The sequence below is a fragment of the Thermobia domestica genome, chromosome 2 (genome assembly GCF_964235325.1).
Source record: "Thermobia domestica chromosome 2, izTheDome1.hap1.1, whole genome shotgun sequence".
Classification (NCBI taxonomy): domain Eukaryota; kingdom Metazoa; phylum Arthropoda; class Insecta; order Zygentoma; family Lepismatidae; genus Thermobia; species Thermobia domestica.
The window spans coordinates 179,368,568-179,440,656 of record NC_137455.1 but is presented as its reverse complement, the minus strand read 5'-3'; the positions used below and the strand labels follow the sequence as shown (position 1 = coordinate 179,440,656).

The 72,089-nt window shown below is 34.6% G+C and overlaps 1 protein-coding gene across 1 annotated transcript; it reads left to right on the top strand.

The window, feature by feature from the left end:
* Positions 1 to 26,507: 26,507 nt before the first annotated feature.
* On the top strand, positions 26,508 to 63,608 carry LOC145677640 (alpha/beta hydrolase domain-containing protein 17B). The gene is made up of 3 exons (XM_081748080.1): positions 26,508 to 27,562; positions 44,128 to 44,260; positions 55,080 to 63,608. The coding sequence occupies exons 1-3, from the start codon at positions 26,916 to 26,918 to the stop codon at positions 55,161 to 55,163; spliced, it is 864 nt and encodes a 287-aa protein (XP_081604206.1). The 5' UTR covers positions 26,508 to 26,915; the 3' UTR covers positions 55,164 to 63,608.
* Positions 63,609 to 72,089: the final 8,481 nt, after the last annotated feature.

Sequence of the window (72,089 nt, the reverse complement as noted above, 5' to 3'; positions counted from 1 at the left end):
TTATTAAACCCGTATTATGCTCATCCCTTATAGTTGCAGTTATGTACTATAAAATCACAGTACATAAAACTATATCATAGTATAAGTATTAATTCGATTTAGCAAAAATTAAACTTTCTTACTAAAGTATTTGTTCTTAAGTAACTTGAAGGAGTTGACACATGTTAGCAACAGATAAAGCTTCCTTGTTTCATCATTCCATGCACGAGTATGTTGTTGAGCAAGATGTACTGTGTGCATCTACCGACAGAAGCAGCCAGCCACACTCACTGGATGTAGGTCAGTGCGTTAATGAGTTAACATCCATCAGCATTCAGCAAAATACTCACAAAAAGAGAAAATCATTGCTGTTCATAAATAACTATGTATGTATATATTTTTGTTGTTGTAAAAATGCCAATGTATTGTTCACATTTAAACCGTGATGAACAAGGAAACTAAAAACATGTTTATTTTGAAGAAAATACTTTTAAATAGTTCAGGAGATACGTACTTTCTCTTACTCGACTGGCTTTCTTCGAGATTCAGGGCCGTCTTGTATATTTATACGATATTACATGGTCTACAAGCAGCCTTTGGAAAAAGGATGAAAAAAAATATCTGCTTTCATTTAACATTAGTCCTTTAAACTAAAGATTGTTTCAAGTAGCTTTAATCAAATTTGTCTCCGTGAATGTAAGCACCTGTAACTACAATTGAATGAGACTATAATTGGTACAACCTTTGTTTTCAGGGCGGCTATGGTTTCTTTCAGAAAGATTTTTCGAGTGTAAATTTTTATCCTAGTTACTCAGAGGCGCATTTAAAGGTCCTACAGGGTTTGAGATCTTCCCCAAAATACTTATACTAAACTTTTTTCCATTCGATATGTAACTAGTTATAATAAACCCAGGTTAATTGTTTAGCTCCGTCTCCGAAACAAAATTCTAAATACGCCATTAGTGTTACAATAAAAAAAAAATAGTTGGGAAGTTTTTTTTTTTTTTTTTTTTTTTTTAAGATACTCCATAAAATAATACAAGATAAACCAGTTGAGAATGCTCCAGGAGCATTGCCAGAACGAACTTAAAAAGACTTAATTTTTCTTATTAACTTCTACAGGCTTTATACCAATTGATCTATATACATTATTATTGTATTCAGTCTTAAATCAATTCTTGTAAAGTATGAGACAAAACTAAACGACCAAAATCGTCATTAGCTTTAATGGTGTTTCTGGTCGTTTTTTTTTTTTTTTTTTTTTTTTTGTCCCGTATTTTAATATAAACCATTTATAATCTCCTTGAGTACTGAATTTTTTCTACATATTTAGATTAAGAATTTTATTAAAACATTCTACGCTATGTTGTTTTACGAAGACACATAGTCAACATGGAGGGCTGAAAATTGAAAAATTCGCAAAATATAATATCTTTATGACTTACGTTTCCCGAGGTATGGCTCCTTAAATCTCCCGAAATTGGAACTTTTTGGGCCAATATCTCGGGTACAGTAAGAGTGATTCGAAAAATTCCATCACTTTCTCAGAGAGTTTTTGATGCTCTATCCATGGAGAGCTCAAAATTAAAAAAAAAAAAAACGCAAATAACGGACACGCACACAAATATAAAGAATTAAGTAACGTATTTTTTAATGTATACTTTTTCTATATATACCTTACAGGGGCGGATCCAGGACCGACTTCTGAGGGAGGCGGTGGGTTGCTATATTGCTACTTTTAAGGGCTCCAAACTTTGGTACGGGTTTTATTTATATATATAAAATAAGAAAGTTTCGTCTTCTGGGGGGGCGACCCGCCCCTGATATCTTATATATATTAATTCAATAACTTATATATTTTAATATTTTGTTTCTCCTGATTTAAAAAATAGAACAAAGAACACGAGCACGTGTTCAAGTGGTTACTAAATAAATTTATAAGTAGTAAATAATAAATCTTGTTATATTGCAAACATATCCAAGTGAGGCATACAATTACCATGATTTTAAAACGCATTTTTTTTCTTTTTCGTTTGCTCGGAATTTCTCTAAACTAATAGCAGACAGGAATAAATAAATAAAACAATTTGAACTAAGCCTAATTCCTAAAGCTCTTAAAAATAGCTCTTTCTTAGAATAATTCGAATTACAGTAATAAGTCCATTACTTTACCATTTTGCAGTTTATTACATATAGAACTCGTATATGGTTAACTACATGTTGTTGCATATGTGTAATCAATTGAAATTTAATACCAAATTATTTATATACCAGAAAAGTAAATACAGCAGAAAATACTTATTATTTTGCTTATAATCCATATTAAATCATGTCGCAATAATTTTTCCGAAGGCATTCCTTATTGAAACCAAAAAAGATTCTAATTCTTCTTTGCCTCTTTATATGCATACCGCCCAAGAACCGAATTTAAAATTTTTCACTTCGAACTTCTCCTTCCATAGAAGTCATCATGCAGTAATCCAGTGGTGCCCACCCCCCCTTATGTCTATGACGCACCCCCCCAATTGTCTATCCGTAGGTGTTCTCCCATGAAAAAATCTTTTTATCGATTAATTTTACCCCCCATCATCAACCATATTTATATAGATTTTAACCCCCCCCCCCAAATATTTCAATGACGCAGTTTGCGTCATAGCCCCCCCTTGTGGGCACCCCTGAGTAATCCAATCCAATGATGAGTCTCCGAATCTGCTTCTTAGTGTTGTCATTATTCAATTTCTTGTGCTGAAAGATCTTTCAACGGTAGCTGTTAACAGAGGCACACATGAACTTTTTAGTGAAACATAACCTAGAGTTGAATTTAGAATATGTTGACACACACTGTCATTCACATTTTTTACAAAAGAATTTGAAGAATTTTACATCTACTTCTAAACTATCTTCATCTATATCATGAATAAACTGACATAAAATCCTTACTCTAATACGAAGTTTCGGACTAAGAACACAAGAAGACAAAAACCTACTGTGTCTCTGTTAAATATTTGATCCATCACAGCTTTTACTTTGTTGGTACATTTTACAAGTATTTCCAAGTATTTTTCAGGAATTTGGTTTGCAAAAACTCTTATATATAGTTACTGTGTCCGTCCGTCCGTCTGTCCGTTTATCCGTCCGGGAGAAAAAAATCTCATGAATTGCTTTGATAAATCATAACCAAACTTGGTCAGAATGTAGAGAATCAAAAGTTAGGAACTGAGTTAATTTTCGAACCCAATATTCAAACTGGAAGTGGTAGAAATTAACCATTTCCGATTTTAACGTTGATCGCTGTAGAGCAAAAACAGTAATAGATAGAGGAGTATAGTTTTCTATAATCGATTAAGCGTTGAAAAGCTACATTTTATTTACATCCTTATCCTTAACTCTCTACTAAAACTGAAAGTGGTTAGACTAAAATCCACTACAACTTCCTGTTTCAATGTTAATTTATATTGAACAAAAACGATAACAGATAGCGAGGACATGTTTCTTGGAATTGATTTAACGTTCTAAGAATGGGTGCCATCTTTTTCCTAAAACATCCATTCAAATCGGAAGTACCACAAATCAATCACTTCCGGTTTTAACATTGATCGCCATAGAACAAAAACCGTAATAGATAACAAGAAGTGGTTTCCTGTAATCCCCAAAATATATTCCATCTCCACTGTAATCTGTCGACTAAAACCGAAAATGGCAGAAATCAACTACTCCCGATTTTAATGTAGATCGTTATAGAGCGAAGACCTTAATAGCTAGCGAGAAGAGTTTTTTTTTTTTTTTAAATAACCAATTAAATGTTTCCAGGATATATTCCATTTCCACTCTAATCACTTTACTAAAACCATTAGTGGTAGAAATCAACCACTTCCGATTTTAACGTCGATCTTTATAAAGTGAAAACGATAACAGATAGCAAGAAGTAGTCTGCAACCAATTAAACATCCCAAGCAGTGGCGGCGGTTGGACGTCAAAAGTGCGGGGGCAAGACATGATTTCAATATTTGTATATCAATGGTAGTTTTTTGGTTGCATCTAACATTTTGTTTGACGAAAGGTTGTATAACTATTAGGATACGGTATTTTCAAGTTAAAATACCGTATATCGTGTTTCATATTTTACTAAGTAAATTGACAAGAGCAACGTAAGTAGATACTAACCCTTTGTACTCTTAAACAACGAAGGTGTAAGAAGAGATTTGATTCCTTGCTCATGAACATCTTAAAATTCTGTCTGGAAAATTGTGTGGTCAGATTAGGGGCTTATTTGATAAGTTCGCAAAACAAACAGAAAGGATAATATTAATCGAACAATAATGGAAAATGAGGCTTGTTTCGCAAAAATTATATATTGAAACTAGGAATTAATGAACAACTTATATTTTTAATTCCATGCATGTTATTACATGTTATTACTCTTAGAAAAACAGTAAATACTATAAACATATGCTGCGACATTTAAAGAAATACTTTTGCAGCTTCCCGAAAAATGTTCGTTGCCATTAGGTACACTTTTCACTTTCTTGGAATACATCAAAACTCAACAATACTTAGAATCACTCCACACTCCAGTTATGCAAAATAAACGTAAAACTAGGGATGCCCACGAGACAAGATTTGAGGCTGTTTCGTCTCGAAAATGTGCTGTAAAAGTGATGTCTCGACTCGAAAAATGTATATTTCTCTATTGGAAGAGCTGTGTCTCGACTCGAATTTTGTCAGGAAAATTCTGTCTCGACTCGTCTCGTGCGCATCACTACCTAAAACCTAGAATTATGTTGAATTCACTAAATTTAATTGTATATACAAAATTGCATACAGTATGTATACCCCTAAATTAATATATTACACTGCAAAACAATGCCGCGCCTTTGACGTGGGAGACCCGGGTTCGATTCCTGGCGGGAGCTCATGTGGTTTGTATTCCACGTTAATCAGTAGGTCCACGTCTCATATAGCCTCACTGCTGAACGGGATGTTAAACTCAAGAAAATCAAATCAAAATATTCCTTACCATTACAAAAAGAAGAAAAGACATTTTAGGAACTGTCGATTTTTGTGCAAATAAAGAATAATTTGTGAACAGTGTTTCTTCCAGACATGCTTTTGGGAGGCACTGCCCCCCGAAGTTCTGAGAGTATCCCACCCCCCGAACGAGACCAAAATAATACGTCTATAATATAATAATACATAGAATAGTACCAGCAGTGCTCCCCCGGAATACTAAGTGTGCGCCCCGGAACATTGTTTCTGAAAGAAACACTGCTTGTGAAGAACTTTTTTTGCGAAATGTTATCTCATTTAGTTCTAAAGCAACTGACTAACATATCGAGCTCTTGTAAGAAGAAATGAAAGTATACTCGAATTGTGGCACTCCAATAGGTTAATTTTTGGGCCATTTTTCGTGGCAATTAAAACGCAATTCATGTAGCTTTCTTCACTGTACGGGAAGACAACCAATACGTACTCACGGAACGGCAAATATTTTATGGCATCATTTTTATTCTATGAACCATTAATACATACAAAAACTTTATATTTCCAAATGAAATTATATATATTGATGGGTCATTTAAAAAAGTGGGGGGGCAACTTCCCCCCTTTGCCCCCCCTAATCGCCGCCCATGATCCCAAGCATGGGCGGCGATTAGGGGGCAAAGGGGGGCAGTTGCCCCCGCACTTTTTTTAAGTAACCCATTAATGTATATAGTTTCATTTATAAAAGTAAAGTTTTTGTATGTATTTACTGGTTCATAGAAAAAATGGTGCCATATATTTGCCGTTCCGTGAGTATGTATTGGTTGTCTTCCCATGGAGTAAAGAAAACTACAGGAATTGCGTTTTAATTGCCACAGAAAATAACCCCAAAATTAACCTATTGGAGCACAACAGCTTCAGCATACTTTCACTTCTTACAAGGGCTCGATATACAGAGTCTTCCAAAAGTCATGCAAAAAAGTAAAAAGCTGTAACTTTGTAACCATTTATTGTATTTGTACAAAACTTTTAGTGGACTTGTAAGAAAGTCTGAAATTTTGTTTCCAAGCATTTTTTCAACGCCAAACCTCCAGATGAGCACCATTTACGTCCAAACATTGCTCAACTCTTTTCGGGAATCCATAAATGGCATTTCATCCGTAATACTCCCAATCACATTACGTATCTTCTTCCGGAGGTCCCGAACATCTTTCGGTTTTTGCTTGTAAACTTCTGTATCATTTTCTTACGAACGATATTGTGCAGCGTTGTCATTGCCACTCGCAGCTCCAAGGATCTGCGTTTCAACGATTTCTTTGGACTTCGAAACACGCTTACCTGAACGGACTGAATCACATCAACACTGGTTGTTGGCCTTCCGCTACGAGGCAAGTCCAAGACACTTCCGATAGCTAAGAACTTATCGTACCATCTCTTGATACTTGAACCTACAGGTGGTTGTTTCTGATATTTTTGTCGGAATTTTCTTCTCACCAAAACCGCGCCACACACTGCGCTTTCTCTTGAGTAGACACCATCTCTGTCACGTGATTTGCGGTTATGACGTCAACGTTTACATCAGCTCATTGTTGCCAAAAAAAAAAAAAAAATAACATTTCCACTAAACATTACAAACAAACTTGTAAGTAGTACTTTCAAAGTTACAGCTTTTTACCTTTTTGCAGGACTTTTGGAAGAATCTGTACAGTATTAGTGAGCAGCTTTGAAACTAATTCAGAGAGCATTTCGCGAAAGAAGAAAAAAAAAGTCTTTCACAAGTTATTTTTTAATTGCACAAAAATTGACAGTTCCTAAAATGTCTTTTCTTCTTTCTAAAGTAAGGGAAAAAAGCATACCATAATAAGAAACAATTTCTATCTTTTCCATTGTTTTGTAGTGCAATATATGAGTGAAGTGCTGTGTTAGGGATGTACGAGTGTATATACAATTAAATTTAGTGAATTCAACATAATTCTAGGTTTTAGTGTTATTTTGAATAACTGGAGTATGGAGTGATTCTAAATATTGTTGTGTTTTGATGTGCTCTAAGAAAGTGAAAACTGCACCTAATGGCAACGAACATGTTTCGGGAAGTTACAAAAGCAAATATTTCTTTAAATGTCGTAGCATATGCTTGTAGTATTTACTGTCTTTCATTTTCTAAGAGTAATAACATACATTTAATAGCATGTGTGGAATTAAATATTAAGTTGTTCATTAATCCCTGTTTCAATATGACTTTTGCAAAACAAACATCATTATTTATTACTATGATTAATATTATCCTTTCTATTTATTTGTTTTGGAAATTTGTTATTCAATAATCTGATCACACAGTTTTCCAGGCAGAATTTTAAGATATTCATGAGAAAGGAATCAATTCTCTTCTTACACTTTTGTTATTTAAGAGTACAAAGGGCTAGTACCTACTGGCGTTGCTCTTGCTGTTGTCAATTTACTTAATAAAATATGAAATACAAAATACAGTATTTTAACTGAAAAAGATAGTACCCTATTAGTTATACAACCTTTCGTCAAAGAAAATATTAGAAACAAGCAGGAAAACTAACATTTATATGCAAATATTCAGATCATGTCTTGCCCCCCTTACTTTTAACGTCCAACCGCCGCCATTGACCAAGAATGTATGTAACCTTTGCTCTAATATCTCTACTAAAACCAGAAGTAGCAGAAGTTCACTACCTGCGGTTTTAACGTTGATCGCTATAGACTTTAAATGATAATAAGTAGTGAGAAGCAGTTTCCTGCAATCGATTAAAGGTCCCAAGAATACATTTCGTTTCCATCCTTAAGTCTCCACTAAAACCAGAAGTGACAGAAATCAACCCACTTCCGGGATTTGGGTTGATTGTTCTAGGGTGAAAACGTACCAGATAGAGAGAAGCTGTGTTCTGCAATCGATTGAGCGTCCCAGTAATATGTTCCATCTCCATTATAATGTCTGTATTCAAACCAGAAGTGGTACAAAATACCATCACTTCAGTTTTCAGTAATAATTATCACAGCATAAAAATCCAATCTCTTTCAAATGGTATCTATACATATACAGTATATGATACTGTTACTTAATCTTTTTCTACACGGCCTTCTTTTACTACACCAGTCTTAGATTTTTATCTTTCTATTTACCCAGGTAAACCTTCAGAAATCAGTTCGAATATGAACTTGTATATACATGAAATTATTTGCTGTAATATTGCTGACAGTCTTCGCTTTACAAACATTTGTTAAATTAAACACAGATAATATTCATGATAATCGGGAATTGTAACTTATATGAAAATTCTCGTGGAACAAGTGGGAATGAAATTTACCCTCTTTCCTTAGGCCTAGACCAATGCTAACGCTAAACAATAAGCCAGATCAATGCTAGGTAATAGGCACTTAGAAAATCCCAAAGAAAACATCCCTATTCTAATAAGAATTTTTTTTTAAAAAAGTATGAAGTTTAATCTGCGGTAACAGTCGACAGATACACACATATATACATATATATTCTCAAAACAAAAATGAATCTCGTGTCAAAATGATAGAAGTCCATTTTCGCTCGCTTTCATTACAGTACTCAATATATCCCCATTTCAAATTGAGTCACGGCTTGCATATATTGTGCAGCCACCCCTGGTCAGTTCAAAAGCTCAGGTAACGTGTAAATCATTTGTACGTTGGGGATGTCAGAACTGACAAGTTGCGCCCAGGATTCTGTAAGTTCTGTATTTGGTAGAGCACAAAGTATGGGATTTGGTTATGGTTGCATTAAATAAAATTGAACATTTTCAAAAAGAGACAGATTGTGATGTTGAAAGGGTTGAAATTGCTTAATTTACTAGTACTCACAGACTTTGGTGGATTATTATTATTATTATTATTATTATTATTATTATTATTATTATTATTATTATTATTATTATTATTATTATTATTATTATTATTATTATTATTTTGTGGTTTCGTCGGTAGGTCGGTGCTCCTCGATGTGCACATTTCTTTGCTCTCTCCTTTCAAGTTAACAGTGATGTAGATGGAAATTAAGATGTAGCGCGACTCAAACAAAGAAGTTAATATTTTAGCGGTGATTGACTTAACCAATATTCAAGTTACTTTGTAAACAAAAAAATTATTATTTTGTGGTTTCGTCGGTAGGTCGGTGCTCCTCGATGTGCACATTTCTTTGCTCTCTCCTTTCAAGTTAACAGTGATGTAGATGGAAATTAAGATGTAGCGCGACTCAAACAAAGAAGTTAATATTTTAGCGGTGATTGACTTAACCAATATTCAAGTTACTTTGTAAAAAACACATTATTATTAACATCTAAACAATGTTAATGACAACAAATGCTCCTAGAGCTAGAGCAAGGTAACATTTTGAAAATTTAAAGTAGTTGCTCGCGCTCTTATATCTTGCTTGTATTAAAATTTAACTTTAATTACCTTTTTAACCTTAATTATTTTCTCAATATTTATGTTTTGTGTGGTAATAGACGTGGTGGCGCGGAGTGGGTACAGTTCAAAAACTAAGGTGCCAAGTAAAAAGTTGAGTTGAGTTGACTTGGAATTTAACGTTCCTTTCAGCAACGAGGCTATATGAAACAGAACATACTGATTAACGTTGAATCCGAACCACATGAGCTCCCGCCGGGAATCGAACCCGGGTCTCCCAAGTAAAAAAGATTGGGAACTTATGCTCTATCACTAATCTGTCAAACATATACATCCAAATGGGACAAAGGAGGTTATCAGCTGAAGAGAAATGCCTCCATCTTCCTAGCTTTACTTCTATTTCTCTAGCTCAATCAAAGTGGTGTAAAGGATTTGTCATTTGATCCCATGTCGTGTGAACTAGTGGTGAATATAGAGACCTGCACGGGCCGGGCTTGGGCGGGCCGACACTGATTTCTCTTCAGGTCGGGCCGGGCTGGGGACGATTAATTGCAATTCTTTAATAGTTATTGACTTTCGTTAAACGATAATTGGAATAAAGCCAAATGTTGAGGAAGTGTGCCCGTGAAAAATGTTACAAAGAATGCACTAGCTATTTACAGTTTGTGTTGCTTAGCGGCTTCCCTTTCACAATAGAGCAGCGTTTCCCAACCTTTTTCAAGTTGCGGCACATTACACGTGTAACTTGAATTCTCGCATCACACCCATATATATATATAATTATTACTATTATTATCTGTAAATATAAAATACGGTGGTATTTTTATGTGATTACTGATTTCCTTCTTACAGAGAAAAAAAAAGCTCGATCACTGATTTTTTCCCCGTGGTAAATCATTATGCTTATTTTTCATTCTAATTTTAAAATAGAAAACAATTGCAATGAAATATAGGACTCGAGTTTTTAAAAATCCACTTTCTCTTTCGAAAACTGTATCTAACCTTTCACTAAAAGAAAAAATCAGTAAATAACGAACCAATAAACAAATCTACTATACTTTTAAAACACAAATGTAGGTAATTTGTATGCATGTTTGCTTGAATTTATTGAATGATATGTTAAAATTTAAAGCTACGAAATAGTCTGCAACAATAAAGAAGCAATAATGGTCATGACAATGATAAACACGTTTTTCAACATTAAAAATGTACAGAAAAGTAACACAGTATGATACTTAAAATTGTAAATTTATAGTAGAGTAGAGGTTCATAGTAATGTGAAATACAAATATACATTTTCCCCGGTATCTTGGAATTGGTTCCTAAATATAGAATTAATAATTTGTTTCGATCTCCTCGTGGCATACCAGCGGCCCATTCGCGGCACACCAGTGTGCCGCGGCACAGCGGTTGGGAAACGCTGCAATAGAGGATTGCAGGCATTACGCGGTAAATTGAGCTCTGACCTTGACCTTTACTGAACCCAAAATATGACAAGAAGGGGTGGGAAAGTTTTGCCTGTCGTTAAACAATATTGCCATCTTCCCTTTCTGCTAAAAATCAATTAAGTTAGATTTTTGTTACAAGAAATGGAGTTTTTGCTCTCGATGACAGGCAAAGTTGTATGAGGCAATGGTACCATTGGGAGGCAAGCGTCAGGTTGTGAACCACAGTTTAGAAAATGTTTCTGAGTGTTAGGTCAAGTTTAATACTAAATATTGACAAAGATTGGGGCTCGAGCTAAATTTAAAAAAAAAAATATCTGGCTGGGGCCAAAAACTTTTAAAAAACTTATCGGGCCGGGCCGGGCTCGGGCCGAAAATCTCCAAAACTTTTCGGGCCCGGGTTGAGCCGGCGCAGGTATCTACATTCGGGCTGGATTGGGCTCGGGCCGAAAAATTCGGCCCGTGCAGATCTCTAGGTGAACAACTTGGTGCCCATAGTTTTTTGTCGATGTTCTCGGTTTCCTTTCACTATCTTCGTTCTATCAATTCTTTCATTATTATAATTTTCTTGCAATTGTTCTTTACATTAGAAGGCATAATCGCGGGACGTTAACAACTAGGGATGTTATAGTCCCGGGCCTCCAAGTGAACAAAAGCCTCCACTCAGAATCTTAACTGGTTATCTAAAAAGAATCATGAAGATGCAATCATCATAATAAAATAAAATATGGTTTAAAAAATGAAACATATCCCTTAAGTTTCCTACTGTACTTTCACAGAATACTCGTATTTGGTGAAGTTAGCAGGGGCCACATATTTTTTCTAGCCCCGGGCCTCCAAATGGGTTAATCCAGCCTTGTATTTATATGTAGAAGTCTATACAACTTCAGAAAATATAAAATTGCCACTTTTTAGTAAGGATATTATTTTTTTTTTTAATTTAAAGGTCAAACTTTTTACCGCTTTGTAAAGATGACTCTTCATTCTCAATGATAACGTAATTTATAGAAATCAAGTTTTACACAATGCAAGGAAAAGGTTGGTCTTTGGTTATTATTTTCACTTTTGCCTGAAGACAAATTTTTGCATGACTGTCGTGTTTACATCTTCCTGACACTAGGGAGAAAACGCAAGTTATTATTAACTGACTACAAAGTTGACTGCCTTGGGATGGTCATTTACTTGTTGCCATTTTTAAAACTAAATATTGGTTTTCATTCCATTGGTTTTTGTTTTATAATTATTCTGCGAAGCAAGAATTTAAAATTCAAGAATACATTTACATAAGCTAAACAATTTTATTATTACTATTGTTTTGCGAAAGTGAATAATTCATGCCTTTACATTCTGAGCAATAGGCCCTATATTCTTTAAGTTCCTAACAGACAAAAAATTGATAAGCCTACGTTATTATATGACCATTCTTGGACATTTCTTTAAAATCTTCACTGGACTACTGTTACCGAGATTAGATACAGCTTCTTAGTGGTAATTTATTTGATTTGGATCCCATACCAAACTGTAGATCCACGCCTCGCATAGTTTCAGTACTGAAAGGAACGTTAAATTCACTATGAAAACAGAACCAATTCTAACAACGTGATAGGTTTGGATACAATGTGATACCGTTTCATAGCATATGATGGAACTGTGACAGACAAGTACGGTTCAAAGAGCAGTTTTGCTATCCATGTAAGATAGCATGACTCTTTTACAATGGTTATTTTGTTTCAAAATTTAGACTATCTCTGTGTATACTCTTTCTTTTATTCAGTTAAGAAGTTTACAAAAGAATTAATTTTAAACAAGCAACATTATTAAATGATATTCGTACAGTACATTTAATATTCGATTTAAGTACCAATTGCCAAATTCTCCATTTAGTCTTGGAAATAAATGTAATTTCCCTCCATATCTTTGAACCAAATACCAGGCCACATGATCTCACGACGTGAAGGAGTGTGATCTGTATGATGGGATATTTTCTCAATTAATATTGAAACCGGAAATTCTAATTGATTTATGTCACTTCTGGTTTTAGTAGAGGGATTAGAGTGGAGATGAGCATATTCTTGTTGAACACTTAATTGATTGCTGAAAATCACTTCACGCCAGCTGTCACCGTTTTATGCTCTATAATGGGGCGTTTACACTTAGTCGATTTGCGTTCGATTCAGTTGAATTGACGTCACTTTCAACTTAATCGACCGTGTAAACGGGACTTCAATTTAATCGCTTGTTGATCGAAGGCGACTAATCGACTGGCAACTGAATTGAAAGACGTTCTATTTTCTTCTGCTATAACACCGCAAATTGTACCGATTACTGCTTGCTTGGACATCTTTAAAATTGCCAGTCGATTTCGAATCGACCAGAGGAGAGCGAGTCGACAAGCAGCATTCAATTTCGGTTGAAACAATTGAACACATCCATCGATCTGATTCGGCCTAGTTGCTTCGATTTAGTCGCAAATGCAACGAGTCGATTTAGCCGTGCGACTAAATCGACTAAGTGTAAACGCCCCATAACGATGAACGATCGAACCGAAAAGGTTGACTTTTATGCCACTTCCGGTTTTAATAGAAGGATTAGAGTGAAGATGTAATATTCTTGAGACGCTTATACTTGAGATTGCTTAAAGAAAACAGCTTCTCGCCATCTATTGCGGTTTTTATCCTATGATGATCAATATTAAAACCGGAAATAGTTGATTTCTGCTACACTTGGTTTGAACAGAGGGTTAAAAGCAAATATGATAGTATTCTTAGTACAATAAATCAATTTCAAAACACCGCTTCTCACTATCTCTTATCGTTTTTGCTACGTCGATCAATATTGAAAGCAGAAGTTGTAATGGATTTATACCACTTCCGGTTTTGTTGGATTGGAGATGGAATGCATTCTTGGGACGCATAATTGATTGCAGAAAACAGCTTCTCTTTATGTATTACCATTTTTGTTTTACAGTGATCAACACAAAAATCGGAAATGGTTGCGATGTAATAAATAAATAAATAAATAAATAAATAAATAAATAAAAATAAAATGCAAAAAATGGACAGGAAACTCCCTTGCTATTGAAACAAGTGATAAAAGAGGGTCTTTAAAAATATACGAAGTTAAAGGGGGCTCAAATCTTTTTTTTTTCAGGAATGAAGTATTTTATAACAAGGTAAAATTTGTTATATGAGCTTCCCATTAACCCTCCATAGCCCGCGTGCTCAATTGTAACATCAAGACACGCGCGCGGAGTCTCACTTCACAATATGTATGTTATTTTAATGAGTATTTTATTTTGAAGCGATATTAAATTGTTTAATATTTTCTTTGCAATGTTTTTTGACAATTGACCACGTATATTTTACAGCACAAACTCCTTTAACAGTTCTAAGAAAAATAAAATTTCTCTATCCGCGGAGTATGACTCCGCGGCGCGTGCTACGGCGGGTTAAAAATAACATTTCAACATTTTTCGAAAATTCCCCTCTTAAATAGTGAAAACGGGACAATTTCTTTCTTACAAGTTTCGACTCTTTATTATGAAACTGCCAAATGTAAAAGTTAGAGGTGTGGAATTCAATATTTAAACTCTTTTTTTTTTTTTTTTAAATGAGAGAACACATATTTCTACAATAGCCCTTCTAGTGGGGAAAGAGGACAATTTCTATAATATTCAAATTGCCAAATCTTTATATAGAAAAAATATGAGTATCCCTTTAAGTTGGAGGTAAGAAATATGGTATATACACTTCTAATTGAAATTAGTCGAAAATGTGTTTTGCATTTTCGCCAGTGTAGGACAAAATCCAAGCTAAATTCTGGCAAGGCGGACAAAATCCAAGGAACATTATCATGTGAGTAGTGCCTGTGAACACTCTAATTAAATTGTACGTTTGTTTCTTTCTTCAATTGTCATGCATTCTAAAGTTTTATCTGTAATTCTTCAATTTATTTTAGTGGGAGGCAACGGGCAAAAAGAAAAAAACCTCAGCATTTTAACATTACCATATTCATATTTTGATCTTGATAGGTACATTTGAATTAAATTTTTATAAAAGAAATCATACAACACTACAAAAAAGGCTTCTATATGCTATCTCATGAGAATGAAAATCCAATATAATTTAGATAAAAACAAATTTACTTCATTACCTTCAAAGTATTTACATCAGTTACACTTGCCGAAATAATTAATAACATATACATTTTCATATTCCGATTTTTTAGATATTGCATTATTAAATTCACATACGTTATTACATTATTTGAAAAAGTCATACAACACTACAAAAAAGGCTTTATATGCTTATTACATGTATAATATAGATAAAATGAAAATACATAGTTTTACAACTTAATGTACGTCAATCACATACCAAGTACGCTTCAATCTAAATGTATACAACGTGATGCACTTTTCAGAAAATCACTTACACTTAGTTCATTGTCAATTAGTCTAGTGCACAAATTCTGAATACTTCTTTGAAACTGAACTGTTGACTTTTTTTACCCTTTTGTTTGGTGGTTCGCCAAATTTTGCCTGTTCTATCACTGTGGCTGCCAGAACTTGATCCTTCCTAATACCTTGGATTGCACTCCACATGGATGGATGCTTATGTCCAATTAATCGCTGAAAGCCGTTGTTCCATGCTTCACAGAAGTTATTTGTCCTTGACACACCCTGTACTGTCTGCTCAGAAAGTGTAAGTTTAGATTTTAGATGTAAACAAAACTCAAGCGTTCATTGGCTAATGACGACGAAACTCGAAATTCCATTGGCTGGTTGCTTTTAATGTAAACTCAGCGAACTCGGGAAATTATTGTATACTGGGAACAATGTGAAAGACTTCTGTAACCTTCTTGTTAGACAAACTAAATAACAATGTATATGTTATTGGTTATTTTGACAAGTGTAACTGACGTTTCGCGAAGACAAAACATAACTTTTCATATGGATGTGATAAGTAATTAAAGCTCATCTGCATTCTTACTGGGAAAATCTTACGTGTTTTATTAGATTTTCATTCTCATGAGATAGCATATAGAAGCCTTTTTTGTAGTGTAGTGTTGAAGAATTACAGATAAAACTTTAGAATGCATGACAATTGAAGAAAGAAACAAACGTACAATTTAATTAGGGTGTTCACAGGCACTACTCACATGATACTGTTCGCTGGATTTTATCCGCTTGGATTTTGTCCGCCTTGCCAGAATTTAGCTTGGATTTTGTCCGCTTGGATTTTGCCCGCATTTTCGCATGGTGCTCATTATCGAGCAATTTCGCACGATCCTGTTTATCGGATTAATCATTCTGCAGGTGCCGTGTATTTTCACAAGGTCCACCTGTCAATCACGTAATTCATCCTGAAACTGCTTTTTCAATATAGGGAAAGGGAGGATAAGAACAAATGTGAACTAAGTAAGAACACAAAAAGAGCAAACACGAGTTAAAATAAATACAAACAATTACAATTAATACTAGAGAAGGAGAGCTTAGAAAATGTTTTACAAAAAGAATAAAGAAAATAACCGGAAATTAAAATAACCAAGAACAAGATAAAGAACAAAAATGAGCAAACAAATGTTATAGTAAAGAAGAAGAGAAGAATTATAACATAATGAATGGGAAATTGAAATAAATAAGTGAAAAATAATAACAAAAACTATCGCAAATTGAAATAAATAAAAGAATAGCAAATGGAAATAAATAAGAACATGAACAGAATGATCAAAAACAAAATAATTAGGAACAGAAGATAGAATAATCATAAATTAAAATAAATAAAGAATAAAATAATCTGCACATCAAAGAATTCAGTCAAGAAGTTTAAAAATCCAATAAAAATATGTGCGCTCCAAGGCATAGGCAACCGTTTTGATTTGTGAAACACACAACATTAGCTCCATACTCCAAAGCTGTTGTAAGAACCTTGTCACCTTTTTTTTTTTTTTTTTTTTCCGAGCGAATACCACGTCTTTAATGTGGAACCTTTATACTTCTATACACCACTGTCAATCCATGTTGAACAATTCATAGCTCACACACTATTGCAGCTTTTGGAGAAAAATCACTTCTCAAGCATTTTTAAAGTCCCTGCCATTTCCTAGTTTCTCCAGGACTAATGCAATCGTCTGTCAAGAGGTAATTAGTAAGTGCATTTTCTACACTTTTCCGGATTACAATCTAAACCTTGTCTCGTAAAGGAATGAAAACAAGACGTAGCATCTGCTTTTAGTACAATCACAAGCTTCAAGATATGATGTACTCTGCGGTTTAACTTATTGTGCCAACCCTCCACTGGGTTGTTCTGTGCCTTTTGGATATTGCAGTTCCATATTTCTTTTGGAATGTTTGGATTGTCTATCCATTTTACAATGAAATAATCGTTAAACTCTTCGATTTTCTGACCAGGTAGTCTTCCATGACGATGAACCAACCTTCAAAAATCCTGCTTGCTGGTATTAATGCTAATGCACTACACATACAAACATGATGGTGTACATTTTCATTGTGAAAATATTCTTCGACGAGATTTATACTCTGAACCCTCCGCCAGATACTCTGGTTGAAATAGTAATGGCAGCCGGAAACATGTGAATTAGGAAACACCGCAAGCAATGAATTGATTGCAGGAAGCTCAAAATCCACTTTCAACACTCGAGGTTCGTTCTGGCCAGACCATATTTTAAGAAATGTAAACAGTTACTTGTATGTTCGCTCTGTTTTGACTGGTATAATCAATGTCCTATTATGTGTGCTTCCTATATCTGCAAGTATGATGTAGAATTGGGAAAAATACTTGCAGCAACTCTTAAACAAGAAACCATTACTTGCTGTCCTCCAGAGTGCAGAGCGAACTGACCAAGAACAGGAAGAGAACAATCTCAAACTAAAAGTTTATGTAATTCATCTTCCTATTTTTTAAACAATGTGCTCCGATTTGATTAACAAAGTGCTTATTTTATTCTTTGCTGTTGAGAATGAATTTATTGTTGACGTACGTTAATTTCCGAAAATACAGGTTTTGACCAACTTAACCGCAGAATGCCTTGAAAGTCGACCTGTAGAAACTATATCAATTTCCGAAACAATTGGGCTGGAAACCAGTAACATTTTAGTCTGTTTTTACAAGATTATCTTTTTTTTCTGAATTTTTATTTTTATTTTCAGTTACTTTAATTTGTTAAGAGATCTAATTTGTTAAGAGGCAAAAATGTCAAGAGATCAAAGTTTTAGCTCTGCACGAGTTGGAGACGTCCAGCAATTTTCAATTTGCTAGGACAAATACACGCTGAGATATTCAAAACAACGTAAACGCCTAAAATCGAAAAAACGCAAAATGGCGGCAGCCACTGTGTCACCATGGGATGATGTAATAAAATAATTAATTGTGGTTTTGAAGTACCCAGATATAGGATAAATATTCATGAAGAAAATAGTTTTTGGAGATGGTCGAGCGGCAATTTTTCTTTTTTCTGGATCACTTAGCATGGATTGACCCTACAAGGAATTGAAAATTTGATTATGTTCAAAGGATTGCATTTCTATTCTAAAAGAAAGTGCGTAGATAAGTATAACTTTTAATTACGTCTATTACTTTGAATAAAGATAAAGATCAAAATGGTGTCTACAGTAATTTGATATCTCAGACCTTTCCGGAGATATGAAAAAAATGTAAAAAATGATCAATTGGTTAAAATGGCATATTTGTGCTAATTTCTTAAAATGGCTGTTGCTTTTCTTTGCCTCTATAACATCACAACTATAGTTTTTTCAGGTGTAATTCAAACAAATTTTCGGAATTACATAATTTTAAGCAGTGTTGCAAAACTTTACCAGTGTTTATCACATTTCCAGAACCGTTTGAGATATCAAATTGCTGTAAACGGCATTGTGATTGTATGAAATACTTATCTGAGCAGTTTTTCAATCCCTTGTAACTTTTTTTTTTTTTTTTTTTTTTTTTAGTATTCATTGTAAATCTATCATGTCACGACCATAGCAGCAGTTAACCTGGTGGTATGATAGAGTATGTCAATGTTCTCCTGTCAATATTTGCATTGTACAAAATTTCAACTCTTTTGTTAAATTAGTTTAAAAGCTATAAGGCTTATAAAAATAAACGATCCACCTTATTTATATTTTACGTAACCTTTATTCAATACCAGTGACTACGGTCAAGCAGAACCACCCAATACCGAAAAATTTCTATGGAACTTTAGGATTAATATAGAATCATATAAGTGTATATATTATCGTTATCCTACGGATTCCAAAACAAGTTCTGGCTATTCTACAGCTTAATATTAAGCTCCCGCGATACAATACGAAAATTCTGTTAGAGAATTTCAATGCTAAAGTAGAACTAGAACTTAAATGGAAGATGAAAATACAGAGAGTACTAAAGCTTAGGTTCCTTACCCACAACAAGAACTTCTCATAACGAGAGGGAATTAACTGAGCTGAACTGAACTGAAAGACGAAGAGGTAAGCCCTCCCTGCCATATAGCGGCTAGAGTGTGTGCCTTTGCTGTGCGTGGTCCTGGATTACCAATGGGACGAGTTCGATTTCCGATGGGGGAACTCGGTCGAAAAAATGTAGAAAGCTTTTACAGGTTAGCCTTTCTGAATGAGGTTTTTCTGGGTTTTCCTCATACGCACCAGGCAAATGCCAGGGTGATACCTAACTTATTGGCCCCAGGCTCTTCCTTCCCTTTCCCTGGATAGTGTGCTCAGCGAGGAACGTCATCCCTTATACGTGACGAGCTAAATGGCCATAGATGCCGAAAGCTCAGAAATCTAAATCTCAATGTGAGAGCACAAAAATTTAATTTTATAATTATTCACTTTCAGTAATTATATCTCTACTTTAGCCTAAAGGGAATATCCGTAGGACGTTAAACTAATTTCATTTCGTTTTCTATGAAGGCGTAAGTAAACTAGCTAAATATACAGGATGTTCATTTATTGTGTAGCCAAAATTCACTGGTGAAATCCTTACACCTAAAAAATAACAGAAGTTCATATGAACATAGGGCGAAAAACGCGGTGTTTCAAAGTTACGAGATGCCGAAGTCGAGAAAATTGTAACTTTGAGGCTACCTGGCTCGAAACTATGAGAGATATCAAATGCGGTCAAAAAAATATTAGAGGAACTAGTACACTGCCTATCTAAATATCTATGTTTCAGAGTTGGGTTGTATAGGCGCACATGATTTTAGAGATAGAGGTGGAAGAGCAGAACCTATACCTCAGGTCCCTCTATAAAATCCGTTGCGCCGATACGTCCCAACTCTGAAACACTGTACCTCAATAGCATATTATCAATGTCAATCGTATTTCCTCGAAATCACACAAAAAGTTTAACTATTAACAATATTGTGATAAACATCGACAAACAATAAAGCATCTCATGCTCTGAAATTAATCTCCAATTATTTGATTTACTTTGATTTCTTGAGACATAAAAGAAATGCAGAAAATTTACTTTATTTACCAGAAAATCACTAAACTCTCTCACAGCGTGTATCCTTCATATCAGCCATTTGCCTACTAAGGTGACAGAGGAAGGTCAACATCCGCATGTCTGTACATCCATCATTTTCAATTCCTTGCAACAAATCATCAAGAAAAGCTATTATCTCAGTGTACCCCACTTTCCCCTATAGAAAGTTAATTTGCTAATCAAGAAGGGAAATCTATACAAAGACAAGGACAATCAGTGCCGTATTTAGGGGGGTGGCTTTTGGGCTTAAGCCCCCCCGAAATCTTACTTAGTATAGTAAAGTAAATGGAATATCATGCAGAATTTTCACATTTCTAGGCAAAGCCCCCCCCGAAAGTTAGCAAAGCCCCTCCCGAAACAAAATCGTAAATACGCCACTGAGGACAATACACGTAAAAGCTAAGGTTACTAGAAGAATTAAAAAGGATGTCAAAATTTGAATAATATAATGAAGGTAGGCCTATATTTCATTTAAATAGAAGGGAGCAATATAGAAAATACAGATGGAAATGAGCCTAAATGAGCGGATTACAACTTGAAGAAGATGAAAAGAATACATTGAGGAGTGGGATGGTAGCAAGAATAAGCTGCATATTTTAGATATTAAAACGGGAAATGAAGTAAACGAGGATGGTTCATTAGACAAATTCTAAAACATACTGTGAAATGAAAGAGGTAAATAATATACCTTTAGATTTTATTAGAAATACAGAAGAAGAAAAATAAAAAATGAAATCAAATCAAGGCATTTTTTCCAGAAAGTTAAGATTTTGTTAGCTAAAAATCGAAATATATGAGTACTATAAAACTAGACTGATGCAAATGCGTTTAAAAACACTGGGTAGGAGTTTATAACGACACTATAGAAAAGCGTCGTCAACCTGGTTCGTCTTGTAAAATATAAGTTACGAAGCGATAATTACTTTTCTTTATGCAAAAATCAACTCAGATGTTCAAAGATTATTAGTCTCACCTTTATTGTTTGCTATGTCTTAAATATTCTTTTTAAGACCGTAAAATACATAAATTCACTTGACTAGGTCAACACATAACATGTACATAGCCACAGCTATCCCATAATAATCTCTTACATATATTAAAAACATTCTTCTTTTCTGTTAATTTAAAATGAACATTCTACTAAGTATATTACATATTTATGAACACTTTTTGCCCACGGTACAGGTTAATATTATACAAACTAAAGTATTTCGTTATAGAAAATGTCGCCCGATAAAGGGACTGAATATAAAAGTCATGAGTGGGCTTGGCTTTTATATTCAAAAACCACTGGTCTGATTACATTAATGTTTGTACATTACATATGTTTTTTTTTTATATTTTGATCACACCTCGTACATATCTTCATTACATTTTGGTTAACCCTCATATATATATAAAATATTAGTTATTATCATTCACATAAATACATTCACAATAAATCTTTGATAATTAAACACAAATCAATCTAATATAAATAATTTTTGCCTTTAACTAATTATAAATTGAATTATGATTCTTCACATTAATAAGAAAGAATAAAAATTAAACATAACCTACGTTTGAATAATCAAATGGAAGTAAATAAATTTATTTTACAGAAACAAAAGACACCCTTTTGTTATTAAATAAACACATTTTTCATTATTATTGTTATTTTTCATTCTTATTTATTTGATCGAGAATGTTGGGTGCTACTAACTCTTTAACTAGATGCATTTCAAATATTTATAACAATCGTTTTCATTATTAATATTAACACAAACTTTAAAACGAAAATTCACAAGAATCTATAACCAACATGGGTTTAACCTAATTTCGTTAACGGTAATCATGTTACATTCGCACTGGCATATGAATCTAATAAAGTGCATTGTACCGCACAATCGTGGTTAGGTTCTACATTAGGTTGTACATGTCTTTCATCGTGATTTGAATTTGGATACGAAGTACCATCTCGTGAACAATGATTATGTCTATACATAGGATTGATAGCATCTCTAGGATTTCGACATGTATTTCTATTATTTTTGTGTCTACTTCGGTTGATTAGGTTAGGCGGATTCCTTACATAGCCTTGTCTATTTTGTTCATTTTGATTGCTAGAGTATACTCGTCTTAGGTTCGGTTCAGTATTATTCACACTTCGGATATCCAAATTCCGAACAGGGACCAAATGATCTGAAGTATTCTTATTTTTACCCATTCCTGGTTGTGTTAGATTCATAGCGTGATATTGAGTTTCGTAGCATTGTACAAGCATTAATAAATGACTGAAACTCATACACTGGGTGGAAAATAAGATCTGCTGTAATTTAAATGGAAGCAAATTGCGAATCGATGCAATTATTCTTGATTCCGATTGCAAGGGATTAACAACCTTTAATTCATTATAGACATTTACAACAAACTCTACAATAGATTTGTGCAATCGAGGATTGAAATGTTGATTTCTAAGAGTGGCATCTCTGTTTGCCAGCAAAAAGTCATTTTCGTAATTCGCGATCAATGCCGCTTTAAATTCCTCATATCGCTTGCTAGCTTCGTTACATTTCAGTTCCTTCTTCTGTTCCATAGTCTGGGTAACTTCGTTAAATTTCAGTTCTATCTTCTTTTCCATGGTCTGGTTAGCTTCATAGAACTTCAGTTCTATCTTCTTTTCCATGGTCTGGTTAGATTCGTTTAACTTCTGTTCCATGGTCTGGTTAGATTCGTTTAACGTCTGTTCCATGGTCTTGTTAGCTTCATTGAATTTCAATTCTATCTTTTGTTTCATGGCCTGGTTAGCTTCATAGAACTTCCGTTCCATGGTCTGGTTATATTCGTTGAACTTCTGTTCTATGGTTTGTTTTATCTCGGTCGTCATTTGCATAAGTTGTCGCTGCACAGCTAACAAAAGTCGATCCTCAGATGACAAACTTGGTGTTGCACTAACTTCACCTGGATTACTGGTATTAGATTCCTGTTGTACTATTTCACTATCCATTTTTCTTATGATGATCTTACCGCTTCGTAATACGGTTAAGTTCGTATTCATAAATGGTAATATCCAAGTAAATTCAGCCCTACTTTCTTTTTCGGGAACTGAATTTTCAAAAGATCCCGGGTTTGGTAAACCAAATTTTTATAACGACACTATAGAAAAGCGTCGTCAACCTGGTTCGTCTTGTAAAATATAAGTTACGAAGCGATAATTACTTTTCTTTATGCAAAAATCAACTCAGATGTTCAAAGATTATTAGTCTCACCTTTATTGTTTGCTATGTCTTAAATATTCTTTTTAAGACCGTAAAATACATAAATTCACTTGACTAGGTCAACACATAACATGTACATAGCCACAGCTATCCCATAATAATCTCTTACATATATTAAAAACATTCTTCTTTTCTGTTAATTTAAAATGAACATTCTACTAAGTATATTACATATTTATGAACACTTTTTGCCCACGGTACAGGTTAATATTATACAAACTAAAGTATTTCGTTATAAGTTCACCGGTAGGAATGTCAAGGCGAAGAAATTATCTAGAACCATATTATATATAAACTCAATTTTTGTTTTTTTTTCTTTCGGGAGAAGGGCAAGTAGCCAATGGTGGAAGAAAATCATGATGAATTGTGTTGGTAGAGGTAAAAAGAGGTGGTCCTGTTAGTAAAGTAGATTCCAGTTTACACATAATTTTTACGTGACTTCAGTTGAGGTCTACTAGTATTCTAGTCATCCCTGTCCCCCCAATTTTAACATGCCAGAGACGCCAATGGGCAAGAGTGACTTTGCTTTAACGTAGGTGATAGAAAGCAAATTATTATATGTGTAATTTTACCATACGTTCTCAAATTAGAAAGGAAATCAAATTCCTACTTGCTCTATATCCAGATAATCCTTTAAACTTTCGATACTCTTGGGCACCATTTTTGTCATTTTCACAGAGATATGGTTATTTTCAGTGAACAGGGTTTAAAGGACTTTTCAAAGTCAATTTAGTTCGTTAAGGAGGGATTAGTCAATAATTTTTCAAATGCTAACAAGTTTTCTTTTGCCAGTTTTTCATAAATGAAAAGAAGTAATGAAATGTAACTTACCTCAATAATAGGTAATGTTATTCTACACCTAAAAATACGAATCGGAAGAATTTTCAGTGTTGCCATCCATAGAAATTACAGTGGACCAGAATTTGAATTACCCAAAAATCTAGGTTAAGGCAACGACTAGAAAAATAAACTCAACGGTAATTGAACTTATCATGCTGTCTGTGTTCCTTGTTAACTACTTTTTAAATAATATTTGCATTTATTTTGTAATAACGTGTGTAAACTATTACAGAATAAATACAAATATTATTTAAAAAGTAGTTAACAAGGAACACAGACAGCATGATAAGTAATCAATTACCGTTGAATTCATTTTTCTAGTCGTTGCCTTAACCTAGATTTTTGGGTAATTCAAATTCTGGTCACATTGTAATTTCTATGGATGGCAACCTGAAAATTCATTCGATTTGTATTTTAGGATGTAGAATAACATTATTTATTATTGAGGTAAGTTACATTTCATTATCTCATTTCATTTACGAAAAACTGGCAAAAGAAAAATTGTTAGCTTTTGAAAAATATTTAGTACTCTGCCCCCTTATTATTACGGTACATATATAACAGAAAGAAATATTTATTTATTCTGTAGCAGGGCGTCATTTCAGACTTCGCTTGAGGGGGTAAGAGCACCACCAACGAAAGATTTTCATGTTTGGTACTAGTATATTAGTGGACAATCGATAAAGTATATGCATTCCTCAAACTCTTGTGGGGCAATTGCCCCCTCCTGGCCCCCTAAATGACGTTCCTGTTCTGTAGGCTATTTTCGTAAATTAAAATAGGTAAAAAAAAAAAAAGACAGTGAAAATCTCATTATTACAGTGCTAGTCATAAGTTTTAGAAAAGTTAAATTTTATTATTATAAAACTATTAGACATGCGATTTATTAATTCAATTTGAAATTTGTTTCTAGAAATGATAAGCTACCTTTTTTCCTGAGTTATAAAATCTTCGAATAAGTTACGTCATGGCCACTCGAAGGAATTAGATCTTAGGGGTCCGGATCATGGGCGCCCGAAGGCGAGAGCAGGTTGGGGCCCGAGCCTCCCCTGGCTCATGAAAATGTATTAAATTTCTTAAGATTTTCTAAATACGGGTTAAGTTTAGAGTTGCCCCTCCGTTTTTTTTTATATAAAAATTAGGAAAATTTACAGGAGAAATTAGGTAAGAAATAATGGTTTGGGGTTCTTATGTGATGTTTAGATGTGTAAGTTTGGCAGGAAATATATATTTAATATGAGAAAAGTTATGTAGAAGTGAGTACTATTTGCAACACGCGGAAGGTTTCGGTGATTCAGCAGCATGGTAATCGCATAGAACAGCGAATGGGTGCGTTGAATAAGATATTTCCGCATTGCGTTTTATAGAATCATATAAGAATAACGTAGAGAATCGATTATTTTTTTTTTATGAGAACCACGGATTACTGAATCTAAGTGATAATTGAAGCTTCTATGAGAACCGGGTCTAGTCACTGTTCTAGTCTGACTCAAGTCTTACCACCTAGCCTAACCTAAGTTAAAGTAACCAAACCTAACCTAATCTAAACTAACCTAACCTAACAATGTTTAATGTTTTGTTTGTTTTATTGTAGGTTTGAAACTGGAGGGGTAACTCTAAACTTAAGCCCTAAATACAAATAATAATTAAAAAAAACTTCCAAACGTAATATAGCAACCAGGGATTTGAGCCCCCCAGAAAATATTCTTCGGGCGCCCATGATCCGGATCCCAGGAAATCACGCGTTTTCTGTAAGCTTGGTCTAATTTTAGGGGCAGATTTTATAATCTTAATTATAATTTATTCTCATATACTGAATTTAAACCCCACCCGAAATAAATTCCTGTGTGAGCCCAAATTACGCACACAAACTGAACATTTAAGAGGGACTCTACCCCTATGGCTACACCTTATGTGACGTCTATGATATTTACGATTTTATTTTTGAGTTATTTATTTATATATAGTTTTCTCACTTTGTGTTAATCGATTTCTCTTTCTCTGCCATAATTAAATAAAAACCAGTAATAAAACTTCAATACAGACGGATTTCATGCGGTGGCTACGTCATTATGACAACTGAATGTTTCATAGCAACTCAGTTGCATTTCTTTATTGTTTTTGTTGACCGAGAAAATTTTTGTGTGACAAATCGGAAATCCATTAGTCTTTTATGAACTTTTATATATGAATATATGGTGTTTTGAAATGTACGTTGAGCTGGATAAAAAAGATGACTGTAAAATTTGAAAAGAATTGTCGGACTCGGGAACACGAATAATTATACAGATAAAATCACTTCTGGCGATAGGTGACGTCACTATGGTATGCTGCTGTACTGAATGAGACTGTCATGGCTGCCTGAATGCTTAGGATGAGTCAATAATCAAGTGTACTGTGGACCTTAGTGTTATATTCTTGAAACGTGTTGTGATAGGAGTTCTTCAGATGATCATAGTGTTTTTATATTAAAAAGCGTGTGAATGTGTGTGTGAACGTCAGTTACAATGAATGGACTAAGTTTAAGTGAATTGTGCTGCCTATTCTGTTGCCCTCCTTGTCCATCAAGAATCGCCGCCAAATTAGCATTTCTTCCACCTGAACCTACATACTGTTTCCAAGCCGATGAAACAGGTGCAAAGTTCAGTTTAAGCTTGACAGAGAGAGCAGAATGGCAGTACTCTGAAAGGGAAAAAGAAAATATAGAAGGTTTCTTTACTAGGACTTCAAGGGGTAACCGTATTGCCTGTGTGTTTGTGAGGTGTACGACAAATGCTAGGTTTACAATTTTGTTTTCTCATGGTAATGCTGTTGACCTCGGTCAGATGAGTAGTTTTTACCTTGGCCTGGGGTCACGTATAAACTGTAATATTTTTAGTTACGATTATTCCGGTTATGGTGTTAGTACAGGAAAACCGTCTGAAAAAAACTTGTATGCAGATATTGATGCTGCATGGCATGCCTTACGTACGACATATGGGATCTCACCAGAAAACATTATACTTTATGGCCAGAGTATAGGAACAGTGCCAACAGTAGACTTAGCTTCACGATACGAAGTTGGAGCTGTGATCCTTCATTCTCCATTAATGTCGGGTATGAGAGTAGCGTTTCCAAACACCAAGAGAACGTGGTTCTTTGATGCCTTTCCCAGGTGAGAATTGGTGATTTTTGTAAGTGTATTGATTTTAAAGGGTGTAAGTGACTTAAATCTTAAAAAGTGGACATTGTTGAAGAACTTGAATCACTGCAGTTGAGTGATTTGGACGGAATCGATCTCAAATCAATCATATTTATAAGTATAAATGCTTAATTGAATTAATTTAGGATATGGTGAATGCTTAATTGAAATAATTTAGGATATGAGGGTCAAAATCAGGTTTAAAAAAAACAATGTTTACAGGGGAAATTAGTTGATGTTACGAAAATGTAATTACTAAGTGAAGGTAAGTACTAAGTTAATCTAACCTAACCTAACTTGAACAAAAAATACACAAAATATAGCGATAAAGCCGATCTCTACAAACCGTGAAGGTAAGTACGGTAACTCTATTTTGGGCAAGGCAGTGATATCCTGTCACTGTTAGTACTATTCACAGGTTGTCACTGATTCCTTACTGTTGCTCATATATTTTCTCACTAACGTCGTTGCTGTTCCTGCTTCGCATAGTATTGCCGAGCGAGCGTGAGCGAGTGAAGGCGGGTTAGAGCCTCGCAGGGCACGTTGTTTTCTGTCTTTCGTTCTTGAGAACTGTAACTGTAACTGCGGGAACAGGTTCAGATGAATCGGTTATTGTCACTGCCTTGCCTAAAGTAAAGTCTTGCCGTAAGTACTAACCCAACCTAATCTGAACAAAGAAAATATGGCGAAAAAGTACAAATTTTAACCCAAAATATTCTGGCCCCTCAAATCTAAAATTATGCCATATCGTACGTACATGGATTGGCGTGGAATAACCGTGGCCCCTGTTTTTTGTAATGATCTAAGGTAATTTGAGGGTTCTGATTCGATTAACCTTCGCCTGAACCTCGAGAAGTGAGCACAATCTGGTCAAACTCGAGATTAAAAGTCAAGTAGTTCCTTTCCCCCCAACAGAGTGAGACGTTATGTTCGCTTGATTTGTCATCCCGCTTTTTCAACATTTTACCACCTTGGAATCAAATTTAGACTCTTTCCTGAGCTATTGTTTTGTTGAAAGAAACTCGAGAGCGAAAGTTTTAAATCGGAGATGGTGGTGGGGAAAGGAGTGCTTGGAAATAGATTAATAAATACGAAGGCCATTCTTGGTGTCAGATACTTTAGCATTAGCTTTGCTGCATGGGAGTGAAGATATCGCTTCACTTCGTGAGTTAAAAAGAGCTAATTGACCTTTGACCTCGAGTTTGGCCAAGTTGCGGTCACTTCTTGAAGTCAAACCCGAACTCAGTCGAATCAATAACACTCATATTGCCTTCATTTATTAGAACAGAAAAAGAAAAAATAGGAGCCACGCTTACTCCAATTTAACCGAATATATGCTGAACAAGACTTAGGGTCTATTGCATACATCCCATACTTAGGCCTGTGCTTTGCGTTCATCATTAAATTGTACAAAATTATCTTTAAATTATACAGTATTACTTTAATAGTGTCTTCAGTAGCAGGGTTATCTATATTTTATACAACCACAGTCTTACACTGAAAATTGTTAAGAAGAGAATAGCTTCGTGACACGAATTTTAATAATTTTCGTAGGTATGAAGAAAACCTGGAATAAAGTACTATTTAATTAAGTGGGTTATATAGAACTTAGACTTAAAAAGATATACCGGTATTCTAAAGTTAAAGAATCCTACCTAAAGTCATATCCGTAAGCATAGGGGAGTAGCTTGTAATGTAGTACACCATTTAAAAGGACATTGGTAGGAATCCAAATAGATAAGCTGAATCATCATCTTGAAACTGTTTTTCGTACATAGCTATACGTCAATAGTAGAATAACCACCATAGATCATATATTACATTCCAAATAAGGGAAAATGCATTAGAAGCAAGTATATGCACGAGATACTACTATATGCCCCATTCCACACCTTTCCGTTATAAATTAGGATTCCGAAGTCTACAATCCATGGATCACATGAGTAGTTTCAAGTTCCATAATAATCGTAATGGTCTAAGCCTAGAGCTTATTTATAAACAGACAAAGTTACGTGCTTATGTGCACTTGGTTGAAACACACTTGCATTTTAAAGGAATTTTCGAAGCAAAACATATAGCTATATAAAATTTTCCAGTGTTAGATGATCGTTTACTGAACTTACGTCTCAATTTAATATGCGAATGCAATCAGGAAATAATAACAGTTGAGATTTCTTTTGATGTTACTTTAGGATGGTGTGACTTAAATTTTTGACAGTATTCATCTTGTGTACGTGGGGAATCTTACCTTTTCCTCTCTCCAATACAAAATCAATTTCCGATTGCAGAAATCACCCTATTCACTTATTATTATGACAGTGGTTCCTTTATTTCTTGGTAATAAGACGAGATTTGAAAATTATTGTTTATAATTCACAGATTTTGAAACTAAGCTACCTGATTTAATAAGATTCATCTTCCAAAGCACCCAGAAGTATCTAAATATGAACGTTTCGGTAAAAGTCATTGCTTTCCTCCATTTGCAGACGTCAGTTTTTTGGAAAGATGTGCTGAAGAAGGCAGTAACGTTTATCGAAACGTTTATATTTAGATAATTTTGGGGTAAATATTTTTAGTGAATCCACGGGTTGTATTGGCCCGTTGCACAGATCAACATCTTACCTTTTTCATTTAGCTTACAAGGTAAGATTCAAATACACATTATATGTTATATTAAATGTTACAAGTTTCAATTTTTACGCAATTTGTAAAGAACAAAATAAAAAAAAAAAAAAGCTTTGTTACCTTATTGATATTTTCACTGCACTATAAAATAACGCAGAGTAGCTGACTACGGAAAGCATTTCCTTTTGCTCATACGTTGATTCTAATTAGTCGAAATTTGCGATTGAACTTCGGTCTGTTACTTATGCGCTTAAAACAATGATCACCACGTTTATATGTCATCTGTCAGTTAAGGGAAAAATGTCTGCGTTGCTCAGTAGGGCTTAGGAAAGATAGGATGCCTGTTTTTCAAGTGTGAATGATGTTGCTGTCAAAACGAAAAATAAAAAAGTAACAATATATAAGGTTTTTTGAAAAGTAAACTTTATATATATATATATATAATTAATTGTTTGAATATACTCGAATAACCTAGAACAATGCTATAGTACGGTATATTAATTTGCAAGATTATACAACAAAGTAATCTTACTTTATTGAAGTATTACTCAGTAATAAAGTCAATGCATTCAGTTTACTAAACCACTTAAATACGTAACTAGCGTTATTTTCCTTGGCAGTACAATACAAGCAGTGTCTGTCAACGCAGTACTCATCCAAGTTTTGTAGTTCTTTCAAAAGCTGTAATGTGTGCTACACGTATAAGCACATGAAGGCAGTTGTGATAGTAATTTTACGTAGTACCTTTACGTAAATGGACATTGTTTGCAGCCCGAATTAATAAACTAATTAATGTCCTCTGGCTTGATGCAGAGTCGTTTTGACGTGTGATTAGTGACATACTAAGGAGTTCGACTAACATGTTTCCTGCAGTAGTTAGGCCTTTAGTGTGACACTAATCATATGTCAAAACGACTCGGCATAAGGCGGCTCATGTTTAAGTAACCAACTGACTATATGAAGCAAATTGTATTCATACTTAAGTAAACATTAACAATATAGAAGCACAGTGATTTGATGGTAAAATATTAATATCCGGTATGCAAGTTCGTCGTAAGTTCGATAAGGAATGCGTTCGGGGACCCAGGAGGAAACATTTGCTCAAGTAAAAATTATCTAAATTCTCTACTGAATTCAATACTGTCACGCACAAACTTAAGATGATAGTCATATTCATGGGCTTCGTGAGAATTCTCCAGTTCTGTTATCGAACTATTTAACAGATTAACAATATTATTTTGTAGCTTACCGTTGTTTTCTTTAGCCAGTGGAACAAACTTGTAAATTGTTTATATTAGCTTATGTACGAACACATATTGATCGACTGAAGTGTTTTGAACGCCTGAATTAACATTTAAATCAACAAATAAACAAGTATAATAGCAAACTAATGATGACAAATTAGTTCCAATTGGCTAATTACTGAATGAAATGAAATGAAATTTCTAGTCCACATCCCACGTTTATGCCGTGTTGGTTAAGAGAGGCGGATGATTAATGAAAGTGAATGATTATAAAAGAATTGGCGGACGGTCATGTGGGAAGAAACGCCATAACCATGAGAAACCATTGATCCACCATGTTCCCTGATTAGGAAGTTTGTGATAGTCATGTGGAGTAATATGCACAATACGCTGTTCTAGTTAGTGAAGCATTGTATAGGAAACCACTCTACACTAACGAAACTTAACGAAGAGTTGTGAACTCTTCAAACATTTGCTTTTATGATATGTTTTTTACTTTTCTTTTCAAAGCTGACAAGTGAAAAAGTATAAATAAAAGTTCGTGTGCTTAGAACAGTGTTTCGTGTACGGTTGTTGAAAAGAAAATGTTCAAAAGAAAAGTTTCAAAGTAATGACATCTAATACATAATGATTCTTGCCAATATTCCTCTTGTTCAGGCTCGAAAAATCCCGGGCGCCAGATAGCCTTGGCAATTAGAAATGTGAAATCAACCAAATTTTCAGGAACAAAAACCTCGTCGTCTCAGAATTTGATGAAACTTGGTTTACGTGTAGGCCCCTATGAGAAATGATCATGCACGAAATTGTAGCTCTGTAGTTTCAAAGTACAGAGTGGTAATAATAATTAAAAAAAAAAAAAGACATTTTTTTTAAAAAAAAAAGAACCTTGTTAGCTTCAATTGGTCATATCTCCCATAAATATTGAGCTAGAGAGAAAAATAATATACCATTTTGAAGAGGAAAGAATAGGATACAAGATATGTCGGGAACATTTATTTGAAAATCAAATATAATTCTCTGGGAAAATTTTGGATCAGTGATATCTCAGAAACTGCCCATTTGATTTCATTGAAATTTGGGTACCAAGGTAGCACCATGTGTCCAGTATAAGTGTACCAAATGTCAACTTAAGCCAAGAATGGGCCTTGAGTCTACAATGATTTTCATGTGACCATGTCGGGAGACATACCTGGGGTACCAGTGGCATCTTGCCAATTTGTCAGTACTATTGAAGTAAGATGTAACTGACCTAGAAGTAATGTTTTTCTGGTACAATCTGTAATTCAGTAATCCTGCGGGGATCTTTGGAACATTCTATTATCAATCGTAGTACATAGCATTGACCTAAATATGTGAACATCCTGAAAAGTTCTCCAATCATCTGAAAGATTCTAGAACCCTCTGGAACATTCTGGCAAGTTTGCTACCCAGGGTTGGCTGGTTTAAACCAAGGTGGTTTAAACCAGCTGGTTTTTTTAAAAAAAACCAACTGGTTTAAACCAAAAAACGAAAAATGTTCCGTAAAATTGTAAGTGTTTGTAAAATCTTGATGAACACACTTTTGTGGGTTATCACGTTTTACTCCCGTATATTATTCGTATTATATTCAGACCTAAATTCCCCATTCATTACTCAAAAAGATTATACTATAAAAGCAACTTTTTTTAAATATAAGTTTATAAATGTGTTATGTGATTTTTTGTAGTTATTATTGTTGTGTAACTGCAATCAAAGAAAAATTCTAAATATTGTTTCGTTTCAATGTTTACTATTGATAAAATACATCGAAATGCCGTACTTTTGTGTGTGTGTGAGGGGGGGGGGTCATACAGACCCCACGAGAGGCATTTAGTGAAATGAGAAGTATCTTTGGTATATATTTATGTATAAATGAGTCTGAGCCAAAGTGGACTCAAATAATTCGTATCTTTATACACTTTTCTTACTGATATGCAAATTAAGTCGTTGTATTTCTTTAATTTGGACCATTAAAAGTCGTTGTTAACTAACTTGAACTAAATTAGTTCTTCTGTACTCCGTAGTACTTTGAAATTGTCCATATGTAATTCTGTATAATGGTTTCACTTGTGCAACTGTGTATCTTTTTGTCCTTCTGAAATGACTCTTGACAGTTATATTAAGAAGCATGTAAAGATCAGTACAACGTGTTTTTATCAGGATTCCTTCGTGAGTGAGTTGGCAGACGTATCGCATTTGTGGCCAATTAGTCCTGGTTCCGAGTTCAAATGGAGGACAATTTCTCTCGGATGTAACTCGAGAAGCAGTTTTTATTCCGCTTTAAGCTTATGTGACCCCTTCCAGCATAACCCGGCTGTTGCATAATAACATCAAGGCGAAACAAACTTATTTCTGTCCACATATGATATGAATATATAGAGCAAAATTATTTAAACCAAAAAAACCGTTTTTTTTTGTTTTTTTTTTAAATAAAAACCATGGTTTTTGCCAACCCTGTTGCTACCTGTATAAAAGCAGAGGACATTGACACTGCATGGCAGTAAGCTCTTAGCTCTAGACTGGACAACAGGTCTAGCTGGAAGTGTCTATATAGTGTTCAGGCATAGATAGTGAAATCACAGTGACTATACAGCACATTTCCGAGTGTCAGTAGTGGATAGTTCTGTGATCCAGGTGCAGCATTACCTGTAACTGTGTGCATTCAAAAGCTGCATTGCTGCGTAGGTGATTCCACTATGTCAGCATTACCACGCCTCTACTGTCCCAATCCATTTGACAGTCATAGCAGTAAAGTGAGGGTTGGACTTCGACTGGCTAAACAACTGAAAGCTCAGAGCCTAAGCAAGGTGTGCAGCAAGTGCAAGAAGGAACTAAGTAGGCGCCGTTCCAGAGCAGCTAACGTGCAGGCAAGTAATGACCAAAATCGTCTGATGGACAGTCTCTTAGTGCAAATCCTGATCAGCATTTCACACCACGTGACGCAACAATTGACGTACTCAACCGGAGCTTTCAGGTATCAGTTGCGTCACCAATTCAGAAAAAGAAGCTGAAGAGATTGGCCCCTCGGTGTCTCTCCCGACATGGTCACACGTAAATCATTGTAGACTCCAGGCTCATTCTTGGCCCAAGTTGCCATTTGGCACACTTATGCCGAACATATGGGGCTACCTTCGTATCCAATTTCAAGGAAATCAAATGAGCAGTTTCTGAGATATAACCTAAAATTTTCCCGGAAAATATTTGATTTTCAAGCAAATGTTCCTGACATATTTTGTAGCCTATTCCTTCCTTTTCAAAATGGTATATTATTTTTCTCTCTAGCTCAATACTTATGGAAGATATGACCAATTGAAGTTAACAAGATTCTACTTTTTTTAACCATCCTGTACTCTGAAATTACAAGGGATAAAGGGCTATAATTTGGTGCATGATCATCTCTCATAGAGACGTACATGTACACGAAGTTTTATCGAAATCTGACACCATGAGGTTTTGGACTTCGGTTGATTTCACATGGGATGACCCAAATACGAGTTTGGCGCCTAGATAATTTAAATCCAAACTATGTAGATGCCTGTCATTATTATGGTGCCTTTTTTAAAAACTGACTCCTAGGCATTAAGATAAGTGGTGCGACAAATTACTTATATGCACATTAAATGGTAGAAACAATGTAAGGATATAGTAGGATACGTGTTTTTTAATAGGCGTTAAGAACTTTCTTGTGCAGAAGTGCTTATTGTAGTCGTAGTATAATAGTACGGAGATTCACGACAAATTTTCAGTGTATACAATTGAAGAGTGGGAGAAATGTGTGGGCGTTAATAGAACATGAAGTTTCAAACCTGGGAGTCAAGTTAAAAAAAAAAACTATATTTGTAGCTATAATATGGTGGCCTAGATATTCTCAATTTATGCGTGATTTATTTTTAATTTGTATTGATATAGTACTTTGACTTTTAATGCTTTTGGTCCTTCTGATATATCTAAAATGTGTGTAATGATAGAACATTACAAATGACTTTTAGTGTATTTTATACTACGATAATAGGTTTATTAATACTTTACTTTGATACACAGTAAGCATTTTACTTATTCCATCACTTTTCTTTCAGTGTTCCACTAATTTTATTTGTAGTTTACAGTAAGAAACTGGAACATGAAAACATTCCCTGAAGTTTCCAATACGGCTCAGAAAAGGGACCGAACATGACGCCACGCCAAAATACCTTGTTTCCGTTGCCATGACATAAACAGCGCAGTTTTTCATTATTTGCAGCGTTGTATCTCCGTAACTAAAAAATATTTTTGTGAGACTTCGGTATGTGCTCTATTGAAGACTACTTCTACACGATAGTGTCTTTAAATTACAATTTTTGGTCAGAAAGAAAATGTCCATTACGGTAATCTTCAATTCACACATACAATATATTTCAAACACGTGTTTTCCTGTGGCCGTTATCAGGATTCTTGCACGGAAGCGCAAGTTTTTCAGCTCTTTAGTCTAGTAATTCTTTACCTACAATTTGAGCTCCGTGGCAAACCGGTTAGCATACGCGCTTTTTCCATGGGAGACCCGGGTTCGATTCCCGGCGGGAACTCATGGTCGGATTCCACGTTAAGCAGTAGGTCCCGTCTCATATAGCCTCGCTGCTGAAAGAGACGTTAAACTCAAAATCAACTCAACTCTTTACCTACAACTTATACTGTAATTTTGTAAGAAAACACTGGGCATAAAGTTAAAAGATCGAATTAAAGGTGATGAAGGAAATTCAAACTTCAAGGAAGCTGTAACCATGATAACAACCACAGGAAGTAGATGGTACAAATATATATATATATATTGGTGTGCATTGAAGATAGAGCATTCACTTGAAGAAACAAATCTTTTATTTTGTTTCATATTATATGATAGAGGTATATCACCTGCATTCTTTGAGAAGTAGTAAGTTTAACCATAAATTTTCTACCTTCCCCCCTCATCTTTACATGTTTAGTATCATAATACTGTATGTGAAATAAAAATCATAATAATTTTTAAAACCAAGTAGATTTTAGACTGCTACGTAAACTAAGTTCCGACATAAGTTTTTTTTATTAGATTGACAAAACGTACACACGTGTTAGAAATATCTGTAAAGAAATATGTAATAAATAAGAACATGTAATAAAAAAAAGCAGTTTTTACTGCCGGAAGAAGAAAAACGAGAAGTTTACAAATACCTCTATTGCAAAAGTTCTTCGTAATATTTTTCCTCAGGGAACATATAAGTGAATGTAAAAATTTAAGTAAGTGTTCCATTTGGTAAAGTAACTATAGTTGGGGCCCTGATTCGATCCCAATTCCCACCAAATGGGATCAAACCAGAGTGGATAATCGGATAATTCCTTAGCCTCGGTGGATAATCGTGGGACGGTTAAACTTAAAAAGGGGATTAGAAATTAAATTTCTGGGTTTCGGCATCAATGGCCATGTTAGCCCGTCATGTATGAGGGTTGGCGTCCCTCTGCGATCACACTGTCCGAGGACAGCCTAGGACCTATATGTTAGGTATCATGCCGGCATTTGCTTGATATGAATGAGGAAAACCTCATAAACAATTATTAATATTTCATTATTTGAATTGACGCACGTTTATGATTATTTGTAAACGTTACTATTTTATTTCCTGTGTCTAATATTTAGTATATTATTAACTGTACTGTTTTCGTGCTTTCCTGACACTTTCCTCAAAAGATGGGAGCAACTCACGTGCAGCTCATCTAACTTAGAATTTTATTTTGAACGGTAAACAATGATAATTTTATCGTGCACACGAAATCGTCCATGATAAAAATCCTTAAAAAAGTGAGGTGAGTTGTACCTAGGTTATCCACAATTGGTAAGAGAGGCGTCAGAGAATAGCAAAACAGTAGAGTTAATAATACATTAAATAGCTGTTAGACGTAGTAAATAAAACAGCATGTTTACAAACTATAAACAGGCAATCATATCTAGTTTATGCTTCAGTTTCCGTATATAGTCTTCCGTTGAAAATTTGATCATGTGTAATTCTTTGGGAAGCCTTATACCTCGGCTAGACAAGGACAAATAAAATTCACTGTTAACGCTTGGGTAAGTTCTTGCTTTGCAAACTTGTTAAGTATAATATTCTTAGAGTTTAGTGAAGCCTTGAAAGAAAGAACAGCAATGTATTACAGAAGATGTAAGTTAACTCTGTTCTTCCTTTATTGAATGAAAGGTCGTTGCGAAAATATCTTTACACTTGTAACTTTTGACAAGTTCTAGGATATAATAATTTCTCTGCATAGTTTTGTAGTAAGTGCAGACGACTATTGAGTAAACTAGTTTTGAGATTATTTTCGTTCTTGCAAAAGTCATCCCACAACTCTATGGTATTGTAATTAATTTAAAGATTAGGGCCTATGTATTCCTTGACCATAAGCTTATTTCACAAACTCGTATATTCTAAGTACCGGTACTAAATACCCTCCTGGAGTAATGGGTTGTTCGCGTCCATTTAGAGAACAGGGTCTCTAGTTCGATTTCCGGTAGGAGAGCCTTGAAATTCGTGATTCGGTTTCCATCTTCAACTGCAGTTCACGTCTCATATAGACTCGATGCTGAAAAACGGATGCTAAACTCAAACCAACTAATAAATACTCGTACTAAAAATTACACAAGGAAATTTATGATTTTCACAATATTTTGAAAAATCTTTTAAAAAGAGAAAAGTAACAACCGAATCACTCCATGGCAGCAACTTCTGTTTTGAAGGTAGGTATAATTAATCCTTTTAAGAATTTTTCTCTGTAGTTCTAGTTTATATATCAGGAAATGGGTATAATAATGCTGGAAGAATTACTGAGGTACGAAAGTGGTTAAGGTCGGGAAATCCCACGAAAACTATTTTTCACTATTGGCTAATATAGCATAAATTCAAACCAGAGACCTTCAGCACCAGTCACTCTGCCTCGAGTCTTAGTTGTTATCGGTGAAAATGAAAAAAAAAAAAAAAAAAAAAGTAAAACGAATATGGGAACACTTAAATTAAAATTATCAGTTAAAGTTTTTATGAATAATACACTGGTACGAAGAATCAAATTTCTTTGGCACAAACGACGACAGTGGTTGTATTATTTCTTATACAGTACTATGTTCTAAATAAAAATGTTCATAGTTATTTGTATTGAGAGTTCCGTTTTCCGGCATTTTCAAAAGTTGACAGCATTCCTGTCAGTGCTCTTACTCAGTTCCTCATGCATTTTATATTATTTTGTGTTGTTAGTATCAAATTACCGTTACATCATTTATTGATATTAATGGACTTACCAATCAGAAGGTCAGAACTTGAAAATGAAATAGAATGAAACTACATATGATAATGTATTATTATTATTATTATTAAAAGCAATCAAAGGTATTTTGAAGAAAATTTCCTCTGCTTCAGAAATGGAATGGTTTTGAAGTTTAATTTTACACCACTTTCGCACACAGGTTGCGTAATAAGTTTGCAGTGGTGTATTCAGTGTTCCCTGCCAATTCATGAACTGTTCGTGGGTTTTCTCCTAGACCTGAGACTTGAGATAATTCCACTAGAAAACAACCCAGGATGGAAGAGGTCAACATATGATCTTGACGGATAGTTCACGTTACTAGTTCTTGACAGAACGCATCGAGGAATTTTTCGTGCTGTAAGTCAGAACAATCTCACCGAAGCAGAGGACATTTGAACGATATTACGTTCAGAGCATAAAGCCGTAGATTGCTTTTTTCTTTTCTTTTCTTTTCTTTTTTTTAATGAAGTTCTCGTGTTCTTGTTGGTAATCTGTTCAATTTATTTAAGAAAGTCAAACTTGTCATACAGTAATATACAAAGAATGAAAAAATGCACAACTCATATAATTCACACTCATAATGTGTTAGTGTCCAGTTCCTCCATTTTCAATTTAATCTCAGCCGTTTGCTTCACATTGATATTTTCCCTATTACAGATGCTTTGACAACGTCTTCTATCATAACTATCGTGAATTAAAAACCTTACTTCACCAGTATTGACAAATTGGCAAGTTGCCACATTGGCACCTCAGGTGTTTCTCCCGACATGGTCACACGAAATTCATTCTAGACTCCAGACCTATTCTTGGCCCCCAAGTTGACATTTGGCACAGTTATGCCGGACATATCTGGCTACCTTGGTACCCAATTTCAAGGAAATCAAATGGACACTTTCTGAGATATCAGTGATCAAACTTTTTCCAGGATTCCCCGGAAAATGTTATTTGATTTTCAAATACATGTTTCTGACGTACCTTGTAGCCTCTTCTTTCGTCTTCAAAATGGTATATTATTTTTCTCTTTAGCCCAATATTTATAGGAAATATGACCAATTGAAGCTAACAAGATTCTACAAAAAAAGAAGAAAAAAAACGTAAAATTTGTTCATTTTTGACCACTCTGTACTCTGAAACTACAGAGGATACAGGACTACAATTTGGTGTATGATCATCTCTCATAGGGGCCTACATGTACTCCAAGTTTCATCGAAATGTGATACCATGAGGTTTTGGGCTTAGTTGATTTCACATGGAATAACCCGGAAGGAATTCATACTCTAAACATTAGCAACATTTACATCTTCGAAGATTTCTCAATACATCTTTAGTTTTGCAACAAATATTGTTATTTATAGATTGTAATTGGTGAAATATCTAATCGAACAAATGAAGTAACTCGTCTTTAACGTGTGTCACGTCACACAAGGAAATAATTTAAAGTCCTTAAGCAAAGTTCATTACATCACTGGCACTCGCGAATATTGATATGAACATGAGTGATATATATTAATTTTTAATAATATTGTTGTTATTTTGGTGTTTGGGTGGATCAGAATAATACACATATAGATAATTCATTTTCTAATACTAATCCTCACATTGTTTATGAAAGAAGAAAAGAAAAAAGAATGCTACAGTTATCTTTGATGTTTATTTGTTCATTTACTTTAAGACTACATAAGACAAAATCTTAAGTCGACAAAATAGCGCTTGGATCTTCTAATACATGAAGATGTGTAATTTTTATGTATAATGATAATCCTGACACTCAAAATTTTTATGTATTGTGATATATACGAAAATACTGACTGATGTTTTTTTTCTGTAAATTTTGACATTTCAAAATAAATCAGTTGGGAATGCTCCAAGAATATTGCCAGAACGAACTTGAAAAGATTGGAGAGATGGAGGAGGAAGGATAACTCATTGTTCGTAGATGTAAAAGTAAATTTTTTTATCCTCACCTTCTCTTTCGCAAAAATTACCAAAATATCATCTCTCTATAACTTAGTTCTCGAGATATGGCTACTTAAATATTTAGAAATTCGAACTTTATTAGCCAATATCTGGGGAACGGTGGCCAGTTGGCCAGTAGACAGTTAACCAGTAGCCACCGGTTACTCTTTGGTACCAAAATATTTACCATTCTCTTAGCTATTGATCAACATCAATATCATCTCTCTACAGCTTATGGAGCTATGGTTCGTTAAATGTCTAGAAATTGGCCATTTTTGGCCAATATCACTGGACCAGGAAGTCTTAGAGAGATGATATTGGTGTTAATCAATACCTAAGAGTATGGTAAACATTTGGGTACCGATAATAATTGGTGACCACTGGTCAACTGGCCATTGGCCAAACCAGTGGCCACCGATTACTATTTGGCACCAAAATATTTACCATCCTCTTAGGTATTGATCAACATCTTCTCTCTACAACTTATGGTTCCCGAGCTATGGCTCCATAAATCTCTGGAAGTCGGCCATTTTTGGCCAATATCTCGGGAACGGTAAGAGTGCCACGAAAAATTTAATCACTTTCTCTGATAGTTTTTGATACTCTATCGAATGGAGAGTTCAAAATTTAAAAAATCGCAAATAACAGACATACGGAGACACACAGACATAGACAATTCAGTAACAAACTTTTTAAGTTCATTGGGAAAAAAAAAAAAAAAAACTAAGAATCCCGAACTACTAGAAGGAGTAAAAGAAATATAATAAGGAATCGATAATGCACTTTTTATAAAAATTGCCACTTTTAGGAGTGATACGTTGGAAGAATTAAATTGCTATACATTTGTCTAATGCAGCCATTAAGATCCTCCGGAGATTTATTATTTAATGTTACGCTCGTTTTCTTTAATTGGTAATTTTTGGTACCTAAACCTATCATGATAAACCAATTTCTATCTATCTAAAATCTGTCTAAAAGTAATGGCGTGTTCATGGTATGAATTATATCAGGAAATATTTTAGATAAAGGTTGAATTAATATTATAGGCCGTACACCAAAAATTCCAAATTAGATTATTAAGAACAACATAGCATTGGAGACTATATCCATAAGGCATTTATTCTGATTTTGTTTATAGACAAATTTGTGTTCCCAATTTTAATAATACGTTAATTTAACCTCTTCAAGAACATAACGATTGCAGGCAAGGAGAGAAATATTGGTTAAGCTGTTTAGGCTAAAACTGACATAAATTCCAAAGACCTTCATCGCAAGTTGATTATTTCAACTGTTACCTAGTTACGGTCCGGAACAAATATGTCCCCATGATCAGTAAAATTTTTTTTTAAAACAAGTAAGCATGGTAGCAGACACGTAGAAAGAATTTGGTAATAGGGGGTTCCGTGACGAAATACTGTGGTTTTTATACCAGGGACTCGATCATTCTTAACTATTTTACTGGCAACATATATTGGTTCGTTTAGCCAAGATTTCTAATCGGGGAGGGGGGGGGGCATGACATGACATGAAATACTGTGGTTACACACCAGGGGCTCGATCAATCTAAATATTTTACTGACAACATACCCATATTGATTTGTTAGGACAATAAAATGAGGATATGTTAGTAAGTATTTTAATAAGAAGCTATGAAGAAATCTCGAGTAAAAGAATATAAAAAAAAAAGATCAAAAAAGATAGTCTTCCGAGGTCATTCGAACTCGGTTCTTCTTGTCTTCTTTATCTTCCTATAGTGCCGTTAAGAAAATCTCTTTTGGCAGTAAAGATATCCTATAAATAAGATTAGTGTTGCCGCGAAATTGAAAATGTCTTCACTAAGTGTAACTAGAATCTATGTTGCCAGGCTCATATTATTGGTGATTATGGGCATTTCAAGTTAAGATTGTGGGCATAAGTTCAACCTGAGAGTTTCTTTGATCGAATCGGTTTATCGATCGTCATCTGTAGTTCATAGGATTAGCATGGAGCTAGATGGATTTCGGAATGCTCCGTTACAATAGTATCTATTTTCAACTTGATCTTCCTCTCCCCGTTTCCTCCACACAAAGATCCTCGCAAGAAAAAGTAACCAAATGCTTGCTGTAGCTTTATATTTTTAACGCTGATTCTTCTTTTTCTCCTTTCTTTTTGTTCTATCCTTCCTTAATTTTCTCATTTCTGGTTCCGGAGGGGGGTGTCCGGACCCACCCCTTGGCTACGTGCCTGATGGTAGTGATTATATATTTATATCACAATCATAGTGTTTCTTACATTCTTCATAAGTCATAAGTACCTAGTGAAAGAACATACAAAACCAGGGATTAATTAGAAAGCTATTATAGAGCAATTTATATTTAAACTCCTTTAGATAGTTCCTGTGTCTTTAACATCAATAACACATGAAAATTGAAACATTTTAGCTGGTAAAATACAATGTTAGGACAGTTTAAAGAAATAGGACAAATATGTCCTTTGGTCGGGAATAACCTGTACGAAAAAAAAAAAAAAAAAAATGGAAGTTGATATCACGAAAAGTGAACAATGTAGGACGTATTCAACAGCCCTGGCCTTCCATTTTTTAACGCCTTCTACCAGGGTGCGAAATCCTAACATTCGAAGTGGCGGGAGACAGAAGTGTAAAAGAAAGAAGAAAAAAAACTTCGCACTGAAATGTTTCAATATGGTGTTCATGTATTTGAACATCCATATTAAACTATGGAAGATTAGTGATACCATTAACCACTAATGTACTCATTAATTACATGTGAAATACATGATTTAATGTAATTAATTTGCAAACTTATGACAATAGTGTCATTGTATTGACCCTCAGTAAGTTTTTATTGGCGAGGAATTTTCTTCCAGAAATATTAAGTGGGTGGGAATTCCTTCTCCTCCCCCCCACAATTTCGCATCATGCTTCCTACTGTTAGATATTTCATTGCAACTACTAAAATTCAAAAGAAACAAAGATACATAAATTTTGAATGTGACAATTCAGTATGGCTAGAAATTTTGAATGTGACAATTCAGTATGGCTAGAAATTTTGAATGTGACAATTCAGTATGGCTAGAAATTTTGAATGTGATAATTCAGTATGGCTAGAAATTTTTCATATTACGATGCGAGTACATAGAGAGTATTATACTTTAAAGGCTAAATGTCCTTTGAGATTGAAAAGTAATTATTTTTAAATACAAATAATATAGTATGTTTGTTGATTAAATTACATGAGATTTTGAAATTTTGTACACATTTGCCTTGTTTAAAAGTGGTCTTTTCATTTAGTAACTCCAGTGTATGTTCATTTCATTTTGGATTTTGTTGTTTTAGGTTTTATTATTATTATTTGAATTACTTCAAAAGGAAATAATTTATTTTCTTTTGTTTTGTAGTATTGATAAAGTGCCGAAGGTTACGTCTCCAGTTCTAGTAATCCACGGAACAGAAGATGAAGTTATCGACTTCTCCCATGGCCTGGCTATATATGAAAAATGTCCTCGACCTGTAGAACCGCTTTGGGTTGAGGTAAGTTACTTTAACTACATTCATTATTTTAAGACACTAAAATGAGTGATAAAACGAAGTATACCTTTTAAATAACGAGAGACTGTTTGTATGTCTTAGAGATGACAATGAGAACTGATTGTGGACTTTTACAGAAAGTTTAAGTGGAACTAAAGATTAAGTGAAGAGCATCAGATCGCGGAAAAAGATGAACACTCTAGTCAACTTTTCGCTTCGCTTCAAAATCCGAAGAAAATATAAAAGGTGGCCAAATTGTTGGACAAGATCTGAATGGTAGCTGAAGCCACAAACATTGAGAGAAACATTGTGAAAAATTTTTGCGAGGTGCACACATGAAAAAAGTTTTTGCCAATATAGTTTTAAATGTTCACGTCAAAGGGAGTAAATAATAAGACAGTCTAAAAAAAGAAAAATAATAATAATAATCTTCTGCGAAACTTAGATTTTCCAATGTTACAGCATGGATAAAATTAAAAAAAAAAAAAAAAAAAAGTGCTTAAAAGAAAACTGTTCGGAATCAGTTGATGGAGTGAAGAAGAAGACAGTACTTGTGTAAAGTATCTGATACAAACTGATTTGCTCCATGCCTTCTATCAGTAGAAAAGAAAACTGCTTCGATGTATGAGTGCAAATGGATTTATAATGAGCAAACACTGTGATGCGACATATAAAGCTGTTAAGTGTGTCAGTCTTGTTATTTAATAGACATGCTTCATATATAGTTTTTTTTTCTTTTTCTTTTTTTTTTCTCGCCAAATTACGAGAGCTCCCTTGTGGCTAAACGGTTAGCATTTACATCTTTGGTGCGAGAAACCTTCGTTAGGTTTATATTGGGAGTTTTTATGTAGTTAAAAATCCGAAAATAGTTGAAAGGTAATTCCTTCTTAGTTTTGCGTAAGGAAATTGTTGCCCGGATCTAAGACCAAAGTTGGTGGGCAAGTAGCCGATCATCTAAGGCATATACATCGCTGTATTAGGTGACCGAGCTTGACCAGGGACAAGCTCGGCTCGGCAATAGATTCTGTGTTTCACAGCTTTGCACGCTAGAAACTTGTAAGTTTGGTTCATCTCGGCTACTTCTTTTAAATCGTTTTAATCAGTAAATAACGAAAGTAATATGCAGTGTACAAATTTACTTTTTTGCAAACGAAAAAAAAAAAAAGTGCATTGCGGTACTTTGCGAGTACTTACTCAAGATAAACTTACATATCAACATGAACTGTACATCAATATAAAATATTTGATTTCAAGTTATCTGCACTCACTATGAAAGAAAGGCAATAGGACAATATATAAGATATTTTAATAGTAAGATATTTCTAATCAAAAATAACTTCTTTTTTAATGTTCTTTCTTCCGTTGATTAACGTGTCTGTTTATTAACAAGCTGAAATGCCCATTCTTAGCTCGTGAAGAATAGGTTTATGACAACCAGCTTTGATTCCCGGCGAGAGAGCAGAAAAAATTTAATTTCACAATCATTCACTTTCATCAGTTAGTGAATCACAATTTCACAATAATACCTTTCCTTTAGCCTAAAAGACATATGCGTGGGACGTTAAACTCAATTTTTGACTTTTTTTTATTCAACTTTATTATCGGACGATCGGCAGGGCCGAGGATAGGCAACATCGATGTCATTTTTAGAACTTGAAAAAAATATAGAAATCATTCCTTCCTCCGATTTAGAAGCACCATTTTTAAAAACGCTGGAGTATTGGTTTAGTTGTTTTTAATAGTACATAATAAATTTTACTAACGTGAAGGCTTCGTGAGATACTTAATTTTTAGCATATATTTTAAACCCTCTCCCTCTCCCTTAGGATACGCATTTCAGTGCAAATAACCTGATTTTAAAACTCCGGCAGGAGGACAGTGGTAAGTATGTTCAAAATTTCTTTTTAAACAGTTCACCCGTTTTCTCGTGATGATGAGGCAGACAACGTTGATTTGAACGTGGAGGAAAAGTAGAGAAATTGTCCTTTCCTCATTAACACGAAAATTTTGAAAACACTTGACACATGTATCCACTTATTTTTAATGAAAAGATTTATGTATAGAGTTTCATCTCCCTAATTTGAGGGGCTTCTGTTATTCTATTTTTAGCATACACTTTGAACCTCCCCGCCTTCTTCCTTAGGGTACGCATTTTATTCAAAGTGAAATGATAAAAATTCAGTTGGAGGTTCAAAAATTGATTGCAAACAATTCAATCGTATTTTCATTTGATGTAAATGTCGATTTTATTTATATTATACCTCCCCCCCTCTCTCTCCATATATATATATATATATATATATATAAAATATGGAAAGAGAGAGGTGTGCCAAACAACATGTTATATAGCTTGTGGATAGATTCGTTGGACCAAACTGATTAAGTTTTTTTAGTACCATTTGAGCGACTGCGGCGTTGTTTTCGAGATACATGGTTGCCCATTGCTACACACTATTGACTTTCAAAAATGGTAAATACAATTCAAAGCTGGGGCAATAGTGATAATAGTATTTGCAGCAAGGTGTTGTGTATACAATCAATGCAGAGAATACATGAAACGTCAGTGACACGGAGTTGACAAGATTGCGATCCGTGAATAACATTATATTGTAAGTAAACATCACTTTGTCAGATTATTGCATGTTTAGTGTCCTTTGATGCTGCTGTACAAAATATGGAAAGACAATAATTCTGTGTTGCTAACTATCAGGAGTAAAGACGACGTCACGGCTTTGCACTTTATCATAAGTTTCGAAATATGTCATACTGATCGGTTTCAATATTAAATATTGGGTTTCAGAAAGCAGCTCCAAAAGATAACAAATAAAGAATAAATCATTTGAACATATATTCAAGTGTGGCAACACTGTTAAGAAAATGGACTCGTTCGGGGGCTCAAGAAATATTACAATGAAAATAGTTTGTACATCGTTGATATGTATAGAAATTGAGGCAAACAAATATGAAGAACATGAGTTGTACATCGTTAGAAATTAAGGGTACGAACACACGGAACGCGAAGCGAATCGGCGAGAGCAAATTAGAAGCGAATGTTGAGAGCTAGATGAACCAGATATAGCCATTTTGCACTGGGCTCGCTCAGACTCGTTCTTGGGCTCACTTCTCTCAATTGGTTTCGCACTCGGGCTGTTCCCTCAATTAGGCTCGCGCTCACTTGTGTTCGGGCTCACTTCTTTCAGTTGGGCTCACGCTCGCGCTTGCTTATTTCATTGGGGATTGGGCGTGCTCGAGTTCGTACTCAATTATTGAGCCCGAGCCCTGTTGAGTGCGAGTGCCGAGCTCACGAGTTTGGATACTTATGATGGGCTGATTAACGGCGTACTCCCCATAGTCATCGCGTTATATCAATTCAACAAATGTAAATTCTCACTTACGTAACAAGTTTCTGATAAGGGGCCGCGGTGGCTCAGTGGTAGAGCGTTCACCTCTGGTGCTTGGGGTCCCGGGTTCGGTCCCAGCCCCCGCCAAGTGAACTTTGTGGTGGACAAACACCGTGTGCGTGGGTTTTCTCGGGGTTCCGTTTCCTCCAACTTTCTTCATTCCACCATTTCATTCATTTCTCATAATCACCGTCTCCTTTAGCCTATCCGGCATAACCGTGGGACGTAAAACTCAAAGATTTCATTTTTCAAGTTTCTGATATTAATAAAATTTACCTCTGAAGTTATTAGTAGTATTAAACTTCTAAATTCTGTTTTGAGAGCCATCTAGTGACTGAGGCATGAACTACCTGCTAGTTGTTTTCATACTTGGTTTCGATCTCTTAGGTTATTATAAAATGTCTACTTAAGTAATTAAAGAGTCATGAAGTTTATTGACGTAAGTCGAGGACTGTTGGTTTATCAAAACTTTTGTCATTTCTATTAAAAATTTTAAGCAGATTCTAATGCTTATACATTGTTCATGCTATAAACAGAAGCTGGGGACTGTTGTTATACTATAACCATGTAAGCTACACGCCCTTTGTCTACCGTTCCAAAATCATTATAAATAATAAGTTGTCGGATTTTAGTAACGGTTTTCTTTAATACTTTTTTTTTTACACAAAAAAAAAAAATTATCGCAGATGTTTCACTTAATATAGTATGAAATTAGCAATAACGATTGATTTTCTTTCTTTCTTCATTCTTCAGCTGAATAATATTCTAAATATTTCTAATAGAATAACTCGCTTCTTTCAAAATATTTTTGAAAGATATATTGAACGTTGCAGGAAACTTTTTATCCATTTATGAACAGTCCATAATAATATCAGTTTCTTCTCGCCTTTTTTTGTCTTCTGCTGTAGATCCTAGTACTATTTCGAAATATATTTTTTCAATAATAATAATAATAATAATAATAATTCTTCACTACTACTGCATATGGGCAGTCACATGCGTTTATAGGTGATGATGTATCACAAAACATACACTAATACATTAAATCATCAGAAACAACGTTTCTTCACAAGTAGTATACAATAAAACAGAATACAATGAAAATATATACAGTATATAACATCGCCACATGTGGTAGACCATACATTCACGAAGAAAGTTGGAACGATTTCATCGTAAACAGATTAAAGACTGCTTTTCATAATTTCAAATTGAAAAAACTGATAACTCCCACTTCTTCGCAGTTACAAACTTCTGTTATCCATCATCCTATAGTGCTTTCTTTTCCTTTTGTGATTAAATAATTTGAATTAATTATTAAATATTAAATTGTTGTCAAAAGTATATTTTTGAAATTACAAGCCACATTTAACGTGTATTTATTGTCATACGGCAAAATGTTTCCAAGATTTTTTTCTTGTTTCTTGAAGCAAATTTGTGCCAAGGGATGGAAGCTACAAGTAGAATTTTTCTTTTCTCTTGTTTTCCAAAACAGTGAAAAAATTCTAGCAATATCAGGTTAAAAAATAAATAAATAAACAGTGACAGCACAAAAGTGTAAACAGTTGAATTTTCAACCCTGTTGCAAGGGCTTCAGTAGTTCTTTGAAGAGCCTCTTAGAAAGTTCATCGATCTCCTAGTCAGCTACCTGTGAAGCAACACAGTAGTCGCCGCCACCGCGATCTTTTCTTGCGTGGATGTGTTGATGTTTGGGGAGAGGAATTGAATATGATTTCATCAAATTCTGACACTAGGATGTCATCTAACCACTTTCTTTCAGGAGGGGAATCGAATATGATTCAATCAAGTTCTGACTGGGATGTCACTTAACGAATCCTTCTCTGATACATCGCTTTTATAATTATCTGAATCTACTTTTATAAGTGAATTGCTACAATGTATTATGTGCTCAGACATGTTGTCACGAAATTAAGTTCTTCATTGCTACATAGTAACGTGGCCGGGTCACTGTCATTATCATCAATAGCAGTTGATTCGCAGGAAGCATTTGCTGGAAAATATTCGATGGAAGGCTCCTTATGCAACATTACAAAGAGTCGTAAATCAGTGCGAATACTGACATATGATAACATGCACTGTACGCACATATCATTAACACAGAGCCATGTTGTGAAGTAAGCTCGCAACATGTATATAAAAACACGTGTAATTACATCTTCATTATACTTGTAAGTGTATATTATATTCCCATTTGAGTCTTTACTTTGATACTCCGTACAGCGGCGGGCACAACTGATTCTGTTTCTAGAATTATCGATAAACGAAAATCGTAATTGTTTTGAGTAGAGCAAGGTATGAAATCTTAAAGTAATCAGTCATCTTAAAATCAGAGCTTCTCAGTCGTATGTCTGACTAGATTGCTTTCATTGGCCGCACCACTAAATTTTCCAGTTCTTAGTAACGACAACAGTGAACACAAGAATCGAAAATCGAGTTTTATCAACAATGACTTACGATATTTCGTATTAGGTATAATATAAACAAGAACAGAAAAATTAAAAATTAAACATTTTTTTATAAGTTTTGGTATACTGGAACAGTTAAGCGCAAAATCGTGTAACTTTACATATGTAGTGTATCTTTGTTTGTGAATGTTCTTTCCGAAAGCAAGTTTTATATTTGTTTGGATGGATGTTTAGCTTTCCTTTCACCAATGAGGCTCTATGAAACATGCATCACTGTTATCAGTATGTGCGCCACTGTTAGAAGTATATCAGTGTTAGGATTATTTGTGTCACTGTTAGGAATATCCGGGTATGAGTGTCACTGTTAGGAGTATGTGCATCAGTTAGGGGTATGTGTATCACTATTAAAAGTATGTGCGTCACTGTTAGTAGTATTTTTGTTACTGTTAGAAGTATGTGCATTTAAGAGTATTTGTTATGGTCATTTTGCACTGGGCTCGCACACACTCGTGCTCGCGATCCCTTCTGTCAACGCAGCTAGGCTCCCGCTCACTCGTTATCGGACTCATTTCTCTCAATTGGACTCAGGCTCAACTCCCTTAATTGGGTTTGCACTCACTGTTGCTCGGGCTCGACTCCCTTAATTGGGCTCGCGCTCGGGGTCACTTCCCTCAGTTGGACTCCCACTCATTTGCGCTCTCGTTTATTATTTCTGTGGGGCTTGGGCTTACTCGTGCTTAATACTCAATTATTAAGCCCGAGTCCTGTTGAACGCGAGTTCGAGCTCGCGAGCGACGGATGCGCGAGTTTGGACACCTGTGAGACAAACACACACAACGCAAATCGAAGCGGCGCAGTTCTCGAATTTTCAGCATTAGTGTGATTAGCTGAGGTATATTAGACCGTAGGATACAAAGCATACAATAAAATACAAAATAAATAAATACCATTACAATTCTAACCATATGTTCGTGAAACTGACATCGTTGCAGTAGTTTCGGTATCCCCAATGTACGTGCAGTACGCTGTATACTAATTTTGAAAACACTTCATACATCTGCACAATTGACACCTCTGCTTCTATGCAGCTTGTGTTTTGACTGCAGCAACGCGGTCTTGCAAATATTTCATTATTAAGCATCTCCCTATCCATCTTTTCGCGTCTAATTACTTCTAAAAATCGCAACTTTTCCAGCTCGTTTCCTTCTTACGTTTGTTCGCGTAGAAGTCAGTCAGTAATTGTGGCATTCTCAGTGCAACGCCCATTCACCACATGCAGGTGATGCCACATCATTTTTAATTGTCCTGAAGCCAAACCTGCAGGAAAAGCAACAGTGACATCGGTTTGTGTGTATCCTGAGATGAAAACAGTAGAAAAGCCACTACGTTAAACATGAAGTATAATCACCCTCTACTATAACGTAATCTCTGCTGACTCATTAAGGAAGCTGCTCGAAGTAATTTCCACCGACATTAGAACAATTTGTATATTTTCTGTGCAGATTCTGACGAATTCATTAAAAGATTCCTGTCGTTTCATGTATTTGTTCTGCAGATGCCGCAATTCTTACTACAAGAATTTCCAAAGTCTCCACTGAAGTCTTATAAACAAATTCCTTCACGGAAATCCAAAGAAAAAGATCCTGAGGCGACAAGTCTGGTGGGCGCGCACGCCAAGCCACTGGACCACCGCGACCGATCCGTCTCTCTCCAAATATGTGCAGATATTCTGCAGTGAAGTATGTAACGGCACGATCATGCTAAAACCACACTTGCCTACGTACTACCAATGGAACATCTTCTAGGAGTTCAGGAAGCACTTCGTTCAGAAATGCCAGATAATATTGTCCGTTTACACATGGAAGTTAAATATATGGACTTATCAGCTAGTGAAACCGATCACTACATGTTTCGAAACTCAATACAAAGGGCAAAGCCGTGATGTCGTCTTTATCCTTGATGGTTAGCAATACAGAATTATTGTCTTCCCATATTTTCTTCAGCAGTACCAAAGGACACTAAACATGCAATAACCTGACAGAGTGATGTTTTTTTCTGCAATGTAATGTTATTCACGGTTTGCAGCACTGTCACCTCCGTGTCACTGACGTTTTATGTATTCGTTGCACTGATTGTATACACTGCACCTTGCTGCAATATACTATTATCACTATTGTACACCAGTTTTGAATTGTATTTACCATTTTCGAAAGTCAATAGTGTGTTGTAATGGGCAACCCTGTATTTACCATTTTCGAAAGTCAATAGTGTGTCGTAATAGGGAACCCTGTATCTCGAAAGCGACACCGCAGTCGAGCAAATGCTATTGAGAAAACTTAATCAGTTTGATCCAACGAATCTACCCACAAACAGTGTAACATGTCTGGGACACGTTGTATATTTGTATATCTATCTATCTATCTATCTATCTATCTATCTATCTATCTATATACATACATACATACATGTTTCAAAACAACAACGACAACATTTAGGAGGTGATTTCTGCCACCAAAGATAAGACGAAAAGCATAGACCAACTTGGGTGCACAAAAGCCTCCTTTCGGAGTTATAGGCTGCCGAAAACGAGAAAATGAACTTTAAAGCTCCATAGCTCCAAAACTGGGAGACCTACCTTATTCGGGTCAAGACTTCACGTAGGAGCTAATATGTGCGCTATCCAGAAATGCATATTTCTGAACCCTAAGATACCCACGGAGCAAGTTTTGTAGAGGCTGTTTGGCTACGGGCATATCATTTGAAGTACTCACCAAACCGCAGGATTCTGAAACATGGATATTTGGATAGGGTACATACTAGTTCCTAAATAAAGTCTTGACCCGACTACGGTAGATCTCATAGTATTGGAGCTATGGAGCTTTAAAATTAATTTTTTCATGTTTTCGGCAGCCTATAACTCCGAAAGGAAGCATTAGTGCACCCAGGTTGGTCTGTACTTTTTGTCTTGTCTTGGTGTCAGGTATTATTTTCCAAACGTTGTCAGTGTTGTTTTGAAACACCCTGTATATGTCAGATCAATATGCGGTTCCATTCGACCGTATAGATTACAGTGATATTTTATATTCTGATCTCTGCCATCAGTGTGTGAAGTAAGGTGAAAGCTCACATTGATACGTAAACCAGTTTCAAAATTAGAGGCACCCAAAGTTCTAAATTTTTACCAAAAATTGCTGTGTTTGGCATTTGCGGCTGGTCTAAAGGACTTAGATTAATTAAGGGCTCATTTTAAAACTTACGAAAAGAGCTTTTAAATTATATATAACACTGTAGATTTATTTTTTTAAAAAATTCCGAAAAATTAAAATTTTGAATTTGGTTTTCTCAAAAAGTCATGCTTTGAAAATTTTCGAAAAATTATCAAACAATATTCGGACTGTTATAAGTGTACTCTTAAAATTGTATTTTGGGATCAGTATGGGATCATTTGTTAACAAGAGCTTCCACTTCCAAAAATCACGTTAATTTTGGTTTATCATAAAATAAAAAATAACACGAAAGAATTAAGGGAGTTACTCTGGATACTGCTTACAACTAAGTTTAAAATGAACTTGAAATTCTTTTTCGGCTGACTTTGCAAGGTAATGTATATAGTCGATCTGTTGGAATCTCAGAGTTCACCTTAGTACATCACTGCACGACTCCAGAGAACATCTAGCTTCCTAGGATATGCAAAAGGAGGAGATAGGCCAGCTGAACAGAGAAACCTAGAGAGTTACTTAATCTTTCCCCAAAATATACGCAATAACCACCTGTTGTTACAGATTGTAGATCCACTTGTGTGCGCCATTGTCAGCTTGTCGAATTTGGTGTGTCTGTTCCAATGAACTCTGGCAATACAAAAATTACACGTGAAATTTCTGTTTCCCATGAATAGTTTGTGCTTTGTTGAAGCGATCTTGTAGAATGTTATTGACACGATGAACTTTTCTTGACTGATAAATTTTAAATTAACTCCAGTAAAATTTGCCGTTGCCCAGTCAAAAAGCTGTCAGTGTGAAGAATTGTATTGTAATATGGATTCTGCAGACTTGTTCGAGCTGCCAACCCCTCTACTGTTTCATCAACCCTATTACAATGCCCAATTCCATGAGGTGTAGCAGCAAAATACCATTCAACCTCTATGCCAAGGTCAGCGTAATATAAACATAATGTTGAAAAGTTCTTTCTATTTAGTACTGAGCACTAGATCCATCAAAATAGTAGCACATTTTCTTCTCAGTTTAAACTGATTTCCCAAGAACACAATAAGTTTCTGCTGGAAGCAGTACACAGCCGTAGTATTGTGTTCAAGATATTACGTGTTCTGTTTGTTTCTCGTGTAGAGTACACTACGAACAGTGACAATGCCAGCTTTAATTTTATGAAGAGGAGGGGAGGGGACAAAGAAAATATTTCGAGACAGCTAATCTTCTGTATACCGAAGAAGGTAGTTTTATATTACTTGACTTGCATTGCTATAACACATGTATGGGGGCAGACGTAGTCTCCAGGGGGTACCTCCCCCCACTCCTTCTGGCATCATCACTGACTATAATGGATGAACAGTAGCTTGCTCACAAGTCCAATTGCCTCATCTTGTGCCACAAAATTATTATTTTCATCCATTTTATAAGAACCTAAATTAAAGCGATTTTCAGCTCCAGTTTGGAAGTGGAAACTCTTTTAACTAATAACCCCATGCTCATCTCCAAATAAAACTCAGGGATGCATTTGTTACAATCCGAATATTTTTTATATATTTTTTTGAAAATTTTTCAAAATATGGCTTTTTGAGAAAATCAATTTTTAAATCTTATATTTTTCGAAACAAAATATTTTTTAAAATTCTGTAGTGTTATATACTGTCTGAAAGTTCTTTTTTATAAGCTTTAAAATGACACCGTAACCACAGTCCTAGCTTGAAAATAACATGAACGTGTCATTTTATTACGAAATACTATTGTTAAAATTAATATAAATATGTACTTTTTGTAGGGTGCTGGTCATAATGATGTGGAACTGTACAACCAATATCTCGAACGATTGAAGCAGTTCGTTTCGGTGGAATTAGTCAACTGACAACTACTGCCATCTGGTGAAGCAGAGGAGGAGGAGCATGTAACATCAACAGTCAGTTCCTGCACCACCAGCTCAGTGACTGAAAAATTACTTTAGTTATCGGAGAACTGTCTGTCTATAAATAAAATACCATGGAAGCCTTGTGTGTATACTCTTTTCAAACATTGATACTTTCTACGATTTACTAGAGGAATCAACGGAATATATTTCTGTGTGAATGTGTGTGAGTGGTACTTTTATTCGGTGAATAAAAAGGAGAATGCACGATTTATTTCTTATTCTTACGTAAATTGAAGAGAAAAAAAATTGTTGGGTTGGTTCCATCAAGAGACTTACTTGATTATAATCTTGTCTCTTACTAGTGTTTCGATCAAGTATTTTTTTTTTTTCCTATACACAAAAATGGTAGCCTAATACTTTTATTTCTTCAGTAACACTAGGTTTCTGTTTTTTTCATATTTATAATGATAGCTTTCCAGTATGGAAGTTGAACAGCGGTTTACTTCTTAAGTATTTAACAACCCTCAATTTGATCCAATATAGTATAATATTCCTTTTTTGTTTTATAGATATTAAAATATAATAAATCATAATTATTGTTACAAGTTGAGCTTTCGTAATAGCAAGTATCCTCAAGTTTATTGTTTTCATCTTTATTTTAAGATTGCTTTATCAGTTTTTGTTAAATTAGTAGTACTATCAAAATGAATTGATTTTTTTTTTTTTTAATTATGAGATTGTAAATGTTATGTGAATTATTTACATGAATATGGGCATTTGAAGAATTTATGATAAACGTTAAGTTGACATGTAAACATTTCACATTCGGATAATTAAGAAAATATATTGCTCATGCTTTCCACTCCGAATTAGTGGTATTTAAAAACAAAATCTCCACCCCTCTAAATATATGATCCTGGGAAATTCGGTAACACTATGAAAGGGTGTTTCGTGTCAACCATATATGGGGTAACCATTGTTTATTTCTCCCCTATTCTTTACACTGCCAATAATGAAATATGAACGTGACTAAAGGTGAAGGGAAAAAATGTTTCGATGATTTGATAGACAAGATGGAATTCATTAAAAGTAAACAGGACACAAAAATATGAAAGAATAATGTGAAGTTGGGCTCAGGCAATGCATCTTTCTATGCATAGTAATCTACTCGATGTTCATGCTTTATATTCGAGGCACTTGAACATCGAATTAATGAATTCGTAATTATTTTATTCATAAAATATTTGTTATTTTTTGTTTATAACATGTTCTTTCAACTTTCAAAAGTACGTAAAGTGGTGGGGACTTGGTCACAGTGCAACTGTAAAAGTGCCTTACTAATTAACTTTCTTGTACTGGGATGTTCTGAAGATAGGCTTTTTTTTTTTTTATTTTATTTTTTATTTTTAGTTCTAGTTTTGTAATTTGAAATATTTAGTCAGTGTTTTCGAAATTTAAATCTAATATTTGTTTGTTAAACCTATGCCCTGGGATTTATTGTAGCTTGTATTTACTGAAACTTTTTTTTTTTTTTTTTTTTTTTTAATTGAACATAACTTACTATTTTGATTTCACAGAATAATACTAGTTCTACCTGTATCTAAAGTACTGTTTGATCTATGTTAAAATGTGCTACCTGTATTTTGGATATGCTCTTTTCTGTCTTGTGAATTAACACATACACAAAAAGAAAAAAGAAAGTATTAATTATTAAATAGGTGACAATATACAATAATAGCACCACATCTTTGGCGGTCCTGTTCCAGATAAGCATGAGGAAATGAAAAATTAATTTCATTAAGAATAAATATTGTTGCTGTTATGTGAACACTGCTTTGGAAAATTTTAACTGTTAAAGACTTGCTAATGCTAGTTAATCCATCGAAACGGGTGCAGTTTGTTGGCGGTGGTTAAATTCGTATCGAAGTCTTGGAAAAGCATGAATAAGCAAGCAGAGTATGTATACAAGGATTATAGAAGTTTGCACTGCTGTTCCCGATGTTAAACGTACTTTATTTCCAAAATAGTGTTCGAAATAATTCGTTTCAAAGGTGCTAGTTTTGTAGATTTTAAATGTCGTAATGAATGCCTTAAATGGAGGTAATCATTAGTAATTCTAGGATGAAATCACTAAACGCACATGTGAAAAATAAAGGTCGTCAGGGTTCATGTTTTGTTTCTCTTAAATGGCTATAATTTGTACAGTTACTGGAACTTTTATATTTCCATGTAAGGACTAGCAAGTACTTTTTCTTAAGAGGCAAGTTTTTCATCACGTGCACATTTTAAGGTCTTCTAAATGGGAAGAATTGGAAAGAATGTAACTTTAAGTTTCAGGTGACAGCCTTACCTTCTTTTCCTGGAGCAACAGTAAAGTTTAGGAAGGATAAGGGTATTTCCGTTGACTGGTATTGAAGTAAATGGAGGAAGTTTTTAAAAACAAATTTAAGTTGGAGGAATAATTTGTTAACTTTGTAAAGCAAGTATAGCCTCAACATAGTTTTACGCGGCTTTCATGTTGACGGTTTAACAAGCATGGCTTCTTTCGGCTGTGCGTTGTATTTTGTACATTTGTCGTCCAATCAGACCAATTTTCACATTAAATTCCTCAGGCATACGGACAGTTTATTTATTTATAATAAACTAATCAGTGTATTACGCCTATTTGGAAACTGTGATACCAGAAAGTTTCGTCCCAAGTCTTAGTAGTTTTGGCATCTGCTATTACGTTTTCCATACTTTGTCCTGTATGTAATGTTACATAACTTTGAGCTTCTAGTTTTAAAAAATAATTAGTCTTCCTATACTTAGACATATTGACTGTGTCGATTTTAGTTCCTGCGATGTGTAGCAATGTATGTATTTGTTTATCCTTTTATTTTCCCTTTATTTTCACCTCCCGTCTCGCTCTTCTATCTATCCGTCTAACTATCTAAAGAACAATTTATTACAGAATATATGAAGTACAGTTAATGTGTAATATGAGACCTACAGATAATTGCTATTAATATTAGTGCTGATCCAGGCACGTAGGAAAGGAATAGATGGCTTCAGTGTAGTATCTCCTGGGTTGCTGATGGGTTCATTGTTCAACGGTGTTCAGCACTTGCTTTCACAGTTTTGAACGGTTGACCTTTCTATGGCTTTTTAAAGAGGCGAAGCTACAGAAGGATGTAGATGCTGTACAGAGGATGTTTGAAGACTACACTGTCGAAATTTTTAGCAAGTCGAGTGTCTCGTACCGCTGATCTGGGGGAATCCATCATGCACCCGACCACACTAAACAACGTGTCTTGACAGGAAACAGACAAGTACAAACTAGAAATCACACCGCGCAGTTTGTTGGCAAACATATTTCCTCACGTCGATTAGATACAAGAGTTACAGTCAGTCTCCTTTTTACTTGGCAATTCCTATATTAAATCATTTTAATAAGGAAGAAATACGAGAAGCATGTTCCTTCAGTTTAATTCAAATAGTTCATCACTATTTAAAAGTTGAAAGAAGGATTTGTTTGTGAACTTGTGTTGAAAAGTTATGTTTAAGACTTTATATCGTTGAAGTGTAGGATTTGTTGAAATAATATGCAAGAAGATACATTAGATACCAAAAAATTGCATCACTATCGCAACACAGTTTTAGGATAAACCACACATTTGAATTGCACACAAAAATTTTGATCCGCAGTATTTCAGCATTTGTAACAATGTGTGCATTACTTTCAGTGAAGCCAGTGTCAAACATTCACAATTCGGAACTAGTATTCAAATATTGTGTAAATGTTAGTTTCTAAAAGTAAGATGCTTTATTAATTTCGTAATTTATGGAAGATAACGATGATGGACATCGTTATTTACTGATTTGTACTAGTTTTTCTAACAAATTCCATTAGTATTGGAACTTCGTGGCACTAGCTCAGATACTTGATATTTCATTATTCTAAACATAAGTTGCGTTGAGTAAAGTGTATTAAGAACAGAGTATTTGCTGATTAAAAAAGGCTTTTTTTTTTCGAATCAAGGTAACAAGTTTCAGTAATTACTATATAACATGCATTCTGTTGTTTTCACAGACATTGTTTCTTTCAGTTGTGTAAAGTTTCGCTTGTCAGTCAGATAATTTTTCCTCTGATTCCAAGAGCCTCTCGTTTTAAACAAACTACTTAGTATGTCACGTATAATTAAAAGTGGTTTGATGAGTAACTTTGTCCAAATTTTTTCTGCGTTCTTTCAATTAACCGGCATCCTAATCCATTCAATATATATTTATTATTTTCTGTGTAATTTTATATTCTGTATATGAGCCCTGGAAATGTATTAAAATGCCCTTGTCCTTTAAATAGCTCGAAAAAACTAGCAGACAAAGTTGGTGAAGAATTAAATGAAATATACTTTTCTTGACGAAACTGGAAGTATATCTTAGCTATTTTATATTTGAAAAATGTAAGTAACGACTGTTTCCAATACTTAATTTAATGTAATTTATAGGTGAAAAACATTTCATTGTAGAATGTAAATATGGAATTGAACTGAGCATCGAACCTGTTTCCAGCTTACCGTGTCGATGCGTTAACATGTATGCTAACCGGATCATTCTCATATTAATCATATATTTTCACTCTTGAGGGCAATGCTCTACGTATTGGATTATGGGTGTTCGGTTTCGGTAAGAATCAGGTGGCGTAGAGGATGACGCAGGGGCACGGTGAGTTGGAGACATTGTTCGATTCCTGACCTAGTCGCACGTTTCCACTGTTTTAAATTTAACATATCTAGCTATTGTTTGATGGACTAAATTGCGTGGTCAAGGAGAGTAATTAGACCTTAAGTAAGGTAATCTTGACCATCTATAATATAAAGTAATTGCAATTCTTACCCTTGTCTGCTATAGGAAAAACATGAAAATAATGTATTGCATCTTTGAGCGTATTGGAGAGAATCAATAGACAATCTTACATTATCATATTCACTTACATACTTTCGACATTTCAACCTTTGTGCTTAGTTCATGAATTCATAAATAAACTTAAAACAGATAAGAGTGAAGGTAAAGAAAAAATAAATAAAAAGTAGATTTTCATCCTTTTCAGTAACGATGGGTTCTGCCAGAAACCTCGGTTCCTGGAACACACGAACGTACAACCATTTACAAGAATGAAAATCCGCTACATTGCTTTTTTTAAAATTTTATTTTGCAGTGTTGTCATTATTCTTGTTTATCCTGAGAAACGTATTTGTGAAGAAAAAAAAAATCAGCAGTTGAAATACATAGAAATACATTGGAGGATTGTGTAATTTTTGTCAGTAGAACAGAAGAGCCTGTGGATATATTTATAATTAACTATTGAAAAGCATACTTCTTCAAACACTAAAATATATACATTGGTCAACAGTATAAATAATTTCCAAACTTATTAACTCGTAGGACGATTGTAAGTTAGAAATTCGCAACTTTTTATATTTTTCACAATATGCTTTAGATTCCTATTAGTCTGGTGTTTCGTATTTTTATAATGAACTGGTAGCTTCGTATTAAATATGAAAATTTCACATATGCTTCCTAGCTAAAGCGGAATCGTTGTTTAAAAAAAATGTGATGAATTTATAAGGTACTTTATGATATCCAAACAATTTCAGTTATTATTATTTTCGTGCATCTTCAAATCAGGCTATCTAGAGTTAAAATACGTATATAAGGTAAATATATTAAGATAATCCAGCCACCTCTCAAGCTGATTTCTTAACTTCTTAAATTGTGGTAGAGAACTTTAGGTCGTAAAACCAGTTAAGTTTAAGCTGCACCTTGCAAATTTCCATTTTGAATGAAATACATAGGGTCATCCGAAATGTAAATGCTCAGTGCAAAAATAGAATGTTCCAGGACCGAAATAATTAGCAAATTATCGAAAGTTTGTACTGTTCGCAAAATGAGATTTAGGTATCCATATACCATGCTCTATTGATATTAAGACCAAGATTTAAGTTAGCATTTCACATGAATGGAACATCATGTTGACAGATGAGTAGTATTGTTAATTGAGTATTGGAAGAATTCTTGCAAGGAAAAAATGTTACAAAGTATTGTGTGTCTTAGTAGAAATAATGAGCAAAATATGTTGCATGTCCATAAAGTACTCAACAACCAGTGCAGTTTGTTCCAACGTAGTTCTGCATACCCTAAAATTTAAGTGTGACCCTTTTTCACTAGAGATGTTCACTTAACATTTTCATTATTGCTATTTTTTCTTTCTTGTACATAGGGAGGAATTCTCACGGTTATTGAATTGGCTGGGCTTTAAAGAAATTCTTTATCCAACAGATTTGACGATTTGTTTTAATTCATGTATTATATGTATGCATGTTATAATTTGGTGCATTTCTTGCATACAGGTAGTACACTTGTAACGTTCTGTTCCCATTTTTTATTACCTGAAGGATCTCTTGTCTGTGAGTAATGAATTTGTGACAGAAGTTGGAGGAGCTTATTATGCATATTGCCCAAGATAATAAATAAGTAAACGTTACAAAGCTCATTTGTTCCTAATTATGCAGAATAATATACAAAAACATTTTCATTATTGCGCTTTTTTGTTATTGGCCAAATGTTAGTGATAAGTAAACTTGTTAAATGAACCGCGTATTTGCTGTTTGTATTTACTTGTATATTCCAGAATATGTGCAATCAATCCCAATTACAATGATTTTGAATTCTGAAATTGATAATATAGCTATAGTTATGGATTAATTTCTGATCACACTGGGTGGGAGATCCGGATTCGATTCCTGGCGAGGGCTCATATGGCTGGAATCCCACGTTAGGTCTACGTCTCATATAGCCGTGTTGCTAAAAGGGACACTGAACTCAAGTCAAATCAAACCAAAATTTCCGATTATTAAAAAAAGAAATTTAATTTCCATATACAATGTGCTACAGTGATCAATTTACTGTTTCTAGTAACTGAAAGCATACTTTTTTGTGAATAAGGATTAAGTATATGTGGTAATATTGGGATATCAAGTTGAGTTGGTGATAAGATTTTCGTTGGAATTTGTGAATTAAAATATGTTATATGTAACATTGAGGTAATTCATGGCTCATAAATTCTGGGAGACAAATACATATGTAATACACACATGTAAACTGATAAACGAATTTAAAATTGTAGTGATTTATTTTATCGTTTAAATAAAACTGAGATTTTCATCGAAAAGGTTCAAAAAATTTGGAAGGAATATTAATAACACTTTAAATATGTATGCATTCCTTAAACGCTAGGGACAGAGTATTTTGAATCGTAAAATAGACGGCAGTGGGTGGGTGATTACTTTCAACAACAAATCAGTTTTGCTTTGATCAGTAATTGATTGCATATGTTTGAAGTAGTAAATCACAGGTAAATGCTTTCAGCAAGATTTACTTTCCTATTGTCTATTATGTATGTTTTATTTATAGAGAGATTATTATTTATTATAATGTCAGAGAGATTTTTTTTATATATATATACTGTATATGAAATATTCCTGCCTAAAATCGATTCAGTCATTTATGTTAGAGCAGGTATCCGTTCATTGTGTACAGTGTAAGGTAATGAGTAATTATTTAATTAAGTCACTTTTATTATAATTATTATATTATTTGCGTAGAATATCTTTTATTCCAGAGTATATATAGTTTTGTGCATTACAAAAAGCTCAAATTTCACGTAAAAATGGTGTGTTTTAGACGTGTTTTGTCTTTTTATTTGAACGGTACTTAAAAAGTAGATTCTATAAATCTATATTATATCTATCTATCTACATTTATATATATTGGATAAAAAAAAGACATGTATTTGAAAAATTACCATATTAACGAGAGGTATAATTTAAGTGCAAGGAATATGTACATAGTTATATATATATATAATGCTTAATAATGATCATTTTTCTATTGTCTTGCTCTGTAATTATATTTCTTGATTGTTTATATAAATATTTCCCCTCATTTTCAGAGGGATACAGTTGTGACATGTGAAGAAGTTGATTGTTTAGCAAGATTTGCAAAGTGAAATTCTGTGAACTCAGTTCAATAATGTTACTTGATAACGAGGTGCGACACACATGTGTACTTTTCGAAACTACGTATATGATCGTTTATATCATCTGAGAAGTTTAAAAAAAGAAAGAAAAAAAAGCAATGGTAGGGAACAAAAGTCCTTTTCCAGCTTGTTCTTCCCTCAGGTGTATTACGGAATAATATCTGTTCAGTTTAACAATTGTGTATTTCATATTTTCATAACGAAAATTTCAATTTCACGAATTTTTTTCTTACCAAAACAAGTTTTATGTCTGGTTGAAATAAACACGACAGACGGTATTTATCAAAAATAATAATACAAAAAAATAAATAAATAAAGTTATAGTGTATTCAATAGTGAGATAAAATAAATTATTTAAAGCGCGTGTATGCTTTACATAATAATTCCATTTCAAAATACCTTAAAGACCATTTAAAAAGAAAATGTTAATTTATTTTTAAGAAGTAGAATGTGCGATCTGTCAAGTTAATTCAGAATTACTTAATAAACTAAGTAATTATTTTGTTGCATGTATGATGCGTAATTTGAGTTCAAGCAATACACAAGTTATTTGATGATGTCTGATATATGTGTTTTCCAGATGTGGCGCTTGTTGCGAAATCTGAGAAGAAAATCAATAATATGCTAGAAATCTTGAGGAAGGGCTGTGAAGAATATGGGATGAAAATAAATGCTAAAAAGACAAAAGTCATGGTAACAGATACAGAACTAAGAGAGGAGAAAATAGAACAAGTGACTAGTTCTCAATACTTTGGTAGTATTATTAGTGATGATTTATAGTGCGAACATAAGTAAGAGCAGAATGGTGAAAGAAGCATTTACGAAGAAGAAAAGTCTATTTTGTGGGACCTTGAATGAAGAGTTGAGAAAGAATCGGAATGCTTCGTGTGGAGTATTGTACTGTATGAGGCAGAAATAGGGACATTACGTAAAAATGATGAAAAGTGACTGGAAGCTTTCAAAATGTGAATGTGCAGCAAAATGGAGAGAATTGCTTCGGTTGAGTGGAAAATGGATGGATGGGTGTTAGAAATAATTGGGGAGAAAAGAAGAATTATAAATATTGAAAAGAGGAAGAGAAACTGGTTGGAATATTGGCTTAGAAGGAAGCTGCATCATGAGGACGTGCTAGAGGATACGGTGGCAGAAAAGAGATGGGCGAAAGAGGCTACAATTGATGTATGGTATCACATGTGAACACGAAGAGATTAGCTGAAGAGATTGGCGGACATAATTAAACAGTGGCCCATACTATGTTCGTAGTATGTTAGTGTGAACCCACAAGTACATGTTGTCAGTTATGTCCACCAGTGCGGTAGACTTCATGCGAAATCTTGAATGTTCGATTTGGTTGGCAACACTCCCACACTGGGGTGCATGGGAGACTGGGACATTCACACTGTTTTCCATTGTCCAATGCTGCTCTGTAACATTTGTTATGAATTCATTCAATGGCACGCACGCCATTTGCAACATTGTGATGCTAACACTTATTGGCAATACAGACAATCTAGAATGATTGGGAGACGGTCACGCTCAACGACTTTAAGCTATAGTGTCGTGTGATGTTTCTGCCAAGCATAGTGAACAAACGTTTCATCGTACGGAACTTCTTTTACAACTACTTATTTTTACACTTGGCAATACTGACAAACCGGGGTCCTTGGGAGAGAGATACGTCCATAATATATTTTCTCTAGTGAAGAATGATGTTTATGTCACGTTTCATGAATATACATCCGGCCTGACACAAACCATCTGTCACGTTGTATTTACAATTCGTTGGCAACACTGACCAAATGGGTACGTCGGAGTGCAAACTTTCCCGAATTACGTTCTAGTAATGAGCCAAAAAGGAACACGATGTGGGCTCAGGCGATTTCGCGTAATGTATCGTAACATTCATTTTTACTTTTGTCAAATATGCCATACATAGGGTCACAAACACTAACAAACTGACCCCTTTAGCAGCGTTTCCCAACCGGTGTGCCGCGAATGGACCGCTGGTGTGCCGCAAGGTAATCGAAACAAAATTATTAATCCTAGAGCAACCAAATTGAAAGACACAGGAAAAAAATGTGTATTTTTGTATTTCACATTACTATGAATTTCTACCATGGAAAAACTTCTGTAATTGTAATATATTATTCTGCATCTATTATTATGTAGAAGACAGTATTTCGGCTCATACACATTTCCACAGTTAGCTGCTATGTGACACTTCGATTGAGAGTCATACTAACACCGAGAAATGGAAGCACTTGTACGGTACGCGTCAAGTGAACGTTCGTAGAACACTCATTCGCACGTGAATGACAGCAACTGGTGTGTTCTGACTTCGACGCATCGCAAGCTGTGTGATTGTAATAATATGCACCGGTTTTGTTAAAGTAGCAAAGTTAAAAGTACAAGACATTTGTTAGTGATCTTCGTTCTTAGTGAAAGGTTGGATACAGTTTTCGAAAAAGAAAGCGTATTTTTAAAAATCTAAGTCCTATATTTCATTGCAATTTTTTCTATTTTAAAATTAGAATAAAAAATAAGCATAATGAATTAGCATAGGGGAAAACCAGTGATCGAGCTTTCATCTCTGTGAGAAGATCAGTAATCACAGAAAAAAAATTACCATGGTATTTTATATTTGCAAATAATAATATCTATGAGTGTGCCGCGAGAATTCAAGTTACACCCCTAGTGTGCCGGAAGTTGAAAAAGGTTGGGAAACGCTGCCTTATAGGATGAGATTGTGGATTTGCCCGTGATTTGAAAACGGTTTCGTACTTCTCATGGCAAGAGCTTTCAGACGATATATAGGTTTTTCCCAGGTACTTGGTCCCGGTATGGAATCATCCCTAGTTAGGCTGAGAGAGAATTCCATTGAGAACGAAAGGCCTGCACCTAATTCGACCTAACGGATTGGGCAATGTATGAGAAAGCATGGCGAAATTATAATTGACTTTGGATTAATATTGAACAAAGTTTCAAAATTAATATATTTTTTTTAATTAAATAAGCAAAGAGACAACTAAGATTATATATACCTAAAGATTTATTTTGACAAGCAAGTGAAACATAAAAGTCGAATCAGAATAAAACTCATGAGCTTCAAGCCTAGCATTAACACATGTTTGATTTTGACAAAGGGATATGTTCTTATGCTTCATTAAAAACATATTTGCATAGTATTTTCTACGCATAGTAATTAGCTTAATTTCTCGTTTTCTTTGTTACTGAAAAGTTCATCTTATAAAGACACTTTCCCGGCTTTCAATTTAGCAAATATCTTTTCTTAATGCATCCATGTTCATTTCATTGATATTGGCCATGAAAGCTAGTCCATTTAATCGTTCTTCAAATTTGATCTCAAATAATTCTTTATTAATTTTACGTAACTTTAACACTCAACAAATTACAAATGTATGTTTCTTAATCTATATTTAATTTGTCTTCGTCCAGTGGTGGAACTTAAAAATCAGATCCCCTTGCAAAACGTTCTTAACCTGCACCACTGACAGTTCAGTCCTTTCATTTCAAACAAATTTTGCAATACATTAAATTTATCTCAGATCTGTAATCGAAGATGCCATACCCATTCCATTTTAATTTAATTAAATTCCTGTAATAAAGGAAAATAAGTCAACAGTTTCAAAAGTTTGGCGACTTGCAGATGCTTCGTTAATAGTAACTGGTATTGGCAACTCCCCCCTCAACATTTGTATGATTATCACTTTCGAAATTTTGTCCAGAAGTCGAAAGACATTTTCTTAGAGCCTTTACTTACCTCATCATCTTTCAAATTTCGTAGCTTTCTTTTCCGATAGAATGGTCCACTTGATTTTCTATCATCGGCCTTTATTATTACATGAAAAACAAAGTATTATTTACAAGTGAAAAACAGTATATATATATATATATATATATATATATATATATATATATATATATATATATAACGACTTAGGGTAGAAACGAAAATGTTAACGAGCATTAAGCAGTGGGGAGTGAATGTGAGCCACTGGTTCCCTCAGAACTTAAAGTTTCCCTCAGAAATGGTAAAAATTAAATTTGTACCGCCCGTCTTTTCTATTCGCCCCCTCCCTTGACAAATGGATAACAAAAGCCTAGTCGCTTGAACTTCGATAATGTGCAATTTATTTACGCTGACCTTTCTCAACCCTTAACTGTGGTCATTGAACCGAAGTACTTTGCGGGGACACTGTTTATGACAAGAAAACACCCTTGGAGACATTTCTTTCTATTGTAGTAATGCCATATTAATCCATTATCAAGACGTGCAGTTGACTATGTTTTGTTTGGTGATCCATTCCCAATTCAAAAACATATTTGGCAATGATATTCTCTAGCAGGATCACGGAAGAGTTGTAGGGAGAGGATTGAAGAGTCTGTTATGTTTTTATTTTGTGCATATGGTGAGACTGTAGAAAGAATGCCTCTGTCTTTAGTCGTACTTCCGTAGTGCTTAATATAACATCTATTGAAAAGCTAATTTTCCTACACTTTATCTCATATTCGTAAAATCTCCCTTTTACCCTGTTTAAAACATCTTGCCTAAATCTCCCTGCGCCACGGGAAATTTTTCTCACTTGCGAGTGTGGCATTGTGGTCAATTAATGTACGAGTCTATTTCAAAAAGGGGTGTTTTACAGTCAACCACGAAGATTCGATGTTATTGTCTTTTTGAAGTATTTTATCTGTATCTCAGTCTGTGCAATATTTATTTGAAGCTATTTGGAAATGTTTTCAAGTTTGGTGCCCTCTTTACGTAGTGCCTCCTGCGAACGCGTAGTTCGCAGGATTCAAGGTACGGCCTTGTAGTCAACAGTTCAGCTTCCGACCAAAACAGTATTTTTTTTTTTTCTTGTCTTAACGACAAAAGAAGGTAAGAAAAACTCACACAAAGGAATAGAAGAGATATATATGTAACATATTGTGACGTTTATGGGTTTACAAATAGAACTATCATTACATGTATGACGAAATGGAGTATAGATATTTGTTTGCTGGTATCACCCGACCAGCGAGTGAGTGCAGGCGGCCGCTTTTCCAACTAAAATATAAACTTCAGTGTTACCAATCGGTTAATTTTTAATGAATCTATTACATTTCTTGTTGTCCTAGTTGTAACAAATCACGCATGTGTTCAAGTTAAGACAAATACAGTATAAAAATTTTCGGAAGTTATTTCCAAAACATTTAGTCACCCACAATATATACACTTGATAACTCATCATCATCATAGGTATTCTGCCTTTATTGGCGGGTCAGTTGCGGCAGCTGAGAAGCTTCCATGCTCCACGGTCCTCCGCTAACTTCTTCGTCTTCGCGTATGATCTTTATGTTTTTATACCATCCATTAATTGGTCTCTCCTTCGCCCCTCCCTCTTTCCCGCCACCATACCCTCTAGGACGTCCCTCATGATACAATCTCGTAGACAATGTCCCAACCAGTTTCTCTTCCTCTTTCTAATAATATCTAAAAGTGTTCTTTTCTCACCCACCATTTATAACACACACACATTTGTTTTCCGCTCGAACCAACTAATTCTTTCCATTCTTCTCCACACCCACATTTCGAAGGCTTCCAGTCGATTTTCGTCACCTTTACGTAATGTCCACGTTTCCGCCCCATACAGTACAACACTCCACACGAAGCATTTTATGAGTCTTTTTCTCAACTCTTTGTTCAAGGTCCCACAAAACAGACCTTTCTTTTAAAGGCTTCTTTCGCCATTCCTATCCTTGCTTTTATTTCACGTTCGCACTTCATGTTATTACTAAGAATACTACCCAGATATCGAAAACTATTCACTTGTTCTATTTTCTTCCCTCCTACTTTTATATTTGACACAGACCCCTTCGTTCCATTCACCATGGCTTTTGTCTTTCTAACATTTATTTTCATCCCATATTCTTCAAAGCCCTTTCCCATTTTTTCTAACATTTTATTGATTTTCTTTTCAGATTCTGCAACAAGCGCCATATCGTCTGCAAATCTTATGCATCTAATCATTCTACCTCCTACCGAAATGCCATCATCCTCATATAGGCTCTTTTTCACTATCTCTTCTAGATAGACATTAAATAGTATTGGGGAGAGGCAGCATCCTTGTCGAACTCCCCTTCCAATTGCACTCTCTTCCGTCAGTTCTTCCCCTTTCCTAACACTTACTTGTTGGTTCATGTATAAGTTTCTTATGAGTCTTCTATCTTTCCATTCCAACTCTATCTTCGTTAGAACTCCCAACAACAACAAAATACCTTGATAACTATTTGGTAATAACTTGAGAAGAAATTGGCCTCAGTGTTTTACAAAGGATCAGAATCTATATATAGCAAAAAATAAATAAATAAACCAGTTGAGAATGTTCCAAGAGCATTGCCAGTACGAACTTAAAAAGAATAGAGAGATGAAGCGAGAAGGATAACTGTGATTGTTCCTACATGTAAAAGTAAATCTTGTCCGCACCTTGTTCTGTTTCTCGCAAAACATCATCTCTCTCTTGACATATAGTTCCCGAGATATGTCTTCTTAAATCTCCGGAAATTCGAACTTTTTTGGTCAATATCTGGGGAACGGTGGCCAGTAGCCAGTTAATCAGTGGCCACTGGTTACTATTTGGTGCCAAAATGTTCACAATCCTCTTAGGTGTTGATCAACACCAATATCATCTCTATAACTTACGTTTCCCGCGATATGGCTCCTTAAATATTTGGAAATCAGCCATTTGTTGGTAAGAGGATGGTAAACATTTTGGTACCGATGTTAATTGGTCACCAATGGCCAATTAGGCAGTGGCCACCGGTTACTGTTTGGTACCAAAATATTTACCATCCTCTTAGGTATAGATCAACACCAATATGATTTCTCTATGACTTACGGTTCCCGAGTGGCTCCTTAAATCTGAAAATCAGCCAATTTTTGGCCAATATCTCGGGAACGGTAAGAGTGACGCAAAAAATTTAGTTTCTCATAGTTTTTGATGCTCTATCGAATGCAGAACTAAAAAAAAAAAAAAAAAAAATCAAACAACAGTTCGTTTAAAATAAAAGTGGTCAGTTGGTTTCGAAGTTAATGAGAAGAAAACGTGTAGGACTTGTTTTTATCTCAATGCATGAAGATAGCTGTGATAACAACTAGCTGGAATTCTCTTTTACAATTCATGAAGATGGATTCTAATGTTAGAAACGTAAGTTCGCCATTTTAAAATAAATAATGATATTCTTTAAAAAGAACTACCCACCCACTATTTTTTTTTTCTTTTTGTTAACAATATAGGACTTTTCAAGAGAGGTAAGATTTCATAAACAAGATTATACAACTGATACGTTTAAGCTATAGACACTTTGTGCTTCGAGGCTAAATTCAATCCTTTCAATTAGGAATTGGATTTTTGGGCTTTCAACATCTATGGCCATGCTATCCCGTTACATATGAGAGATGACGTGTCTCGGTGATCACACTATCCGAGGAAAGGGAATGCCTGGGACCTTTATGTTAGGCACCATCCCGGTATTTGCCTGGTGTGAATGAGGAAACCCCATTCAGTATGGCTGGCCCGTAAAAAGCTTTTACACCTTTCCGACCGTTTGTCTCCACCTGGAATCGAACCCGGGGTGGTTTGCACCACAAACGATAGCGACTACACTACGCGAGATCACTCAGTTCTTTCAAATCAATTGACAAATACCTTTAAAACGATGTTCAATAGAAAATCATGTTACCGCTATCATGTTTATAACGATAGGGTCAAAGATAACACTAGCCTCCCAAGTTCCAAAATTACACTGTGTGAAAACAGTTATTAGAATTAATTCTTTGTCATCTGAGTGCTAGAATCATAGACAGACTAAATTCAGAGGGAGAATTTCTGTTCTCATAAATGAAAGCTATGAATTTATTATATGCACCGTTTGCATGTAAAATGTAATTCCAAAATGGAAATTTTACAGGAAAGAACTTTGAACTTCGCATCAAAAGAATGTTACTCGCTAGTAATAATAGAAAATAAACTTCATATCTGGTATTGGTTGCAACCATAAAAGAATTTTTCACGAGATATTGGAACTTAAAAGTTCTCTCCTGAAACATATTTTGGAGTTACACTATTGGCATCTAAGCGGTCCGTATGCTGAGGCAATGATAACTTACACCCAGGCCCTATTTAGGTAAGTGCTATTCTGTGCTCGAACACGGGGCGGCAAAATTTTGGATTTTTTTAAAGATTCACAAAAAAAGTAATATTTAAAACTAGCAACCAGCAGAGTCTCGCACAAGCACGAGAAAATATGTTTAATCCGCTTTGATTACAGTAGTTAGTAATTAGCCAGCTTATCTGATTATTTTTAAAAAGTTCTCTACCACCTCCACCCTAAGGGGTAAGGATGTACTTGAACATCATGAAAACTGATACCGTTAAACTCACTGACCTCGCTGTCGTTTTCGATTACTTTTAAAATCTCGCCTCCTCCTCCTCCCTGGGGAGTGGAGTATGACCTTCAAGTTGAATTGGATTAAAACTGTCATTACTCATCTCAGCGACCCCAAAAACTGCGAATTCAACTCTAATATTGCTCCTTTTTGGGGGGAAGGGGATTTTGTGCGGGGGCGGCAAATTATTTACAGCACAGGGGTTCACGATATATAAATACGGACCTGCTTGCACCACTCATATTTTATCAAATATTTTTGTTCAAAATATCGAAGGACACGATTTCGAGAATGATCCTAAAAGAAAGATGCACTTTCATCAATTTTTTACAAGTCAATCCCGCAAAGTAAGTTTTCCAATTCCATAATCTTTTTAACAGTGCAGGGAATTTTTTTCTTC

Bases quoted from the DNA above. Each gene is read 5' to 3' on its own strand.
- LOC145677640 (XM_081748080.1), top strand. From the start codon at position 26,916: ATGAATGGACTAAGTTTAAGTGAATTGTGCTGCCTATTCTGTTGCCCT. The intron at 27,563-44,127 runs GTGAGAATTGGT...TTTGTTTTGTAG, and splicing joins TTCTTTGATGCCTTTCCCAG to TATTGATAAAGTGCCGAAGG. The intron at 44,261-55,079 runs GTAAGTTACTTT...TACTTTTTGTAG, and splicing joins TAGAACCGCTTTGGGTTGAG to GGTGCTGGTCATAATGATGT.